The 72089-nt window shown below is 46.9% G+C and overlaps 1 non-coding gene across 1 annotated transcript; it reads right to left on the bottom strand.

The window, feature by feature from the left end:
- Positions 42991-66206, bottom strand: C1H6orf118. The gene is made up of 10 exons (XR_001305834.2): positions 65889-66206; positions 60056-60728; positions 59115-59237; positions 58225-58284; positions 54630-54754; positions 52384-52442; positions 48233-48411; positions 45666-45719; positions 45012-45073; positions 42991-43185 (listed from the first exon to the last, which is right to left on the bottom strand). It is a non-coding gene; the product is annotated as a chromosome 1 C6orf118 homolog (transcript).

Raw genomic sequence — 72089 nt, 5'->3', positions numbered from 1 at the left:
ACATGATGGAAGATAGTATGAGAAAAAGAATACATATATAAAACCATATATAACTATATAAAAATATATAGATATGACTAGGTCACTACGCAGTACAGCAGAAATTGGCACAACACTATAAATCAACTATACTTTAATAAAAAAATAAAAAAAATTTAAAAATATGCCAAGGGCTCCAAGAAACGGAGAGACGGGACTCCTAGTAAGACAAAACTGAAATGAAACACTGTTACAGAAGTAAAAAGTGCCTTTCATGGGCTTTCTAGCAGACTGGACACAACTGAGGAAAGAATCTCTTATCTACATGACGTATCAATAGAATCCTCCAAAACAGAAAAGCCAAGACAACAAAGGCTGAAACAAACAAAACAGAATATCTGAGGTCTGTGGGAAAGCCACAAAATATGTAACATATGCACAATGGGAGTAGCACAAGAAGAAAGAGAAAAGGGGCGGAAAAAAATATTGGAAACCACGGAGGCTTAGAATTGCATTTTTACAGCAATCACAGCATGGAAAAGGAAGGTGGGATGAAGCTACAAAGGAGTAACGTTTCTGTACCTCACCGAATTAAGTTAGTGCAAATCTGCAGTCAATTCTGATAACTGAACACTTATATGGTAAAAGCCCTAGAGCAAACACTAAGAATTTCACTCGAAAAAGTGCAGTGAAAAAAACCATTGAAGGAATTAAAATGTGACACAGGAAACAGTAAATGAGGAAAAGAGGAACACAAGCAGGTGAGACATACGGAAGAACATAAATGGCAGCTGCACATCACACTATATCAATAATAACATTATATTCAAATGGATTAAATAATTCAATCAAAAAGCTGGCCTCTCAGTATCACATCATGGGAATCACAAAAACATAAAAATCGAAATGGTCCAATGACCTGTGCTTGTTGAGGAATATCCAACAAATAAAATAAGATTTGAATTCTTTGAATTTGCTAAGATTTGAATTCTTTCTTGTGAATCAGGTAAATAATCCTAGGTCACAGGGGAGCAGAAAGTTATTATTTGTTGTCCTATTATAAGCTTTGATTTTGTTTTTAAAGCATCATAGTCTCAGTTATGAAGGTGATTTAGTTCAAAATAAGCTAGATGTTTAAAATGATTAAAACGATTTGGAAAAACACAATTAGTCTAATAACAATATTTTTAATATAATTTTTTCAGTATTGCTTATGATCATGTCTAGACACTAAAAGCCCAGCGGAAGAGATACAAACATGTCGTAGTTTAACCCAGTCTCCTCTAAATTCATCATTTGTTTCCTTTAGAATGTGTGGTCCTTATCCAAAATTGTCCATAGCAGAAACTGAGAAATAGGAAGAATGTTCTTGAAAAAAGTTAACAAGGGTTTTCCACTCCCTTCCCGTCGTGGCTCCTTACACTGGAGCATGCCCTAAATGTTTTCTCCTCAAAAACCAAAAGCTGTTTCTGACTCTACCCTTCTTTTCACAGCTGACTAATCGTCTCTCACTCTCTCCTGGGAACTTCTACGACCGCTTTGCTTTCCAAAGCGATGGATACTTATTTTGTGTTAAGATGTGTTTTAAGAAAGATGGCCCACTTGTTATAATAGGCTCTATGGTAAGTACCTTTAAATAATAGCACTACTTTCTTTTCTTTCCTTTTTTTTTTTTTTTTTTTTGGCCTTTTATTTTTAGGGCCACACCCGCAGCTTATGGAAGTTCCCAGGCTAGGGTTCAATCAGAGCTGTAGCCGCCCGCCTACACCACAGCCACAGCAACTCGGGATCCAAGCCACACCTGTGACCTACACCACAGCTCATGGCAATGCAGGATCCTTAACCCACTGAGCAAAGCCAGGGATCAAACCCGTATCCTCATGATCGGGTTCGTTCACTGCTGAGCCATGATGGGAACACCTAACAGCACTATTTTCAACAAGAGAAACAGTGGGAACCATAGGCTGAAGTGTTGGTGTGTCCTGTGCTATCTTAGATCACATTCATTCCCTTCCCTTGGAGCTGGTCCAGTGGCAAAAGAAAGAAGCCTAGAAATAGGAAAGGGCAAGGAGAAATACTCGTAAAAGAGTTCCTGAAAGACTCTTCTGTAAACACTCTTTGACCCATGCAATGGTCGAATTCTTCTCTAATGCTTTACCTTTGCCTCATATTGGTGGCGGCTATAAGAAATTTTTTAATGTGTCTCAGGCAATAGATACGAAAACACTGCGTCAAAATTATCATGTGCAGTAAAACCAGCTCAGGATGAGGAGGGCTCAGGATGTAGCTGGTAAACATTGCAGCTGCTTGAGCAAGGACATGTGATTGATAGAAAACTCTTCTGGACATCTCCTCAAACGCTTTCGTAAGAGAAGGAGCATTTGCTCTTGTGACCATGTCCCTTTTTGGTTCAAATAATTTTATTGATGACGTTTCCATTTTAGCATTCACGCTTGGCGTCTTCTCCTTGAGGAAAAATCTCGACAGCTGTGTCCTACTGCTGACCCCACATGGCTTTCACTCCTGACCTTGACCTGGCTCCCTTTGGGAAGGGAATCCACGCTCATTTAGTCAAGACACACCGGCTGCTTTTTTGGCAAGTTGTGCACGTGGGAAATATTAATTGCCCCAAGATAAGTCACGTCTGTCTTATTCCTAAACATCAAAAAGTGTCCCATGGGTTTCTCTTTTCAGCGTTACCGCGTTGGTGTGCACTTCATATTGACGGTGCTACACTAGGGGAGACAACGGTGTGGGAAAAAATAACCTAATTGATAGAGATTCTAGCTTGGCTTCAAGTATCCTAAAATCTTAACTCATACAGACATTTCATTTTTCTAAGCTGGACATTCTGCAGAGATAAATCAAGACAGATGGCAGCACCCAGAAGCTGGTTATCCTGATGAAAGATCTCGGGGAATCACAGCTGTAAGCAAATGTGACCCTTTGACATCTCACATGTCGACAGGTTTGGGGAGAGAGGGGGTGCAGCGTGTTAGCACAGCTGCTTCTCTGATATCAATGCTGACAGTGCTGCTGTGATGGTTTTTTGTTTAAATTCTGCATCCCATTCGTGCGGATATGAAAGGCTGACGGCGTGACTCTAATGCATTTGCATTTCTCCCATCAGGAAGAGTCACAATCTGGTTCAGCCTCGCTAGACTCCAACACCATTCAGTCCAAAATAGCTGCAACCCAAACCCTCCTCGTGTCATGTCATATATTTTAAGAACCCAGGCAAGGCTGTTACGTCGAGTGATACAGGATCCACAAACAGTAGAGGTAATATCGATGGGGCTACATTTCAAGAGGAGAGCTCCTTGGGCACCTGTGTCTATCAGGCTCTTAGAGTAGAAAACAGATGGTGGGTTGTTTTCCTGACGCTGGGTAAACATTCCAATGGGCAGTGATAAATTGGAAGGTGAGAAAAAAGTGTCTTATCTCCTACAGAGATATGAAAGTACTTCCCAACCTTCTGACTTACATTGTCTGCATGCATCCAGATAAAGCGTGTGTGACTGCCTTCCCCGGAATCTTACACTGAATGTTTTTGCCTCATCCGAACGAGTATTTGCTCAGAGAGTCTAGGTACCGTAGGTTAATACCATAGCAATCGATGTGTACAGAAGACAGTAGCGTTGACAAGAGTGGGGCCATTTTTGAAGAATCTGAAAGAAGATTGGGAGAAACAGTATATTTGGATGTTCCTGTGAATTCTTATTTTTACTGGCCCAGACCGGTAAAATTTTTAACAACACAAGGATGGAAATTAACTAGAGTGTTCAATTCCTGTCAGTCACCTGGTAGGTGAGAATTCGATGTGATATGAAACATGGAAGTTATACCAGGTAACATATACTAGGTCACATTAAAGTTAACTATCATTTTACTCATTAGAATGTAGATAGTGAGCAAAGCAGTGTAATTAAAATCATTTCTCCAATTGTTGGCAAAAAACAAAACACATATTTACTGTGATAGTATTTTCATCAGTCACCAATCTAAACATGTGCCTTCTCTTTTGCTGAGCAAACGGTAAAAATAATATAACTGCTGTAAGCTTCTTCACCTGAGAATAACAATATCACAGGTCATTGCTGTGGAGATGAGACGAATTATATTTATTCTGGGCACCTGTTTGATCATAGGCTTTCTTGGCCTTGTCACCACCAGCTTGGAGATTCTCCTTCCCATGTTCTGAAAATGTCTTATTCAGAGCTGGTGTAACCCTGACCCATTCAGGCTATTCTGTCAACTCTCCAAACACTGGTTGGCTCAGCGATCAGATCGAAGCTACTCTTTACGGCACCAAGCTATTTAACATGTTAATTAGGCTTTTCTGGTCCGAATTTCTGCTGAGGACTCTGGGTTTCAAACATCCCCATGTTCTAAGGAGATACACATCCAATGCAAAGAAGCCATGGTCGAGACTAGGAAAGCTCCAGGTGAGGTTCTTGCCCAGGTGTGCACAGGAAAATGGTTAGGAAGCCAGAAGACTGACAATGGGGGTTTTCTTGGAAAGCGTTTTTCAGAGTACTCTGCCCCCACCCGGAGAAGGGCAGATTTTCCTCTAATTCAAGCCAGGTACAGGGCAGCATAACATTAGCACGTGAAGTTTAAGAGACCTAGGGACTAACTGACCTTTTTCTAGAAAAAGCCTAGAAGCAAGAGGTTGGCTGTAGTCACCTGAGACAGGTGAATGAGAAACAATGGCCACACTGAGAAGGACCGGCCACGTGCTCTCCGTGGACCAGGGTGCTGTCCATGGAAAGCAGCCCAGGAACTGCCAGGAAGGAGCCCAGAAAAAGAGCTTGTTGGGGAGAAGGGACGCCAATGGAAAGAGGCTGTGTGACATGGAGCCAACACTGAGTGTCTACAGGAACATCAGGAGCAGGTTGCAGTGACACCCTCGCCGTCCCACAGCCTTTCTCCCCGCTCGCCCTGGGGGCAGCGGCAGGACCAGGGCTAAGAGAAGAAAAGGACCAAAGAGGGAAGAGCGAGGTGTATCGCCTTCCTCACTCTGGCGTCTGAGCCGGGCCAGGACCCCGTAGAAAAGAGCGTCTAAATAGAATAAAACACCAAAGCTTTGATGTAAACCCCGCAGGTCTTTTCTGTGCATGAAACTTTATCAATATCTGCAGTCCACTGGGCGTCTGCCAGAACCTTTGTTCAGCCAGGAAAGGGCCGTCCAGCGTGAGTCAGAAAAATTTCCCTTTTGATTCATCACTCAGAGCCCAGGTGATGTCGTAAGCCTCTTATGATCGTTAACGTCAATATTTCCCAACACAGTTCCCTTTATGTTTACATGTAAAAAGCGAACGTTTGCAAGGGATTTTGTCTCCCAGCACGAGGAGTCCAAAAGAAGACGTCCACTCTTGTATTTCTGCCACACATTCGCCTTATGCACCTACTTACACGTTTTTTGCCTAACAAATTATTTATTAATATTCTACCATGTCTACAGAAAGGGAGGGAAATGGCAAAGTGGTTAAAAGTCTGGACTCTGGGAGTCATCATTTTCCTGGTTGAGTCCCAGTTACCCCATTGGCTCCCTGTGAAAACTAGCAGGCAGCTTTTTGGTACTTCCATCTTCTTGCTGGAAAATGTGAATAATACCGCCGTCCGCATTAAGTAGGATGACCCACGCAGAAATTTTAAAGAATTTCCTCTTGATCACAAAGACTCAGAAGTAGCTACATCCAAAAAGAGCTAAGAGAAGCATTTTCCAGGCAGAGGGACCAGCAAGCGCAACCATCCAGAGGAGGAAACTGGTTTTGCTTGTCGGAGGCACGGGAAGAAAGCCCGTATTACTGTACATCAAACCACCCAAAAAACTTCAGTGCTTTAAAACTGCAACTATTTTTTTTAAATGAAGTATAGTTGACTTACAATGTTGTGTTCATTTCTGCTGTAGAGCGAAACGATTCCGTTATGCATAAATATACATTGATATATATTATTTGCATATACATACATATGTATACATTCCTTTACGTATTTTTTCCATTATGGTTTATCCCAGGATATTGAATACAGTTCCCTGCGCTGCACAGCAGGACTTTGTTCTTTGTCCATCCCGTTTATAATAAAAACCGCAACTATTAATGTGGCTCATCTTCCCAGGAGTCAGCAGTTTGGGCAAGTTGAGACAGACTGGATTTCTGCTCCCAGCTAGGCTCACTCATGCCTCGCTGGTCAGCTTCTGGGTCTGCTGGGGGTTTCTTGATCTTGGACAGCTTCAGCTGTGACAGCCTGTCCTCACGGTTTCTCATTTGCCAGCAGGCAGGTGTCGTGGTATCTGGACTGTGACTCAAGATGCTGGCAGAAGCTCACTAGGCCTTCTGATGCCTGGACTCAGAACGGACACGCCGTCTCTTCTGCTGCAACTCGTTAAAAATAACCGCAAGGCCAACCCTGATTCATGGGGGAGAGAAACAGGCTTCATCGTGTGATGGGAGATGCTTCAAAACCCCATGGTTTGGGATATGCCATGAGGGAAGATAATATGAGAAAAAGAATGTATATATAGGTATGACTGGATCACTGGGCTGTACAGCAAAATGTAAATCGACTGTATTCTAAAAAAAATTTTTAAAAACAATAGCATCAAACAAAATAAAATACTTAAGAATAAATTTAAGTAAATGAAATAAATGCAACCCTAAGAAAAAAGAAAAAACCATATCACAAAAAGTCATGAATTGGGGAGGCTGTATTTGACACCATTCTCGCCCTCTGCATCACAACCGCTGTGGCAGCAAACCCAGTGAGAAAGATGGGCAGAAGCCAGATTACTCAGGACGTGCGGGGCACAGGAAGGAGGTGGGGTCTTTTTACTCAACGCAGAATAAGTTCCTGGAATCTATTTATGGTTTTGCAACGTTACTCAGGGATCCCATATAGGTAATAGATTGCAAAGAGCAGAAGCAGAAGCAGAGTGATGGGTCACTTAGAAGTAACTGCAGCAATACAGGCACTATTGGGTGATGTCTTCATTGAGCAGCTGGAGAGCTGGTGAGAATTCGGTTAAATCAGGAACTAGAAATAGCGCTGAAAGGACTTGCTACTGTGTAAGCTGTGAGGGGCTATGGAAGGAGAAGAACCGAGCATGATAGCTAGAGTTATATGTAGTAGGTAGGCTTGGTGCTCTCTAAAGAGAAGTGGAAAAGTGGAGAAGAAACCAGTTTGGTGAAGCAATTCAAATTCCATTTTGGATAAATGAGGTTTCTGATGTCCATTATTAATTCAAATGGCGATTTGATGTCAGCAATTAGATATAGGAGTCTAGAGGCCATCAGGTGTTTAAAGCTGGAATAATCAGTGTTCTAATGGTATTTTAAAACACGGAAAACTATCTGACGATCCACAGAGAGAATGTAAATAGAGAATGAATACAAGACCAAATCTTGTAAAATTCTAACACTTAGAGGCTATCAGGAAGACAAGACAGCAAATGAGACAGAAACATCCCTCGAAACCAGCAGGCAGTTACAAACAAAAGGTGACCTCTGCATCGTCATATTGACACGTTGGGCTGGATAATTCTTTGTGGGGGGGGATCCCTAGTCTCTGCCCCTTAATAGATACCAGTTATACCTCCCCATTTGTGACCACAAAAATGTCTCTTGACATTACCAACCAATGGCTAGGGGACAAAATCACCCTCAGTTGAGAACCACTGATCTATGGGGGCGGGGGAGAGTTGTCCATTGTATCAGATATTGCTAAAGGGTCAAGTGCACTGTGAAAAGAGAGGTCACCACGGGGTTTGTCACCACCAAAGTCCCAGTAATCCTGATGACGTGGCTCTAGTCCAGAGGCTGGCAGACTCGACACCTCGGAAGACCCCACACTTCAGTTTGTAAGAGAATAGAAAGTGTATTCCTTAGTCTCTGCCCCAGGCTTTGACAGAGAGCTTGTAAAATCTTTGTACATTTCTAAATGATTAGAGAATCAGGAGCATCTTCGGTTCTAATGAGATGACTCTGGGTGGGATCCTCAATGGGGGCCAGTCACCAGAAAGACAAAGCCAGGATTAGAAGCTTGGCAAGTTCAGCTCCAACCCCACCTCCATCCTCCAAAGAGGAAAAGGGGGCTAGAATAGAGTTAATAATTGACCACGAGGAAGCCTCCATAAACTCCCAATAGTACAGATTGGAGTTTGGAGGTTGGTAAGTCTCCATACAAAGGAAAAGCCATGCACCCCAACTCCACGAGGACAGAAGTTCCTATGCCTAGAGCCTCCCTCATCTTACGGGAGGTACCTCTCCATCTAGCTGTTCATCTGTATCCTTTAGTAAACAGGTAAACATAAGTGTTTCCCTGAGTTCCATGAGATGCTCTAGTAAATTAATCGAACCCAAGGAGGGGATTCCTGGAACCTCTGATCTATAGCCAGTAGGTCAGAAGCATAGGTGATAATTTAGGCTTGCAAAGGGCACTCAGGATGGGGACGGCAGTCCTGAGGGACTGAGCCCTGAACCTGAGCCCTTAACCAGGAGGATCTGATGCTCTACCCAGGCAGATAGTGTCAGAATGGAGTTGAACTGTAGGACACCCAGCTGGTGTCACAGAAATGTGCTTGGGGTGGGGAAAACCTCTACACATTTTGTAACTAGAAGTGTCAGAAGTCAAGGGTTTTCTATGAGTAGCAAAGGAAACACAGAGTAGGGAAGAACTGGGTTTTTCCCTACATGGGAAGGAAAAACCTGAGTTGCTCCTGCTACAGTATCAAGTCTAAAGATAAAGAAAAACAAGCAACATCCCAGCTCAAAGATAGTCAAGCAGGAGGAATTCCCTCTTGCTGAAGAGTCAATGCTTTGTTCTCTTCAGATATTCAGCTTCGGGGATGAAGTTGCCCACAGAATGGGTGGGCAACTTTACTCAGTCTTCAGATTCAAATGTCAATCTCCTTCAGAAAGTCCTTCACAGATATACCAGAAAAATGACTGACCAAATATCTGAGCAGCCCATGTCCTGTCCAGTTAACACATAAAATTAGCCATCACAGTGTCAAGGAGAAAAAGAGAAAACTGGAAAAGAACAATCCCAGGAGCTCCACCTTTACTAGAATAAACTTGCTCCTACTTAGCTGTTGGTACAGCTGCGGGAGAGCTCCACCACTGGAATCCTAGGACAGGACAGTGTCAGGGGGTGACTGCTTTGAACTTACCCAACCTCCATTCTTGACTCACTGCTCAATTCCAGATATTGAGGCGACTGGATAGTGTATTGTAATTACATGAGCCTCTTCACCTATCGGTACAGCCACTTATCCAGAAGAAACAAATGCTTCTACTCAGGAAAACAGGCCAGTTGATAGCTATGACATGGACAATAGCCAAAAGATACCTAAAGACATGCTATCCAGAATAAATCAGAGAAGACAATGGACTCCTGCTAGAGTCTGGTCCACCCGAAGCTTTTGCAATTGCGCCGTCATGATCTGAACGTGCACTCTGTCTTTGAGGCTAAAAAGGCTTCCCTTCTGTCTGCCTGTTTCTCTTGCCCTCATCATGCCTGTGAGAGTTCTTGGCTCTTTACCCTCTGACTGATGCTCAGGCTCAGCTTGCTTGACAATCCATCTGGAAGCTCAGCCCACGGCAATCTTAACCCAAATTCAATGTCCCTCTAGATCATAATTACACAGCTGGGGGTCAAAGATGTTCCTTCTACCCATCCAGGTCCCCAGGACATACAACCAAATTTTCCAGGCTTCCCACCAGGGAGGAGAACTTGGAAAATCAATAATATACCCATTTTCATCTGAAGATGGTTTTTTGCCCCTTAATGCATCCTTGTCCACTTTCTTTTGTACCAGACTCATGGCTTCATTAGAAGGACTTAGGCTATAGAATTTTATTCCATGTTAGATGCAGACTGATAATCAAGATAATGTTACCCAATTTTCCACGTCAAAATAGCCGCCACCCTGAAAAGTAAACATAATGAGAAAAATATATTGGTTTCACATGCACATTTCACGGAGCTACAGTATAACAAAAACCTTCATCCCTCTGACTCTTCTCTGGTTTCCCATGTGCAATCCACCCTCCTCCACGTTTTCTGCGTTTTTCTCATTGCACTCATCCTCTAACAGGTTACAAGTTATCCCTCAATTTCTAACTTGTCCCAGATGACGCTTTCCTCATTACCTTGTAATCCTCAATTTATAACACTGGCCTTTGAAACCCTGCTCAAGTATCTACTGATTAGAAGACATTGCACAGCCCCTGGGCACTAGCGTGGTAACCAGTGGTTTAGATCACTCTACCTGGTTAAATCAGAGCCAAACCACAAAGCTGGTTGAATCAACTTCAGAACTTTTGTCTCCAACGGTGGAAGGCAACGGAACTGAGGTGAAGCACATCCATGCCACTACATCACTGCAATAGTATGAACTCACACCACACACCACATCCACACCATTGCGTATGATGAGCTCATTTGCAGCAGCCGTGCAATAGCCGCACAAGCAAGCACCTCAGCCACCGCGTGTAGACCACGTGTAACTGGCTGCCTGAAATCACGTGAGAACCTCTCCTGATCCCAAACTGGCAACAGCCTGGTTCCCTAACTGACTACCCTCCATTGATTTCCTGGGTAAGCAGCTTCCAATCCTACCTGAGAGATTTTTTAAAAGGGAAGAAGAATTTCTCCCCAAAAGATGGAACACTGAACCACTGACATGACATGACATTTTCACCCATATTTGTCATTCCCATTGAAGTACTTTCTATATCAGTTAGTATCTTTAAATATCCCATTTTTCATCACAGTGGAAGGAAACCTTGAGCAAAATGTGTAGATTAGGAAAGTCATTCTTTTGTGACTTATTTCGTCTTGATGGGACTCTAGACATTCAGTAAGTCTCTTTCAACATCTTCCTTTTCAAATCTATCAATCAATCATAACAGTGCTAAAGAACTCTAGGAAATTGAAAGGATATGAAACATGTTTTTTGTTGTTGTTGTCAAGGCTCATAATCTGGTTAAGAGAGCAGGTTTCATTAAAAGTTATTTTTGTAAACAGCACAAGGTAACATACTCTGCCTCAGAGAAAAGGGCTAGAGTAATTTTAGTAGATGAGCTGGGATTTGTCTCTTCAAAACCAGCTCCCACTGAATCGATAACATGGGGAAGTGTGAGAATTCATAGAATGATAACAGAGATAGCCTAGCGGACAAATGTCCACAAAGAAGATGACCAGTTGAGGTCAGAGGGTTAATTCATCTATTCTTCTATTAATTCCTGGATAAAACAATGGTCACTGGATGTATTTAATATACCAGACAACCATGTTGAGAGGGCACAGGAGAGGAGTTCCCATTGTGGCACAGCAGAAATGAATCCTACTAGTAACCATGAGGTGGCAGGTTCAATCCCTGGCCTCGCTCAGTGGGTTAAGCACAGTGTTGCTGTAGCTGTGGTGTAGGCCAGCAGCTGTAGCTCTGATTTGACCCCTAGCCTGGGAACCTCCATATGCCATGGTGCAATCCTAAAAAGCAAAAAAAAAGAAAAGAAAAGAAAAGAAAGAAAGAAAGAAAGAAGAAGAAGAAGTGGGTGCAGGTGATACAAGTGTGAACCAAATAGAAATCATTCCTGCCCTCATGGAGCTTACATTGTACTGGAAGAGACAGAAGCTCAACAAGCTTACTAATTCCATAGTATGTTAAGTACCAGAAAAGAAAGCAGCAGGTTTCTGTAATATTGCTGGGAGGCAGTGCAAGGAGAGTTAGAGGAAGAGCATTCCAGGAGAGGGAACAGCAACTGTGAAGCCTCTGTGGTGTGTAGACCTCAGTGGGTTGTTGTGGTAACAGCAGACTGCGGCAACTGCAAGGGGACAAACAAGATTGAAGTAGCACAATGCGAGGTTGCAGTGCCAGCCACAGCCCAGACCTTCCCTGGGGAACGGGTCTCCTGCCCTGTGGTAAGCAGCTTGGTTTGTGTTCTAAGAGTAATTGGAATACCCTGAGATATTTTAAGCCAGAAGTTGGCACGATGAATTTACATTTAAAAGAAACCTTTCATGCTGCTATGTGGGGAATATAGAAGAGGACACATAGAAATCAAGAAACCAATGACATGACTCCTGCCAAAATCCAGAGGAGGGATGGAGATTTTGGAGGTGGTTTCCAGGGGAAAAGACCATTATTGTGGCATTAGGGATTGTAAAACTATTTACCCATTTTTGTTGTTATGGGAAATATCTATGCCTGCAGAGCAGGGGGGAGGGAGGATGCTGAGATTAAAAAGAGACAAAAGGAAAATGTTAAAGAGTAAAATCTTGAAGGAGGCTGGAGATGCCGAGTGGAAGGTTAGTCTTGGAAATGAGGACGCTTCTTGCTCCACGACAGTTGGAAATGAGGACAGATGACTGGCTGAAGGGAGAAAGCACGAGTCCGTGGCACCTCCAAGAACAGAGTGTCACACTGCTGTGTTCTGGGACGTCCACCCGTGTCTTAGCCATCACTCGACTGGTCCTGTGATAAGCTGGGAAGATTCCCTGCTGTTTCCGAGTAAGATGTCCAGAGAGGCCAAAGGGCAGTGGTCCAGGGGGTTGAAGAGGGCAATGTAATCAGAGGGTGATGGTTGAGAAAAGAAGGTACTTTTAAAGAATCAGGGCACACACTCTCCTCTAGAAGCACAGAGGAGAGCAGGGAGCCTGGTGCCTCCTCTCCTTTCCCAGGGCGTCCAGAAACGTGAAAAGGATGCTCCAGAAGTAAGCCAGGTCCAGATTAGGAAAGGAACCTGGAACTAGCAAAACACACGGACCTGGGATGAAGGCAGAGCTTCCTGCGCTGAGTCCAGCTCTTTGCACGGAGGAAGTTAGGGTAAGTAAGAGCTTTGCCTGGAGCAGTAGTCGCATGCATTAGGAATGAGGGAATTCTGAGGTTTGCAGCAAAGGAGCATTAACTTGTGAGGGCAAATGAGTAATAATGAAGAATGTAGCTACTGGAGTTTACAAAATTGACCAAGGCTAAATTCCCTTTGGAAAATTGCCATAATTGCCTCCAAAGGACTCTGACTTGGTCACTCTGGCAAGAATAAAATAAGCCCAATAAAATAAGCGCTTCACAAAATTGTGTTGCTCAGTGCAGAGCTGTTTATCTACCATACTTGGATTCTCCAGATCTCTCTCCCCCCCACTTCCCCCTCTTCCCCCCTCCCCCCTCCCCTCTTCCTCCCCCTCTTCCTCCCCCTCCCTTCCTCCCCTCCCCGTCTTTCTCCCTCCTCTCCCCTTCCCCTCCCGTCTCCCTCTCCCTCCCCTCCCTCCCCCTCTTCCTCCCCTCCCCCTCTTCCTCCCCTCCCCCTCTTCCTCCCTTCCCCTCTTCCTCCCCTCCCCCCTCTTCATCCCCCTCTTCCTCCCCTCCCCTTCCTCCCCTCCCCATCTTTCTCCCTCCCCCTCCCCCTCCCCCTCCCTCTCCCCTTCCCCCTTCTCTCTCTCCCTCCCTCTCTCCCTCCCCCCTCTCCCTTCCCCTCTATCCCCCGTCTTTCTCCCTCCCCCTCCCTCTCCCTCTCTTTCCCCTTCCCCCCATCTCTCTCTCCCTTCTCCCTCCTCTCTCCCTCTCTACCTCCCCCTCTCTCCTTCCCAGTCCCTCTCTCCCTCCCCCTCTCTCTCCCTCCCTCTTCTCTCTCCCTCCCACTCTCTCTCCCTCTCCTTCTCTCTCCAGTTTTTAAGACCTCTTTCCTACGTTTCTGTCCATAACTTCCCACTAACAAAAGGGAAGTGACACACCTCTCTGGACAGAAGCCAGATCCCCAGGTCCTCATGGCTGGACCACTGTTTTAGAAAATAGCACACCTCTGACTTGATTATATTTCATTGCCCAGAAACGACAGCGATTTGGGGGAAAGGGTGTTACGACAGCTTTAGCTGATAATCATTCTCGGTAAGGGGGAACTAAATTGGCTCAATAAAGATTTTTGAGCCAAAAAAGTCTTGCTGGGATAGTCCGGGCTCGACATTAAGGAAACGACAGCTTAGAAACACAGCTTTACCAACTGGGACATCATCTCACGTCCCCCAGTTAAGGTTTGACAGGATCTGGGTACCAATTCAGTCTAGTTTCTACCGTTTCAATCCTCTGCAGTCTCTTTGGAACTTAGTTATTCTTATAATATTGCTATTTCGTTTTTCATCCAATCTAAAACTGTGGCTTTTCTGAAAGGTTACAAGTCAGGTACAAATCAGAATGCTCCACAGGCAGTGGTGATCTTGGCAGTGTGTGGCTGCCTCTATTAAGTAGAGTCAATTTAGTGCTGGATAAAGGGAAGGACTAAATTAGAATCGTGGTTGGCAGAAACAGTCTCCCATCTGGCACTGTAATTACATACTACCTTGACCTGCTCCAATCCTCGCTGTTCCAGCCCTGAGATTCCTTGGGGGGGCTGGGGGGGGGATGCACAAGGTTTAGAAGACATGCATTATTTAGAATATCTTCGTCATCTTTCTGAGAGATAAGCAGTCTAAAAAATTATTTTCCCGTGACTTTCTTTTTTTACAGGGAAATGAAACTCCCCGTCACCTAATGAAAGTGACCACTCTATGGACTAAACAGCCCAGATCTGTGTGCCTCTTTTGACCCATGACCTCAGACTTTATTTCAGCGGGGACACTGCTTGGGTACTCTCTTTAGCCACCTCGTTCCTGAGGTTGTTTTTTTTTTTAAGGGTCAGTCCTGGTTGCTGCCGGCATGCGTGCGGCATTTTCAAAGACTCACCCTGGACTTGACCTTCTGCGCCAAAGGGAAATCTGATACAACGCTCGGCTCCCTGTGACAGGCCAATCGGGAAGCCGCGCTCTGCTTGGCTGGGCACTGCCACCTACTGGCAGAATAGATCCTGTTCTCCTGCTCCTTGTATTTATTTTTTTCTCACACTTAGGGTTTCCTCAAATCCATATGGAATTAGCTTCAAATTTCCACCTAGAGCCACACATCGGACTTGGAACTAAAGGAAATCACCCTTTGAATCGCTGCTGCTCAGAATCTGTAAGATCCAGCCTGGTAGAGGTGAAAGACAAGGCTGAGCCCATTTTCCTGTCAAACGCCAGAGTGAGTCACTACCGGGAGTTCTCCCAGTTCCTGCCCCAGGGTCGTTCTAAGCAGCCAAGATCGGGTCCAGCCTTCGGTCTTTACCTCCCTCCAGAGGGCTCCTGCACTCGGAGGCAACCAAATCAGCGGACGGCTTTTAAACAGAAAATGACACTGATTGTCACTAAATATAACAAGTGCCTTATGTACATTTCATTGGAACCACAAGCTCAAATTAGCCTGTCAGAATTTCACGATGCCTGATGCAGTGTGTCAAGTGACACAATTAGCTCAAGAGAATAAAGAAAAGGCTTGTCACAGCCCTCAGAGTGCCTCTCTGAGTTCCATCCCTTCCCGTGGTGCCTGATTTAATTCAAATTCTTTTCACGCTTGAAATGTGCGTGTGCGCGTGTGTGTGTGTGTGTGTGTGTGTGTGTGACTCCTCAAACTTCAAAATGATCACATGATAAAGAGACAGAGTAAAACCTGATTTTTTTTTTAATAACAGCCCCAGTGCTTTCTTTCTCCTTCTGCTCCCCTTCTGCAAATGAGAATTTATCAAAGGCTGAATCTAGCCCTTAGTGAGAAAAACAAAGCGTACGGAAAAGATGTAAAATTTGCGTGGAAACTGGAAAGATCAAAGCTTTAGGGATATGGACCAAGAGTGACTCCAGACCACCGAATCCAAAGGCTGAGGGAGTACCCAGTGCCGGCTCTCCCCAGGCGCTGAGAAAACAGAAAGAAGTCTGCATTTCATGTGGCATCAGAAGAAGGGTCCTTTTGGTGCCATGTCCTGCTTCCAGCAAAAGCCAGTATGACAGTAGATCCTTTAGAGAGAAGCTTCACGACACATTCCTCCAAAACGAATGCCCGGGACAGACCCACCCAACCCAACAGCTCACCCACTGCTGCATCAGGATCCGGAATTGTCGCAGATTCTAATTGCAAGGATTGCAAGGAAAGCTCTTTAAATATTGGGGCGGGGGGAGTGCCCCCAAAGACACATGTGTAGCCAAATCATGCCTCTGCTCACCAGCCTCAGGGCCATGGCAGGGAGAGCCCATGGGTTCCAGAAAGCCAGGCAGAGACTTGCCAGGGGGCAGGGGAGACCCAGCCTGGGCCTCTGTCCCCGGAGTCAGCATAAAGGATGCAAGTGACTCAAAATCTCCAAAAGTAAATTTTCTACCCGCAAACTATCAAAACGTCCTCTGCTGTTTTTAAAGGCTTTTCTCCCACATGGTATCAGTCAGGGTTCTCCAGAGAAACAACCAACATGAGATAGAGAGAAAGAGACTTAGTTTAAGGAATAGGCTTGTGAGACTGTGGGGCTTGGCAATTCCAAAATCCAAGGGGCAGGTGGGCAGGCTGGACACCCAGGCAGGAGCAGATGTTGGGATCCTGAGGTCAAATTCCTTCTTCTCTGGGAAACCTCAACTGATCAGACAAGGCCCACCCATCACACAGGCCACAGCTCCAGCTCCTCCCTCTCGAGGTAACTGAAAGGCTACATCCTAAATATAACAGTATGCCTCTTTCATATCACCTAAGACACTGTAATGTTTAGATCCTGCTTTAAAATATAACTAGGTTGAGTTCCTGTCATGGTGCAGCAGAAACGAATCCGACTAGGAATCTTGAGGTTGAGGGTTCAATCCCTGACCTCACTCAGTGGGTTAAGGACTCAGCATTACCATGAGCTGTGGTGCAGGTGGCAGACACAGCTCAGATCTGGTGTTGCTGTGGCTGTGGTGTAGGCCGGCAGCTACAGCTCCAATTAGGCCCCTAGCCTGGGAATCTCCATATGCAGTGGATGCAGCCCTAAAAAGACAAAATAATAAAATAAAACAAAACTAGGTCCATTCTGTCATTTTTTTTTCTCCATCCTTTCAACCTTTCTGCTCTGTCTGCCTTACCTAAAATCTGGTCTCAGGAGAGCTGGTGCCCTTCTGCACGTCTGAGAGGTCAGGCGGCCGTCTAGGGAAGCCCTCAGGCTCGGGTGTCTGCCTGCCCCCAGGGAAGCTGCTGGCAGGGCGCCATATGGCAGAGATCCACAGACAACGATTCATGACGTATTCTCAGGGCCTGGCTGTCCCCTCACCCCAGCAGGACAAAGTCCAGTGAAGTCCCTCCCCCATGATAGCCCACTCACACAGCACCTGCTTCCTAAAGGATTTACTGGGTATGGCACCATGCACCAAAACCTGAGAGGTGTGCTTAGTGCAGGTGTAGAATCCCATAGCTGGAGGCAATTAGAGCAGCATGTAGGATGCTGTCATCCTTACAGCTTAAAGACCTCAGTCAGCCTGGGGCCTCGCGGGACACGTGTCACAGAGGCAGGACGTCACCCTGCACCACAAGCACTGCTCAAAGCATTAATAAAATACATCCACACTGAGACTGGGAGCAGGCAGAACTCGCGGTGCACACACCGCATAAAGAAACTAGAAGAACCGCGAGGGTGGTGTGTACACACAGGGAGGAACAAACAATTCAGAATCACTGACTAGGCTCCAAGAACAAAGCAATATCAGCAGCGAACCAGGACGTGCAATCACTGCCCCTGAAGCGTCTGATCAGGAGCACCATGCCTCGCAAACATCAGTCATGCGGGCCGCAGAGCCACTGGGGCTGGAGGCTCAACAGGCCGTGGGTCTAACTCAGAGAGCAAATCACTCTAGATCAGCACAATGTCATGCCAGAAATGGTTTATTTCTTTTATGGCCACCTCACAGCACATGGAGTTCCTGGGCCAGGGATCAAATCTGAGCCAAAGTCGACAATCTTCCTGGGATCCTTAACCAGCTGGGCCAGGCTGGGGATTGAACCTGTGCCCCAGCACTCCAGAGACGCAGCCAAACCTGCTGCACCGCAGTGGGAACTCTATCCTGCCGTAAATTTCTAAAGTGATTGTTATTTTTTACTTGGGGGAGGCAGAATACATTCTCCAGTAGATTACTTGTTTATTTGCATCTCTACCAGCTTTGGTGAGCTATATCTAACACAGAGAGCACTGCATAGCTAAAGTGTACAATTTGAGAATTTTGACAGGTTTATGTACCACCAACAAGGATTGGAAATGAAAACCACATGAAAAGTTTCCTTCTGCCCCTTTGAAGTCCTTCCTTCCGCTCCTGCATTTCACCCCCTTTCCCAAGAACTGCTCACTCACTGTCGGTCATTAGAGAAGAGTTTGCAGCTTAGAGAACTGTGTATAAGTGACATCATGCAATATAGCCTTTCTTTGTTCTGCTTCTTTCACTCAGCATCCTCATTTTAGGATTCCCTTCAATTGTGGCCAGTATCAAGAGCACATTCCTTTTTATTGTTGGATAGGATTCCATTGTAGGGATATATCAAATTTTGTTTATTCATTCATCTATTCATAGTCATTTAAGTATATATACGTTTGGGGCTATTGCAAATAAAACTGCTGTGAACATGTGTACAAATATTCGCATAGATGTGGGCTTTCAAGGCTCCAGAGTAAATACCCAAGAGGAGGTCACGCGGAAGGCATACGCTCCAACTTTTGCGAAGCTGCCAAATGCTTTCCCAGAGTGACCCCTGGTTGTACAATCACACTAGCCGTGCCTGACCCCTGGTTGTACAATCACACCAGCCGTGCCTGAGAGTTCCAGGGCCTCCACATCCTTATCAACACTTGCATGATGGTTCTTTTCAAGGCAAGACATTCTGTAAGGTGTGTCTCACAGTGGTTTTCATTCTCATTTCCGTGAAATCTAACAGCATCAAGCATCTTTTCATGTACTTACTTCCCACGGCTTCATGACTTTTCTCACGGATAAATGTTATCATCAACCACGAATGACATTTTGGTTTTATCGCAATTTGCCTTTTTTTTCACATCGATGCCCAAGGCACAGTGTCCTTCTGATCTCTATCATTTAGTTGTAGAACACACGGCATATATGACATCAATAGTCAGTCAATTGCAAGGCAACTCTTCCTGGTAAAAATGAACCAAAATAAAATTTTAGAGTTTTATATTTAAGTCCATTTGAAAAATAAACATTCCATACATCAATTTATCAGAGCAAAAAAAACGTGTTTTCACTTAAGAAATGTATTTTTTCATTCAACCTAAATATAATAAGCATTAGTTTTAAATCTTCTGAGAGCAGAGTTGAGCTACTTTTACATTGTACCTAAATTTACACCTAATTTTCTTAGGTATAATTTCTAAATTCGAAGGTTTTTAGCAAAGATTTTTAAAGCATTTCTCCGCTAATATTTATGCTTTATCTCACCATAGCTGCTACTTTTACAACATTTAAATGCTACTTTTTTTAGGGCCCCACCCACGGCACATGGAAGTTCCCAGATTAAAGCTGCAGCTGCCAGCCTACACCACAACCACAGCAACGCGGGTTCCGAGCTCACTGCAACACCAGATGTTTAACCCACAGAGTAAGGCCAGGGATCGAACCCACATCCTCAAGGATACTGGTCAGGTGGGTTACCCCTGAGCCACAACAGGAATACCTATATGCTACATTCTTACTATTCTTAGTCATTTCAAAGTTTCCTCAGGCTAATTTTATCAGTGTGAGAAGGACAAATAAGCAAGTTCTGTTGACTAAATAATTGACTATGTACCCCCCATGTATGCATGGGTTTGGATATGTGATGGAAAGAGAGATAAAGCATGAGCTGTGTTTCTTTTTAAAAATGTTACTATAAACATGTAAATTCAGTAAATGAGACTTTACACACTTGAAGTTCTCTACTAGAAAACTACGCAAAAGAAGAGGAAGAAGAAGGAGCAGGAGGAGGCGGTGTGGGGGAGAGAACAAGAAGGGGAGGGGAGAGGGAGAAGGAGAAAGAAGAGGGATTTTCCTGGCCATATAAAAGGTCAAATAAACATTCAAAATTACAAAACATCTGAGTCACAACCATGACCAAAAAAGCCATAAATATTTATATTTCTGCAATATGCCTTTTGCCCCATCCACCCACTGTTATGTCTCTTCTCTGATCACTCTGCTTAAGACGTTCTTAAGATGGTCATTGCAGCAAAGAGTCTGAGGGAGGAGGAGACAAGAAGACAAGTGTCCACGCCTGTCTTGACTCTCAGGCCGAAGATGAAGAGAGCTTCTATGGCCCAGCTCCTCACTCAGAGGCCACCCCTGCCCGCAGCCGGCCCAGCCCCACGGGCGGCAGGTCAACCAAAGTCAGTTCTCAACCCGTGACTGGTCTTCACACAACCCAAGCCTCTGGGGGCACCCATGAACTCTTATTTTCTCCAGAAGCTTCCCAAGTCATGAGACGACAAGCCAATTCCCCCAAACCTGAGAAAATTAAAGACCCAGAGAATACACAAGCAACGAACTATTGCAGGTAAATGAGATACGGAAATGCCAGAGGAAGCACTTGAGCTGCTGTTGGGATGTGTTATCTTACACACTAAATTGCTTTATAGGCAGTTAGGCCTCGTCTACTTGAGGAAATAAAAGACTTCATTGCTTGTTATCAGGTTAAATAATTAAAAGACATAATCAAAATCGATGGAACGACATAAAATTTCTTTAAAACACTAATAGTCTGTGATGCTCATTGAGGATTTCTATCTCTTATGATCTTTAAGCAGGTTTTAAATTGGTAGAAACAATTTTCTTGGCCGTTTTTCATTTAATCATGTTTTTGTCTTCTGGATTCAACTCTGATGCACAGAAAGCTTACGTCTGATTTCTGGACCTGGGAAGGTAAGCATCAGAGTTTATCTAATTCAGGTTGAGATGTTTGCCAAAGCCTTTTTTTTTTTTTATTGCCACAGATTTGTAAAATAGAGAAAAGATTTTTTAAAACCCTCAAGTATCAGCCATCATCCCCAGATGAATCTTACACTCTCAGTGGTTACATATTCTTCTGAAACATGACTTTTAATTGCTTCCCGGTATTCTATTGCATAAAAAACAGGATGTATTTGATACACATCTTTTTTTAAAAAAAAACTTTGTGATTTTTAACATCACCCTTACAATGTAAGCATGCCCATCTCTGATCATTTTCATAAGAGAAATCTCTAGATGTGAACGTTCAAACTTTTGCCCTCTTTTTAAGCTTTGATATGCATTGCAAACTGCTCTCCAAAATACTTGTACTAATGCACCTTCTTACCAGCAACATGTAGCCATGCTCTCTTTATGCATCGTACTAGATGCAGATAGTAAGATATAACAAATACATACATGTGTGACAAATACATACATATATTGCTGTCTATAGCATAAATATATATATGTATTTATTATTTTTTGTTCCTTATTATGTGCTATTGCTCTTTTTGCTGTTTCTTTTTTTAAACCTCTAATTACATCGTCTATTTGGGCTGGAGCTGACTGACCTAGTCCCACGTAAAATTACTCCTGGCTTGGGGACCGCATGAGCTGGAGGAAAGAGGCCAGAGTTTGTTCCTACGCCCACAGAGGAAAAATGTGCTTCTGTGGCCCTCTTCCCGTCCTCCGCCTGCCCTTCCTTCTCCTCCAGAGGGGACAGCAGATGTGAAGGACAGTTCTCTGGAACAGCAGGCCCGTGACGGAAGCATTCCAAGGTAGAATTGCAGTCATACCTGGCCACTGAAGACCTCGTGAGAGCAGAAGCTCGGTGTGTATTGAATCAAATTATTATCACATGCATCTCAAACCTTCTGACTTCCTAAACAAGCGCTGCCCAGCCATGATGAGGCCAGCCTGTCTCTCCATCGATGCTTCCTGAGCATTTGAGGGGATAAAAATGTAACAGGGACTCTCTGTGCACAGCTCTTCCAACGGACCGGGCTCGGCTGAGAGTCCCTGGTTGAAAGGATGGCCTCTTCTCCCTCAGCCTGCAGCCTCCCTCGGAGGGAAGTCCGCCCTCCCAAAGCCCAAAGCATCACGGTTGGAATCACCACAACAGTCTAAGCACCGCTGGATTTGGATGGAGCCTTTAAAAATGTTGTAAAGCGGGAGTTCCCGTCGTGGCGCAGTGGTTAACGAATCCGACTGGGAACCAAGAGGTTGCGGGTTCGGTCCCTGCCCTTGCTCAGTGGGTTAAGGATCCGGCGTTGCCGTGAGCTGTGGTGTAGGTTGCAGACGCGGCTCGGATCCCGCGTTGCTGTGGCTCTGGCGTAGGCCGGTGTCTACAGCTCCGATTGGACCCCTAGCCTGGGAACCTCCATATGCCGCGGGAGCGGCCCAAAGAAATAGCAAAAAGACAAAAAAAAAAAAAAAAAAAAAAAAAAAATGTTGTAAAGCGGGCTGCACTGCCATCTCGTGGCTGATCCGAGAAAATCTCCTGCTCAAAACATTCCCCAAACTTGGTCTTTATCGTGTGCGAGGAGGGGGCCAGTAGTTCAAAATGGAACATTCCAGAGAAATGAACTAAGAGGGAGTGTCAGGGGTCTTCACCTTACCCCAACTTCAACCATCGCCCTGCTGCTTACTGAACACTTCCCTGGAACCCGTAATTAAAATTCTGGAGAAAGAGTTGACTAATCCCAGACAGAGGCCAACAAAGCAGTCACTACCACCACGGCAAATACAAACTTCCATCTGCCAAACCAACCCACTCTCACCAGCACCTAAACAACAGATCTGCTTTCTTTGATGTTATGCCAAGTCTAGAATTTTTGAAAAATTGAATCCTACAATATATTCACTTTCCATCCTGACTTCTTTCACTCGTCATGACGATTGTGAGATTTACCCATGATGCCTGTACAAGTAACTTCATCCTCCTTATTGCTGGGTGGAATTCTGTTGTAAGGATAGACCACAATTGGTTTATTCTTTCATTATCTGGGGGTGTCTAGGTTGTTTCCGTTTGGGTAAATTACAAAAAGTCAGTCTGAAAAATCTTTTAGAGAAGTCTCTGCATGGATGTAATTTTTTCCTTCCTCTTGGGATGCTTCGGAGTGAATTCACGCGGTCGTGTCGTGAGTGTGTAATAACTTCATAAGGAGCGGCCGGATCGTGTTCCGAGGCAGTTGCATCATTTTATAGTCCAACCTGCGATGTACGACTGTACCTGTTGCACCACACGGATGCCAACAACAAGCAGTATCAGTCTGTCTCATTCCAGCCCATGGAGCAGGTGCACTGGAAGGTCGTACTGTGGTCTCAGTGTGCCCTGTCCTGGTTCCTAAGGATCAGTGTCACACCACACACGTACATTACACACCTACAAGCACAGACACACAGATAAGCACCTATCAGATTCCAAGAGTCCCTTAAGCAGACTTCTCAAGGGTGTTCTCTGCACAGCTGCCCACTCTCCTGTCCTCTGTCCTGCAAATTCCAGCCCCTTTGTGTCTCCATCTCATGTGTTCTCTTCTCTCGGGGACACAGTACGGCACTACCTGTTGTCCAGTGTCTGAAAGCATTCTTTCCTTGTTTTGCTGGTCTTCCAGTGTTTTAGAGTAAGAAGGTGAATCTAATACCAGTTAATCCATCAAGGGTTAAAATTCCCAGGAAGTTATCTTTGGATATTCAGTGGAAAAGAAGTTGCACCAGAGCCTGGTGTCTGCTGTAACAATTTGCCACAAACTTGGTAGTTTAAAGTGACAAACAGTCATTCTCAAGCAATTCGGGATGCCAGCATCTTGAAGTCAAGGCATCGCTGGTAGGGCTGTATTCCCTATAGACCCTTTAGGAGAAAGCCATTCTTCACCTCTCCCAGCTTCTGGTGGCTGTCAGCGTTCCTTGACCTGCGCCTGCATCACATGGGGGAGCCTTGAAACCCAACTAATTCCCTGATTTAAAACTATGGAAACGACACCCCCCCCCCACTGCCTGGAATGAAGGAGCCACTTCCATCAGGAAGCGGGTGAAATATACAGATTCCCAGACCTCACCCTCAGAGACTCTGAGTTGGTGGCTTTGAATTAGGAGCAGGGAATCCAAATTTTCCAGAACCCAAGAAGATGCCGATGCAGGCGGGCAGTGGATCTCCCTGAGAAGGAGCGTGCAGAGGGCTTGTCTGGCAGGAAGGAAGGTACATGAGAATGTCCACAGGCAGAAAGAACAGGATACAGAGTGGACAGCAGATTGATCCTGAGATCTCAGCACCAGTTCTCCCAGCTTCTGCTGCTTTACCCAAAAGCCAGAACCCTCTTGCGTGAACATTATCACCAGATATTTTTGGCTTGAAACGTACCGAGATGGAGCCTCTTCTTCTCTAAAGCTTGAATTCTTGCAAGCTGACCGTGATGGGAAGCCGCTGGCCGTGTTTGAGGACTCCGCACCTGTGACTTTGCCAGGCAAGGAGGAAAGCTTAGAGCAAGCCTTCTTGGATTCTCCCAGTGCACATTCCCGTCTTTAGGTTAAAACCTTTTCTCTAAAAACGAATATGGTCCTACATTCCCTGTTGATGAAACTCTAGAATTGCCCTCAGAACATATCCTGACCAGAGGCTTCACAGCCAATAGATTCAGGTTTATCTAATGGCTTTAAAGAGAGGACAAATGAAATGCACCGTACACTTAATTTAGTAAATTGACCTTGAAACCACTGCAGTAGTCCATGGATCAATAGGAAAGAAGGGCAAAAACTTTAAGTGGTCTGTAATGATATTTTAAAGGGCTAGAGAAGAATATCTACCTGAACATTTGCATGACTGAATTTTTAGCTAAGGATCAGCTAGAAAGTGATTTTCATCTTTGTGTTTTGAGTCAAAACCACCAGTCAATTCAATCAATCCAAACGAATTCAAAACTCAAACTGATTTGAAGAAAGACCCTAGCGACTACTAAAGTTTCCATTTGAGCAGGTAAAATATTACAAAAACACAAAGACATTTTTGCTGTAAGAATTAATGCAGCGCCATAAAAACGCTTTCTTTTATCCATTGAAGGAAATGAAAAATGTGTAAAAAATGTAGCTTTGATTTTGGTCATTTATATTCGAATGGAAACCACTTGATGATCTGAGCTAAGCTTTATTCATCACAGTGTGTAGCATAGAGAAAATATTTGAACAATGCCCTAAGAATAGACTTATGTTTTTCTGGAAATAGAAACATCTTGAGCTTTTAATAAAAGTGTTTTATTGTTGTTGCAAAATAAATAATGTAAAGATCCCATGAATTTTGAAATGAGTTGCTGAGTGAAGTTTATTTCTTTCTGCTGAATTCTCTCCTAACCTGACAAAATTAAATAGCAATAAATATCCTTACTCCCTCATACATCTACGAACTGTATTTCATTTATCTATGAGACTTAAGCCAATTTAAATAAAATAGCATTGCTTTTCAAAAGTACACAATTACTTAAGGGAAAACTTGGATATTATATTTCACGTAGCTCGCAAACATTTCAATAACACTTCTAGATACCCAGTTCCTTTAAAAAAGGGAAAAGCTCCTTTATTCTCTGCCACCCTGCACAGTTACTTCTATTCCCTGTTCATTCCACTTTGGCACTCCAGTTGGCAACACAGATTACCCCGTGCACGACAGAATAGGAAGTGAGATCTGAGATAAATATTTCACACTTTCGCTATAAAGACTTCTTTATGTGTTTTATGTCTTCGGGTGTCTCCACAGAAAGTCTTGAGTAAAAATGATGTGTAAATGGAATGCAAAACTGAAAATACTTTTAACTATTTGAAATGACTTTGAGAATAAAAACATCCAACTGGAAGAGGGGGCGGGGTGGGGGTGGGCGTGATAATGATGCAGTAGGGGAAGAATAAGCCCCCCAAAGCCACGGCAGCAGCAGCTCCAAGCTACAGCTCTCAGTGACCTCAGAGGGGCAGCAGTGAGTAATGGCTTGAAGAGAGGATTTTTCTTGTTTGCTTTTGCTTTTTAAGGCTGCACCTGCAGCATATGGAAGTTTCTGGGCTAGGGATTGAATTGGAGCCACAGCTGGGGGCCTACACCACAGCCACAGGGGACCCGAGCCGGGTCTGAGACCTGCACCACAGCTCACGGCAACACTAGATCTCCAACCCACTGAGGGAGGCCAGGGATTGAACTCAGATCCTCATGGACACTAGTTGGGAACTCCCTTGAAGCAAGATCTTAATTCCAGAGTTCCCACCATGGCGCAGCAGAAACGAATCTGACTAGCAACTCTGAGGTTGCAGGTTCGATTCCTAGCCTTGCTCAGTGGGTTAAGGATCTGGCATTGCTGTGAGCTGTAGTGTAGGTTACAGACACAGTTTGGATCTGGCGTGGCTGTGGCTGTGGCTGGCAGATGTAGCTCTGATTCCATCACAGCCTGGGAAACCCTGTCAGACACAGGTGCAGGCCTCACCCCCCCCAGCGACCACCAACCAAAAAACAAACAAACAAACAAAGATCTTAATTCCCTGCTCAGGAATTGAATCTGGGCAGCCTGGGTGAAAACCAAGAATCCTGGCCACTAGAGCACCTAGAGGCTGAAAGCAGAATGGTCCCAATTCTTGCCCAGGGCAAAAAAGTTGAAAGCAAAAATGTTTCAAGGGGGCAAAACTAGAAAAACAGGAGTTCCCATCATGGCTCAGTGGTTAACAAATCCAACTAGGAACCATGAGGCTATGGGTTTTGTCCCTGGCCTTGCTCAGTGGGTTAAGGATCCGGCAAATTTTTACTGTTAGAAGCAGAGTACAGCGTGTGGGAGAGCACCCCAAATAGCCTATTTTACCCAAGGCAGAAGCAAAACAGTAACACACAACCAAAGGAGCAGTGCACCAGAACAGCGATTTAAATCACTTCTGGGCCTTTGTTGTCCTTTGGCCAATTATCTTATTTTATTTCTCACACCTGACCAGACCCAGAGCCCTCCCCGATGGGCGTGTGCCTCCTTTGGTCAAGCTGGATTCCAAAGCAAGGCATGCTGGGAAGGTTGTCTGGACTTATTATGGCCTGACATCACCTGCCTTTCTGACCCAGAGGGGTCTTTCTGCTCATGTGGCGTTGGGGGTCTCCCTGACCCCAAAGATAAGAAGTGTGTGACCTCTTGATCTTTTGCCCAAGCAGGGCTTAGCCCCTCTCTGCCCTGGCCATGACCTTTGTTTAAAGTGTCCACAGAAGACGACATATTCCAGTTATTCACCTTGTTTCTGTCGTTATTTCTACCTTGAGATATAAACAGGTGGCTGGTTGGGAGCCCATCTCTCTCCTGCCTCATCAACAGTGATGATTTTCAGGAGCAGATCAGTCCAAGCTATTATCTGGGACCAGTGCTGCCTGCTTCCTTAGCCAGCATCTGCCCTCACTCTCAATTTCTAGGGGCTGTTCAACAAACCTGAGAAACGAGTCTGGACGCTTGCTATTCACGGAGGCCACATCCTGCAAGTACAACCAAGTTCCAGCCAATTCTTAGAAATCTCAAAGTAAATAGAATTCCAAAGCAGTGCTAGATAATATTTAGACTCACACATGTTTCAAAAGGCCTGTCAAATTTTCTAACACCTGAGGATACTGTCTGTAAGCACGAATTACTCTACTGACAAAGTACATCAGAAGCTCTTAGGACAGGTTTACCATTGGAAATAGGACCAAAGGAAGGCATTCTCCTTATATCTAGGATGCAGAAAGCTGGAAAGAACCTTCCTCCTCTTGTAGCCACAAGAAAAATCTAGACAGCTTTGAGACATAAAATTGTGCCACCTATGTCAGTAAACAAAGAGTGACGGAGGCATGGGGCTATTGTAGCCACCTCCAAACAGGTGAGCCCTGAGGGAGCGTCAGGAAGGAAACAAAGAACCCCTGCCATCCAGCATCTGGCAGCCTGCAGCCCCTCCCAACGGTGAGCCCTCAGGATGTGAAGACAGAGGATACAGGCCCCAGAGAGCTGAGGTGCTTGTCAAAGGAATGATTTCAGTGAGCCCAGACCCCTGCCTCTTCCCATACATAGAAAAGGGCTCTATTCCTTAACTTGAGATGTCTGGTTTTCTTTTGTAAACAGTAACATTTTGTTCCAACTACCTGCCTTTTGTTGCAAAACCCCTAAATATCCTAGCTCCCCCCGGCCTCCTTGGAGTGATTTTTCTCTAGGATACTTGAGAGGCTGCCTCTCGGGTGTAAGTCCTCAATTTAGTCCATGGAATAAAACATAACTCTCGATTTTTAGGTTGTACATATTTTTTCAGTCAACAACTTGAAAAACATAATGATTGTATCCCATTATAGAACTAAGGTTGTGGAGCAAATAAGTAACTTAAAATCTGAGGAAAACTCAACCGTCCAAGGAAAAGACACCATAGACACTGGCTCAGTTGTAGCTGATCACAGGAGGAAGAAATGCTGGAAAAATAGACACCAAGAATTTACCAAAAAATTGTAAACATTCCTAAAGGCACGGGTGGGCAACCCTGAGAATACAGAACCTCTGCCTCCTTGTTCTGTAAAAGAAACCAGCATCCAAAGCCAGGCAAGGTGAGTCTTTGGGACATTAGTCCACCACCTTCTCTGTCTGCTGGCTTTCTGAATAAGGTCACTATTCCTTGTCCAAATGACCCATCTCTCAATTTATTGGCCTGTTGTGTGGTGAGCACAGTAACAGAGGCAGGGATTGGAGAGATGCTGCCACCAGCCAGTGAACACCTGGGGCCACCAGGAGCTGCAAGAGGCCAGGAAGGATGCTGTCCTAGAAGACTGGTGGGAGCACGGCCCTACTGACACCTGGATTTCAGACCTCTGGGCTCAAAAACTATGAAAGAATACACTTCTGTTGCTGTTAGCCGTTAAGTCTTTGGTCATTTGTCACATCAGCTCCCAGAAACTGATACCCAGCCCCCAGGCATCGGAGCACTGGAAGATCAAATGCCGAAGATGGAAGACAAACCTGAGGAAAAGCCCTCAGGGTACCAGGCGCCACCTGCACACAAAGCAACACTGGATAGTTGAAGCTAATGGTGCAGGGAGTGCTACCCGAACAATGATAAAACCTAAATGCAGCTTGGCCAGTGGCTGGACAGACCCCACGGCCCACACACTCAAAGCCTTACAGACCCACAGATGAGCTCAGTCTCTGTACCAGTCTGCAGTGACACACACACCAACTTTGACACCATCCTCAAACTGCTGAAAGTCAGGGGAAAAGAAACTTTCTTTCTTTCTTTCTTTTTGCTTTTTGCTTTTTAGGGCCACACCTGTGGCACATGGAAGCTCCCAGGCTAGGGGTCAAACCAGAGTTGCAGCTGCCAGCCTACACCACAGCCACAGCAATGCCAGATACTTTACCCACTAAGCAAGGCCAGAGATCAGATCCTCATCCTCATGGATACTAGTTGGGTTCATGACCACTGAGCCACAATGGGAACTCCAAAAAGAAGTTCTTGAAGTCTACCAAGCATAAAGGCATGATATGCAAAGTAACCATGCAGGAGATTACAGAGGATTTCTTGTCAGGAAATATGCAAAGGTACATAGGACAGAGATTTTTTCCCCACATTACCCTTATTTCAATTGTCTCTAATTGTCATTTTTGCTGCCAGATTGTCTTCCAAGGATGCATAAACTTCTTAAACTATTGAATATTGAGAATTGAATTTATATTCTCTCTCTCTTTGCTCTTTCAAATAAGAGGCACAGGCCACTTCACCTCACAAGATTCAAGCCAAAAAGGACTGTCTGGTTCTGCCTGATGTCCCCAAGGGCACTAACTCAGTGCTTCTCACAGACCAGGCATCAGTCGGTTGGTTTGAAAGTGAATTGATTTCTCCAAAGAAGATATACAGATGGCCAACAAACACATGAAAAAATGCTCAACATCGCTGATTATAAGAGAAATGCAAATCAAAACTACCATGAGATATCACCTCACACCAGTCAGAATGGCCATCATTAATAAATCCACAAATAACAAGTGCTGGAGGGGCTGTGGAGAAAAGGGAACCCTCCTGCACTGTTGGTGGGAATGTAAACTGGTACAGCCACTATGGAGAACAGTTTGGAGATACCTTAGAAATCTATACATAGAACTTCCATATGACCCCACAATCCCACTCTTGGGCATCTATCCGGACAAAACTCTACTTAAAAGAGACACATGCACCTGCATGTTCATTGCAGCACTATTCACAATAGCCAGGACATGGAAACAACCCAAATGTCCATCATCAGAAGATTGGATTCGGAAGAGGTGGTATATATACACAATGGAATACTACTCAGCCATAAAAAAGAAGGACATAATGCCATTTGCAGCAAAATGGATGGAACTAGGGAATCTCATCCTGAGTGAAATGAGCCAGAAAGACAAAGACAAATACCATATGATATCACTTATAACTGGAATCTAATATCCAGCACAAATGAACATCTCCTCAGAAAAGAAAATCATGGACTTGGAGAAAAGACTTGTGGCTGCCTGATGGGAGGGGGAGGGAGTGGGAGGGATCAGGAGCTTGGGCTTATCAGACACAACCTAGAATAGATTTTCAAGGAGATCCTGCTGAATAGCATTGAGAACTATGTCTAGATACTCATGTTGCAACAGAAGAAAGGGTGGGGGAAAAATGTAATTGTAATGTATACATGTAAGGATAACCTGACCCCCTTGCTGTACAGTGGGAAAATAAAAAAAAATTATTAAAAAAAAAAGAAAGTGAATTGAAATTGTTCTTGTATTATATGCCTCATCTTAAATTTCAGCTCATACTTTTCCTTTCTTCATTCAGTCTTTTCATAGCTATCTAATCATTTCCCACATGTGTTCATTTTCCCTTCCAAAAAGAAGTAATCTGAGAAATTCTACAATGAGTTTGCAAATAGTATATATTTTTTTAAACCAGTAAAATGATTGCTTAGATGAATAGCTTTACCAGGAAAAATCACGTTCCACATATCAATATTTTATTCAATTATGGTGTTTTGCAAGAAGAGTTTATAATTAAGTTATACGAGGTTTAAATTAAAAAAAAAAAAAAAAAACTAGCCCTCTCAAGAAATCTTATTTGAAGCTTCTGTGTTTTGGCACCATCTTGAGCCCATGTGTCAGAGAGTATTTTTTTCTGGTTTGGCCAAGGTTAGGAAAGGTCTTTTATTTAAATAAAAATGTTTTAAAAAGTTAAATAAAAATGTTATTGCAAATAAATCAAGCACCCCTTGACAACGAATTCAGTCATTCACCAAATATTTATTAAACTCCTCTAAAGGGTTTAAGTTACATTGGTAAACAGAAGAGAAGGAGACAAAAATACCCATGCCTTCAAGGACCTTAAATTCTAGCAAAGGAGACTGAAAAATGAGTAAGTAAACGATGTAGCATGTTGGACAGTGGAAGGGGAGGGGGGCAGGAGGAAAGGAACGCAGCAGGCGGGGTCGCACTGCAGGATGCATGTGGGGGAACAGGACAGAAGGAGTGTGGAATTTGTCAGGGAAACAATCCACAGTTAGAAATCTTTCCATTAAAAGGTGACTGTTTTATCCGTTTGATGCTTTCTAATGATTACTGACCATGCTCATAGTTTATGCTTTCTTTATAAATCTCCTATCCCAAATCCATCCTAAACCAAATATTTCCATTTATGAAAAATTCTAGGATGTATATCTTTACTTATGAGTACCTTCCCGAAAGTGGCAAGGATTTCAACTCTAGGATATACAAAATTCTACTCCCCCTCCGCCCTCCCCAGGATCCCTAGAAAAGGAGACAGCTGAGGTTTGGGTATAGAAATGGGACAACAAGCAGACAGCAAAGCAAGAGTCAAGTTTTCTGACAGTGATTCCTTCAGAGAAGTAAAGAAGGGCAGAGGATATAAGAGCAAGACTTAGAGCTTGATGGCGACCATTTAGACCCGTTAAGAAGAAAGAAGTTAAGAAATATGCAAATAAAATGTCTTATTTTTAAATATCTCTAAATATCTGTGTCTGGAGCAAACCACCACCACTGTGCACCAAGGAAGTCACCAGAACTGACCCTCATTCCACCCTGGATGCCACCTGCAGCTTGGCAGAAAGCCCTGGCATTGCTCTGCGCCCACGCCACCCGGAGGTCACTCTCTGGGCACAGAGTCTGCTGACCACGCTGGGACGCCAGGGTGACCAAGAACCCCCGGCAGCCACTCTCAGCCCATGCAAGGTGGAAGTCAGCTTCGTCCTCTTAAGCAGGACCATTTTGGGCCGGGGGGCAGGCTCTCGGAGCACCCCAGCCTCCACAGCAGGCCTGCAGTGCACTTCAGTAGGGCTGTCCTGCGTTACAGGTGTCCACCCTGTGACACTGAGGCTGGCGCCCAGTAACCCACCGCCCACTCAGGGGCCTGTGGGAGAGTCCCTGGGAAGGGAATCCCTGGGGTCCCTGACATCCTCAAGGCAAGGCTGGTGTGGGACTTGACCCTCAAGCTAGTTATCGTGAGCGATGGGTATTGTCACTCTGTTTTGAAAGAGGGACTGGGAGGATGTCGGGGCACAAACACAGGGCCAACCTTCCGGCCCCGCCCCCGGCCCCGCCCCCGGCCCCGCCCGGCAGAGACCGAACCATCCCCTGCCTTTCCCTCTGTTCAGTGTTGGGACGTTCCCATCAACTACTTGGGGGTTCTCCTTTGTAAAGTTCCAGAAAATGTACCATGAGGGTTAACTTAGCTGCAAAAGCCATGTTTCTGCAGGAGCCAAGGAAACTTGAAAGCGCGTGATTTAGGCATGAAATGAAAAGTCACACCCTCAACCTTACATTGAAAAGAAAATGCAGTAGCCAGCGAGGCTAAATGTGAAGAGGAATGTTCTCAGAAGTTAATAGTTACTGAAACAATTAGATAATAAATATTCAGCCATTTTACCATGTACCAATTTTCTTTGGGTGCAAAATCCTTGAGATTTGAGAAATCTGTTTCACTTTACCGTCTGAAGAAAATTTCAACCGCTGTTTTGTTCTGGCCAAGAACTCTGAGTTATGTTATGTATTGAAAGTATAGGGAAGTGTCTAGAAAGCATGGTTTGGAGAGAGGCGAAACCTGAATTACTTTCAACGAACTGAGAGGATTTGAGAGGGAAAATACAGTGAAGCAAAGAATTACCTTGAAATGAATTTTAAATATGCAATTGCTTATACGACTGCTTGCATTTTAGGAAAGTTTAACATAAATTCTTAAGAGTAAAGAATAAGAAATTGTAGATAAAACTTTGGTTCAGAAAGAATTTTCTTAACTAAAAAAGAGGGAGTGTGAAGTCACAAATAAAAACTCACATCCAGTACTGACACCATTTGGAGCATACTAGTCCAAGTTTGAGCCATGGAACACACCCTGCACAAAGCACGCTCCCCCAGGTTTTGGGGTGGCCCTGGCTGGGGGGCAGAGCTTCTTTCCCACTCAGGGTTATCGTCTTTGCCCACTAGCTCACTCAGCCGCCCAGAGATGCACAAGGATTCCTCTCCGCATTGGTTTCCTACGGCTCTGAGCCAAAGTACCACAGACTGAGTAGCTGTCACCATAGAGACACGTGCCCTCACAGCTCTGGAGGCAGAAGCCAAGATCAAGGCGTCAGCAAAGCCCTTCTCCCTCTGGTCCAGGCCCCTCTCCTGGGGGGCGGTCCTTGGCTCGTGACAGCATAGCTCCAGTCTTCACACGGTGTCCCTGTGTACCGTCTGTGTCCAACTCCCCTCTTTCTAAGGACACAGTCCTGCTGCTACTAGTGACCTTCTCTGAACTAAATCATCTGCACAGTCCGTAGGTCCAAATAAGGTCGCCTCCGGAGGCCCGGGTGGTGAGGAATTCAGCATCTTCAGGGAGGACGCAGTGCAGCCCACAGCCGTCACTAAAGCGCATCACACGTTAAGAAAATCTTGCAGACGCAGGTCTGGCTTACGGCTCCTTGCCTCCAGGAGCAGCCCCTCTTGTGGGGGACCCTGACCCATAAGCAGAAAGTTGCCACATGTTTGAGGACATGTGCACAGGACAGGCTTTGAGCCCGCTCTGCCAGCGTGAAGGATGGGTTCCTAGACGAGGGGCACACTGAGCCGACCCTGAAAGGTGGCCCCTACTTACGGCAGCACGAAGGAAGGGCAGCTGTTCTAAGCGGAGACGCCTCCCTGTGAAGTCAAAGCCGGGAAGGTGTGGGATGCTGGGCAGGGTGGGGAAAGGGTGCTTGGATGGACGGAGTGAAACCGGACCAGCAGGGGAACAATGACCGTCACCCACTTCAGCAAGAACCGTGTCCACACCTGCTGAAGCCCTTTCATCAGGGGAGGAGGTCAGAAGCCAGAGGCCTTCAGCACGGTGAAGACAGCTCCCAGCAGCACAGCCCGACTCGGCTGTGGCTCAAAGAAGAAAAGGCACTGAGAAGACAGAGCTGGGGCCTGGGGAGTGCGGTCAGGGTCAGTTCACCCCCTCCTCCCCCGGGGGCCATCTCCTTGTGTCTACCCTGCTTTCTCGATGCCCTTTCTCAAGGTTGCCAGTCAGCTGGCAGCAGCAGCTGGGCAGCGCCTCCGTGCTGACCTGAAGGGGCCAGAGGACCTGCTCCCAACCGCACAGTAGCATCCTTCCCTTTCAGCTGATTGGGCCCAGGTCAGTCTTGTTCCCACCCCTAGACAGTAAGAGTACCTGGGGGACCTACACCCGCTGCAGCCCGAGGTCCTGACCACACAATGGGGGGAAAGGACGTCAGAACAACCAGCTCTGTCCTTTAGAAGAACCAGGGGTTGGAGTTCTCATTGTGGCTCAGTGGTAATGAACCCGACGAGGATCCATGAGGACATGGGTTTGATCCCTGGCCTCACTCACTGGGTTGAGGATCTGATGTTGCCGTGAGCTGTGGTGTAAATCACAGACAAGGCTTGGATCTGGCATTGCTGTGGCTGTGGTGTAGGCCGGCGGCGCAGCAGCAGCTCCAATTCCACCCCTAGCCTGGGAACTTCCACATGCTGCACATACGGCCCAAAAAAAAAAAAAAAAAGAAGAACCAGGGGAACGTACAAACTTATGACTCTAACGCCCAGGTCCCACCAACCTCTCAACTTAATTGGTTCAGGTTGAGGCTCAGGCATCTATTATTTTTTCCCCCTCAGAGGAGTCTGATGTGCAGATAAAATTGAGAGCCACTGACTTGGTAGTTTGGGATCCACACCTGAGGGTAGAATGAAGGTCAGGTCTACCAATCAAAAGGGCTATGACGGAGGAGAGGTGGGCGGTGTGAAAAAAAATTAAAAATAACACAGTTTAAATCATGGATTCTTTCGGGGAGACAAAAGTGGGTAATGGAAGCTGGGTAGGTGCCCCGGAAAGCAGAAGAGTAAAATCAAGGGCAAAATCTGTTACTCTTTCTTGCTGGATGTTTGTTTGCAACAGGGATAACGTGGGCATGCTCACTCGTCATGGGAAAAGATTCAAGAAAGGAGGGATTAAAGATAAAAGGGAGTCTGATTGATGGGGCTATTGATTGATGAGGTTATTGACGAGCCAGCAGTGGGTTCCTCCAGAGGCTTCTAGTGCATATGAGTTAAATGCTCACAGAAGCACTGTAACACACCCTTGCAAATAAGACTAGATTCTGAGATGCGGAAAGAGTCACAGCTTAGCAACTGGGCGTCATCAGTGGGTCTTGGAGAGCAGTGTTTTATGAGGGGACCCACAAAATTGATAGTTATTCCCTCCCTTCTTAGAAGGCAGTGCTCTTTCTTGTCCGTCTCCAGCTCAGGACAGCCTTGCACCCTGAGGACAAGGGAAAGCTCCCAGACTGCCCCGATTCCTACTATTCCAGGCGCAAAAGGTACCAGAACAAGTCTACAACACACACTGATAGCAGAACTTAAAAACTCATCTTGGAATTAAAATCCTGTAACTGTCACAAGAAGAAAACATGGCAGAAATGCACATCTGTAGACCAAATTAAATCCTTTCAAAAGTAATACATTTTGAATGAACTAGATCCAAGGGATTTTGTATACATTAGAACATAAAACATACTATTCATTTAAATATTATAACTAGAAGGCTGAGCTGAGAGCCAGAGCTGAGCAAACTCGGATAATAAAGTAATAATTTTAGAGCAAGTCTTCATGACAACAGTCAATGGAGACTGTGAAAAATCATAGTTTACTCTTGCAAAAACGTTCCTCTTCCCAATTCATTTTACATTTACGAATGGATCTAGAGCAAATTAGCATATGGGATCTAATCCGAGTTAAGCATTAGAAGATAAAGACTAGAGTTCCTGCTGTGGCCCGACTAGTATCCACGAGGACGCAGGTTCGATCCCTGGCCTTACTCAGTGGGTTAAATGTTTGGCTTGCCCGGAGCTGTAGTGTAGGTCACAGATGCAGCTTGGATCCCAGGTTGCTGTGGCTGTGGTGCAGGCCATCAGCTGCAGCTCCGATTCAACCCCTAGCCTGGGAACTCCAAATGCCGCAGGTGTGGCCCTAAAAAAAACAAAGAAAAAATTAAAAAATAAATAAAGATAAAAACTATTGTAAATAAGTTTAAATGAACTCACTAATTGCAAGACCAAATTAATTAAATTTAGAAAAATAGTTCACAAAAAAAAAAATGGTGTTTAATTTTAAATGATTGCTATTCTGGAGTTTCCTTTGTGGCGCAGTGGTTAACCAATCAGATTAGGAACCATGAGGTTGCGGGTTCGATCCCTGGTCTCACTCAGTAGGTTAAGGATCCGGCGTTGCTGTGAGCTGTGGTGTAGGTGCAGACTCGGCTTGGATCCCGCATTGCTGTGGCTGTGGTATAGGCCGTCGGCTACAGCTCCAATTCGACCCCTAGCCTGGAACCTCCATATACCTCGGGCAGCCCTAGAAAAGGCAAAAAGACCAAAAAATAAATAAATAAATAAAAATAATAAAATAAAATAAATGATTGCTATTCTGTCAACTTGGTCAATATTTTTAATTCATATTATGAATGGGATATATACTTATATTTCCACAAATATATTTCAGAATTCTTTAATAGAAACGCATAGTAATTGGGTATATTTACCTAGTGGTGAATTATCCTTTGTGATAAAACATTATTAAGTGTGCGGTAGTCTTCTCAGATCCGTGCAATTTTAAACATCATCATTTTAAACATTCTGCTGCTATTAATACCTTTTCCCTGACAGTTTCCCTGTTCCTTCAACTGCCTCTTTTTTCTGTTTCCCACATTGCAGAGGCACGGGTGGAGCCTGAGGATGCAGATCAAGTCCCAAAAAGATGCTCAAAAAAGGAAACGGGTCCCTTTTGGAAAACACTGCCCAGACCATCTCCTTAGAGCCGGACAAGGTGCTGATGGAATCGTCTGAAAGATTAGACGATCTCAGCCTTAGTTCTCATTATCCCCTGGACTTGCTGAGGAACCGCAGGCAAATCCCTTCATCTCATTGCTTTCTTGTTCTTTATCTTTCAACAGGAAGGTCTTGATTTAGGACGCACTGGCGTGTAGAATTGGAAGAGAAGTCCAAAGTCATCTGGTCTCAACATACAGTAAGTTTATCTGGGGTGTGCGTGTGTGTGTGTGTGTGTGTGTGTGTGTGTGTGTGTAATGTGATGAAAAGTTATTTTTCATTCTTAAGAAAGGACTATCCAATAAAAGGTGCTAATTTGTTGATTATTATTGAAAAGGGGTAACGTGGGAAAACATATGAAACAATAATTTAAGCGAAAGGGGCCAGGTGATTTATTTTTGCAAAAGAAGGTGTCAAAAAATTAGAAGAGACAAGACGGGCAGGAATAAGTAACTATCCAAAATAGGAGCATTGACGGCCTCTGAGTTTGCATAAATGATGAACATTTTCCTACTTTTCTATGTGGTTGAGGATTTTCAAAAATGTCAAGAGGAGTATTAGTTTCATAACAGTAAAACTCTGGAGAGCACATACTCTCAGAAAATAATGTATGTATTCTGAAGTTTTACCCTTCCAGCCCCAGAAAAGCTCGACTTCCTGTTTTCCAAAGTAGGGGAACCTAAGAGTAGGTGGAATTGTGTTACCGGCTTTGCAAATCTTTTCCAGCCGTTTTATTTTTATGTAAAGATGCTTTTCAAGGATTTTCCAGATGTTTTATTTTTATGTAAAGGTGAGTTACTATCAAGAGAATGAGAAGGCAAGCCACAGACTGAGGGAAAATATTTGCAAAAGGTAAGTCTGACAAAGGACTGTTACCCAAAATAATGCAAAGAACTTTTAAAACTCAACAATAAGAAAATGAACCATCCACATAGAAAATGGGCAAAGGATCTGAGTAGATACTTCACCGAAGATACACAGATGGCAAATGACACAGGAGCAGATGCTCTGTCGCATTTGCTGTCAGGGAAAGGCGAATTAAAACAACAGCGAGGTACCTCTACACACCTGTTAGAGTGGCTGTGTTCCCAGGCCAGGGATTAATCGAACCCTCGCCACAGCAGCGACCCAAACCAGGGTAAGGGATTCTTGGTCCTTTGCTTTTCCAAATAAATTTTTAAATTGTCTTTTTATTTCTCCAATTTTCAGGAAAAAAAAAAAAAAGTCACTCTTCAAGATCTTTACACCCACCAAAGAGGAGTTGGAGAAACGAGCTCTAATAACAGATAGGAGCTAACTTTCTACAGGATGCATAAGGGTTTCGAAGCCAAATGTGCAATTATTTAGAAAGAAAGAAACGCGGCCCTTGGTGTGTGCTTATCACCTGCCACCCAGACGGGTAGGTCCCGGCTGCGGCCGTGCCTCCCGCTTGGCCCCTAGGGCGCAGGCCCTCCTCACCCAGCACGCAGGGCGGGATGACCGCTCACAGGCGCTCAGAGTGAGAGCAAAGGCTCCTTTAGGATGCTCGCTGGGAACAGCGATTTGGGGTAGAGCAGCGCTGTTCCTTTGTACGTTTCTTCAATAGGGAGCTTTCGACGGTTTTATCCTGATGGGGCGGACCTGATGGAAAAATACCCCTAACAGCTGAGTCGCGGGTCCAGAGGAGGAGCCAGCAGGTGAAGACGAGGGCGGACGGGCCACCTGCAGGGACGAGCTCCGCCTCTGCCCCAGCTCTTCGGAGCGGGGCCTGGAGCCAGACTGCACAGCTCGGCCTCTGGCGGGTCCGTGACCCTGGGCGAGCGGCTTGCCGCCTGTCCCTCGGTTTCCCCATCTGCGGGCTGGGGTCATGACAGCCGCTGCTCCATCTCTTTGGGACGCGAGGCCGGCGCTGGGCCCTTAGCGGTGATCAGGGTACCGGGTCAGGGCCAGGCGGACGCCAGGAGGGATGCGGATGGGGACGCTTTTGTGGCCCGGGGCAGGAACTGAAGAGGGCGCCCATCCGAGGAACCCTGGTCCTGGGGGGAGGGAAGCGATGGCAGAAACGGGGGCCGCACGGATGAGGCGGGCGTGAAGGTGTCCTGCGGCCCAGGACAAGGGCAAAGAAAAGGTTTTCATTTTGTGTCCCCGGCCCAAGCCGAGGTCTGTTGTCCGCGCAAGTCACAGTGGGGACCTCGCTGGTGACCTGTGACCCGATTTCCACAAGCAGGTGAGGACGTGGGTGATTCAAACAGATGGGCCACCTCGATGCTTCGGCCCTCAGCCAACAGCTGAGCCTCAGTATTCTCATCTGGGAAATGGGGACAGAGGGAGATTTTCCTGAAGGAAGGACCCCGCCGCTGCTTCTCAGAGGTTCTGCTCAGCGCTGAGAATCGTGAGAGGTGTGCCTGCTAGCCCCTCCGCCTCCCAATGCCACCACCTATTTTCAAGTTGTCACCCCCACAAATTTCGAATGGAGCTGGTTGTGCTCCAAACAACTAGCCCGTGGGACAACCAGCCAGATCCCTTTCAGTGAAAAGACCCACGCCATTACACACTTCATAACCCCCCAAGCAGCCACATGCCTTAAAACATAATTTCAACATTCTTGCTGGCTTTTGATTTGGTTGTTTGGTTTGTTTACTTTTGGCTGTGCCTGTGGCATGCAGAAATTCCTGGGCCAGGGATCAAACTCTAGCCACAGCAGCAACGGGAGCCACAGCAGTGACAAGGTCCTTAACCCTCCGAGTCACCAGGGAACTCCTCTTGCTGTTTTAATTCAAGAAATAAAGTAGCGTTAATAGCACACATCTTGTCAGGCGTTCCCATCGTGGCGCAGTGGAAACATATCTAACTAGGAACCATGAGGTTGCGGGTTTGATCCCTGGCCTTGCTCAGTGGGTTAAGGATCTGGCATTGCCTCGAACTGTGGTGTAGGTCACAGAGCGGCTCGGATCCCGCGTTGCTGTGGCTGTGGTGTAGGCCAGCGGCCATAGCTCCAATTCGACCCCTAGCCTGGGAGCTTCCATATGCTGCGGGTGTGGCCCTAAAAAAAAAAGAAAAAAATTGTATACATCTTGTCTACTATTGGCAGGGGAATAGAAGACACGGAAAGGGCCCCCACCAAGCAGTGGGGTGAAGTGCTCCGTTTAAGGACCGACTCTGCGTCCAGATGGTGCTCTCTGGTTCATTGTCCTGGTCACTGGCCTGGCCGTCCTCTCTTCCCCACCTGGACACATTTGAAGTGGGCTGCAGGGAGCATCCTTCCTCAGAGGGCACAGTTTTCTCGGCTTCCTTCCTGCACCTCTTCGTGGAAGTTCAGGGGACCACACGTCTTTTGAGATTTTGGACAGCAGGGGCCTTTCTTGGCAGTAAAACTCCCTTAGAAACTCAGAACATGCCCGTCCGTTTACCTCCAGTCAGTTCCACGTGCCCGCTGTCTGCCTGGAGATGCTCTCAGATCTGTGTCTTTACTTTCTCTTTCTCGCTGCCCTTCCCTCTCAATTCAGAGATGGCTTCCTGGCGGCCACGGGGCTCCAGTGGAAAGGCTTCACTTGTGATGGACTCTTTGTCTTCAGAAAGTGCATCGAGTTACAGATTTTGAAAAATCTCATCTCTTACACCTTTGGACTCAAAGCAGTCAATGTATCCCATCTTGAGCAGTCCAAATTTCTGACTTCCCTGAATTATTCCCTTTTATGTCATTTTACAAATAAGCTGATCTTTTCAGAGCTCATCATTCTTGCAATAGGTTATCACAACCCTCCTGCACTGGCCCAAATATGTCACCTGGTCCTATATTAGCTGTTCAGTGACCAGCACAACTCCTTGCTAAATTACATTCCAAATCGTTCATATCGACGTACACTGGCTTCAGGAGTGGGTAGGAGTGCATTTCTATTTTCACTGTGCTTTTTCAGACTTTTTCTGTTGTTGTTATCCTATTGACAAATCTGTGCCACCAACTATAAACTCCCAAAGTTTGGGGACTGTGTCTTCTTTTCCATACTTATAGCAATGAGTAAACTGTCCAGAACGTACTCAAATGTTGACCTAATGTGTTGCTTGAATAAGAGAAGAAGAGTAAGATTACTATTTTAACAGAAAGACTTACCAGTCCCAAGGGCATACATACGGAAGTGCCTGCACCAAGACTTTGATCTTGACAAGGCTATAGTGGAGTTCATTTTATATCTCTTCAAAACCAGTGGTTTTGGTGCATTAGCCAGAATGACGGCCAATTGAAAAAAAGGTTTCCCTGCCCCTCCCCTCTCCTCCCCCACAAATCCATTCAGTTCCTAATGCAAAGACCCTCTTAACGTGGAGTAACACACCCCTTGGCCCCATAGCCAGCTCCCCCACTTTCAAATCGGATCCTCCTGGACCCTCTCTCTTGAGAGAATGGCCTTGCTTGATAAGCAAGTAAATTCAGCTTTGTGTGTTGGTCTGTTTTCAGTTCTCGTGGTCTTTATGCCACTTTTGGACATTGCATAAATTCATTTCCCCACATCTTGACTGGCCGTGTGTACAGATAACATGGCACATCGCAGTCATAAGTGCGTAGGAACTGAGCAAGCCACTTCTGGATTCGAATCCCCGTGCTGTTATTGATGCGTAGTTCAAGCAGATCAACTCACCAGTTTGCCTTTTCATTCTCTCCCGTGTGATGGGATGCGATGGGGCCGCCAAAGATTCCAGACAGAGATAACCAAGAGAAAGCAACTGGGACAAAGGACCTCAACAGAGACTGCTAAAGTCTAACTTACTTTTATATACAGTGAAATTGCTCAGTTTCAGGGGGGCCACTGTTGCATCATGAAAGATCTGAAAGAGAGCTGTGAGGAGCACACCTTCCCGATACCAACCTCCCGGTCCAGAGAAAGCAAACCCTGCTTCTCGCTCTCTTGCACCTCAAACTCTACTCTACCCGGTCAGGATTTAAGCCCCCTTGTTTGTACTCACCACGTACGCTTGCTCTTCACAACAGCCCTATGTGTGCTTGTCCCAAGAATCTGGACTCGCATTTATTCTTAAAGGCTCAGACCACGTTATAGGCAAAGGGAGGGATTAAAAAAAATTTCAAATCGCAAGGTTGTCCTCAAGATCCCAAGACACGTGATCTGCTAAGACACTGGCCAGTCCTCTCGTAACACTGGTCGAGCACTGCGCCGTCCACGATGAGTACAGACGACGTAATTAAAAGGCTATTGATGAGACGACACTACGTGTTGTTCAATGCCTTGTATAAACTTGCATTGGCAAGTAAGAAATGAGTCTAATCTGTACGGCAGCAAGCTGTGGTGTAGGTCACAGAGGCAGCTCGGATCCCGTGTTGCTGTGGCTGTGGTGTAGGCCGGCTGAATTTCCTGTTCCTATTTTGGGGACACGGCTCGGATGGTCAGTGTCGGAAAGTGAGACACACGAACACGGGGAGATCTGGACAAGGCTCTTTCCTTCTGAGAAGGGCACAGGTGCTCAAAAGGCCCCTGCAAAGAAGAAAGGACCCTCCCTATTGACCCTAACGCAGGCGAGGGGCCTGTCCCCTTCCCATGGGTCGGGTCAGGGCGCACATTCTTCTCAGTTGGCTCATTCGGAGCACATTGGTGCTGGGAGAAGCGGGAAAGAGGAGGGGGCTGCAGGAGGGCCTTTCAGCTGAAACCAGAGCAAAATGGAGGCACCGAGATTTCCTTTGATAGGAAGGACATCATGTTACTTTCCACACTCTCAAAGAGCTGAAAGTATTTCTCCCTGGAGAAAGTTATTGAGTGGAAGCAGAAAATCCTCTAAGAACTACGATGGATATGAAGATGCATGGAAAGTAAAATTGATCGCACGAATACACGTATTTATTTCAACATCTTGGGCAGGAAACGTATACCATATTAATTTTATTGGAAATTTAAACCAACCCAAAGAAATGTATCTTCATTCATTTATTCCTCTGCAAACTCCCACGCTGTATCCACGGTGGCTGTGAACTTTCATAGGTCACTCTGCCAGTCGCTTGAGCGATTTCACCCCATTCTTTTAATTTTACAAATTCATTGATAAATTTCCAAAGGTTCCTTAAAATACATAACAAATGAATACAATAGGTTACAGAAAAGTACATGAAGCATGAAAGACAATTTCAAAATAAATGTCTGTGTTAGGACACATTTACATGAAAGCTTAAAAGTAAGACTTTGCAACCCTCCATACTTTCATCTGAAAAGGTATTCCTGGCAGACTTTTGGCCTTGACTATAACCAGCTCCTCTTGCTACTTAGGGTACTGTCTCCTGCAACATTTTCCAGGCTGTGTAGAGCGTGGCGGCGGAGGTGGGTTTACCTTGACAGTGATGATGTTTCAGCACCAGGTCAGGCCACGGTCATTGTCGAGGCAGTGGAAGGACTCTTCCCACTTCTGTGTTTGTACTTCTGTATTCCCTTCCTTTGAGGACACCCAATATAAGACAAGCCTCCGAGTTCCTACTCTGTCTCAGCAGGTTAAGAACCTGACGGAGTGTCCCTGAGGAGGCAGGTTTGATCCCTGGCCTCACTCAGTGGGTTAAGCATCCAGCGCTGCCGCAAGCCGTGGTGTAGGTCGCAGAGGCAGCTGGGATCCGGTGTTGCTGTGGCTGTGGTGTCGGCTGGCAGCTGCAGCTCCAGCTGGATCCCTAGCCTGGGAACCTCCACATTCCTGAGGTGCGGCCCTATAAAGAAAAAATAACAATGCAAAGCTCACAAAACCTGGATCTACCTGTGTGGCTCAGTCCGCAGCCCCAACACCTCTGCTTCGTGATTTTCCCTACCATGCCAGCTGGGGGTGGATGGTCTCTGTTCTGGGCTCCTTTGCTGCTAAGAGGGGCCTTGGGACGTGGTGCTGCCAGGAGAGGCGGGTGGGAGTCCCTGGGTAGGGCTTTCCTTTCTAAATACAATCTAACCGCCTCCTAACGAGGGGCTCTTCCCCACTTGTCCCTCACTGTCCCTTTCTTCTTCTGCGTGACGTGGGCGCTGTGCCTGAAGGTGGCCAGGCTGAGGCCTGAGAAGGAAAGGGATCCTCCAGGGAAGCGGGGAAGGGAGATGAAAGAACCCTGGTTCCTTGAGGATGTCCCGGGACCTACCACTAAGTGTCTTTTTACATGTTGATACCAGTAAGCTCGTATCGCAAATACGGACTTAAACCATCAGTGCTTTTTCCCAGCCTCTCCGCAGCCTGAGATCTGAATGGTGGTACCAACTCAAAGGAAATGAACTATAGAAAGTCCAAATTTATGCAGCAGATGATATCAATTAGCCACTTTATTTTTACATTAAAATGTTCAGGAGTTCCCATTGTGGCTCAGGGGGTTAAGACCCCGACATAGTATCCATGAGGATACAGGTTCAATTCTGGGTTAAGGATCCAGGGTTGCCACAAGCTGCAGTGCAAGGCAGCTCGGATCTGGTGGTGCTGTGGCTGTGGGGTAGGCCTGCAGCTGTAGCTCTGATGCGACCCCTAACCTGGGAGCTTCCATGTGCTGCTGGCTCAGCCCTAAAAACAAGGAAAAACATAAAAATAAAAATTTCCGAATAATAGACGTCTCGGTTTTTTCAAAGATGGAATATCCCTAAAAGCCATAGCCTGCCTCCACACCTTCCCCACTCCTGCCTATGAACAGTCACCCTCAGCTCTTCAGCTTTTTCCAAAAAATTTATTTCTATATTGCTAAATAATATATACAGTGGAGATTTAAATCTTGAACTAAGTATCCTTGAGCACAGGAAAGGATGTAACATCTATATGTGAAGTTTACACTCAGGAATGCCAGTACTTCAAAAATACTGGCTCGTGTAATCTAGTTTTAAATGGATGGTTTGAGAACCGCATCAGAATGTAACAGCGCTTTGATCAAGGCGTCGATACGTACTGTTGTTCCGCCTCATTCAACTTGCTCTTCCCCAAGCTCTGATTCACGTAGTTTTCAATATTCTAGCAAGAATTAAACAAAAAAAAAAAGACGATAAATTAAAAGAATTAAAAATCATTTGGCCACGTATGATGGTCTGATACTGGTTACGTGTAACGGCAATAATGTTGCCAATTACATTCAAACACTTTATCACCTCTAGAATCAGGCCTTGCATACTAATTCATGCTCCATGTAACACAGAGAGATGTACACATGCAATCAAAGCAGCGCTAGAATCTATTAAGCAACAAATTGTAACCATGTATTTTGATGGGCTGTCCTGAAAGTCCTTGGGGAAACTGGCTCATCACATTCCCTGTCACAGAATAAACTCATTACAATTACTTGTTATGCGTGGAAGGATTATAGAAATGGGCACGTCTGATTGACGCATTCAAATACTGAAAAAAAGAATTTTTTTCATTTATACAAGAGCTTACACCGGCCAGTTTTAAGCTAACATCTCTGCAGCAAGATATTTCTAACATTACAGAAGGCTATCATTTTAGAAAGATTATGCATATATCTTCATGTTTGGTTTAGGACATGGTACGAGAACTTACTAGAGGAAATAACATTTCTATGGAAAAACACTGATTCACAAAAGCTTACTTCTATTTTCTTCTTTAAAATTTTATTTGCTGTTTCCAATTTTACAGTTTCCGTCTGAAAGAAAAAAAAAACGGTTTTAAAAGAAAGATACTTGGCTAAGAATATTTGGTAAATATTTTTCCCCCATCTTAAGGAACGAAAAGTACTATGTGATTGCTGTTCTTGTAATTTCAATAGTATTCAAAAGCCCACCATTTAAAAACAATGGATAAACAAAAATGACTTGAAGGAGATGCAGTAAGAGGGAAGGATTCTGGCCCCTGGATCAAAAACTACAGGAGGTGAGGGTGGAGGTAGCAAAAATCTAGAGAATTCTAGGGAAATTCCAGAGTAGCAGAAATTTTTAGGATGGCTGGATACAGCATAAACATAAAACTGTCCTTAGGTCACATACATACCTGCAATAACAGTTTATAATCTGTAATGTTAAGAAAAAAGGAGTTCCCGTCGTGGCTCAGTGGTTAACGAATCCGACTAGGAACCATGAGGTGGTGGGTTTGATCCCTGGCCTCACTCAGTGGGTTAAGGATCTGGCGTTGCCGTGAGATGTGGTGTAGGTTGCAGATGCAGCTTGGGTCCCGTGTTGCTGTGGCTGTGGTATTGGCTGGCGGCTACAGCTCTGATTAGACCCCTAGCCTGGGAACCTCCATATACTTTGGGTGCAGCCCTAAAAAGACAAAAGAAAAAGAAAAAAAAAGTCCCAAGAATAAGTAAAAGAAAAATATGTGAGACCAATGTATCAAAGTAAATGAAACATAAAATGATCCTGTATGGATGTTACCATCGTGAAGCTGTCACTTCTTCCCCAGTGAGCCTATACACTCACTATAAGCACAATAGAAATAGCAGGAATAGTATTGCTGCATCTGAAAAATTAGTTAATTCTGTACATGAGAATATCCAAATAGCTGTCAACAAGATACTGACGGAGAGGAGGTGCCAAGGCTTGCTCTTCCAGAGATGCCACATACTGAAAAGGATTAGCAATTGTATCAGGAGGCGGATGATGAGTAATTAAGAACTTGCGCTGCCTGTAAATCCTAATTCTGCTGCTCGCTCAGTGGGACCTCAGCCAAGTTATTTAGCATATTGGTGCCTCGGTTTCCTCACCGGAAAAACAGGGTTAATGATAACCTCTGTCTCTTAGGATTGCTGGACATTAAATGAAATAGTCTTTTTATATTGTTTGCAGCAGTATCTGGCACATTGTAAATTTTGAACTTCTTCTGGTTAGAAATACCATTTCAAGTCCACAACTAGAAATCAACAACTTAATAAGCTAATAAATGCAATTTTTATTGTACCTTCTGGTATTTGAATTATGGAGCCAAACAAACATAATAAATAAAGTACCATAAATTACGGATATGGAACCATCATAGGAAAGCTTCTAGTTCCTAGATTCAATCTATTGAAAGAGGTTTTCATTTTGAAAGAAAAGGTGACATGATTTTGCGTGTTATCGTGCTCACAACACAGAAGCGATAACAGTGTCGCTGTTTAAAAATTCAGCTACAAATGAGTGTGTCTTCTCGGAACATTAGTTTAAAAAAGGGGGGAGCAGACTCTAAAATGAGAACACAGAAGGAATCTGAACATGTTATTTTAAAAGAGGGAAGCAAATCAAAGCAGGCTGGGACCACCAACTTCCTATGCACTTTATTATTTGGCTTAGGAGTTCCCGGGGTGGCGCAGCACTCAAAAACCCAACTAAAATCCATGAGGACTTGGGTTCGATCCCTGGCCTCGCTCAGTGGGTTAAGGATCTGGCATTGCCATGAGCTGTGGTGTAGGTCGCAGGCGAGGCTCGGATCCTGCGTTGCTGTGGCTGTGGTGTAGGCCAGCAGCTGCAGCTCTGATTCGACCCCTAACCTGGGAACTCCCATGGGCCGCCGGTGCAGACCTAAAAATAATAATAATAATGAGGCTTAAAAAACAAGTAACGTTGGGAGCACCTTGAGGGCAGTGGCTTGGGACCCAGCATTTTCACTGCCGTGGCTCTGATCGCTGCTGTGGCACAGGTTCGATCCCCGGCCCAGGGACTTTCCCATGCCTCAGGAGAGGCCAAAAAAAAAAAAGGGTTGGGAAAACACATGTAATTCTACAACCCCCAAAAGAATAAACACATATCACTAATAAAGCCTGTAAGTGGAAGTTATACTGAGTCAGGTTCTGCACAAATAAAATTTATGTTATAACCTCAGCAGTAGGGCATCGTAGCATTTCAAACATAAATCATAATTTATATTACATTGTTTATCAAGAAAATGGTCAGCAACCGTTGCTAAAGTCTAATAGAGTAGATTCTTGGTGACAGTAACTAGTCCTGCCTTCCAGCTAACTGAACAACTCATCTCTACAGAATTTTTATCACCTTCGTTGTTGTTGTTTTAGCTACATGTCTTAAGTATTCTAATCATTCAATATAAGTGTTTGGAAATCAAAATATATTTGGACCAGATCTTGTGTTATTTTGTTCCCTATTGCAAAAGCAAATCGCCTCACATGTTTGCGAAGGTCTTCAAGCAAAAGAACGGTGTAGACATTCAAATAAACCGTCCGCATACCTCTAAGCTTTTAATCTTATTCTCGGTGATACACAGAATTCCAGTGTGAACCAAAGTTGTTTTCATTTGTCTTTCAAGAGCTTGGATTTCGTCCCATTTATTGAGTATTTCACACCTCTTTCTTTCGACCTTCTCAATGAGAGTAAGGGGCTCCTTGTCCGCATTTTTCTCAGATGGTTCTGGAATATTTTTAAAAAGCAAAGTATTGCTACGTTTAATATTTAGCCCTTATTAATACAATTATGAATTATTAACAATATTGTGAATGGTGCATATAGTTGTCAAATACAATGAAACTCAAATTTGAAGCAAATCAATAAAAATTATCTGATGCAAGAATGGGGATTTTCCTCCTTGAATTCATTCATATAATTGCTAAGTATTTACTGAGGGCCTGACACCCTCAGTGTGTGGGAAGATGCGAGGGTGAGAAGCGTGGCCAAGTTGAAGCCAGAAGGATGAGTAGGGGTTCAACAGAAGGCGGGGCTGGGGAGGGGGCGGAAGATCAGAATTTGGCACATTTGGGAAAAGGAAAGCTACTGAGTAGGGCGAGAACATTGAGCGTCTGATGAGAGGCAGCAAGAAATAACGCTAGGGGAGTTCCCACTGTGGCTCAGCAGGTTAAGAGCCCAGCACAGTGTCCTTGAGGATGCTGGTCCGATCCCTGGCCTCACCCAGTGGGTTAAGGATCTGGCATTGTTGTGAGCTGTGGTGTAGGCCACAGATGCGGCTCAGATCTGGCGTTGCTATGACTGTGGTGTGGGCCTCAGCTACAGCTCCGATTGGACCCCCAGCCTGGGCACCTCCATATGCCACAGGTGCAGCCTTAAAAAAAAAAAAGAAGAAGAAGAAGAAAGAGGAAAAAGAAATCACACTAGAAAGGAAGCAGCAGTAGATGCGCAAAGGCCCCAACCAATCGGTCAGAGCTGCTGAACACTTTTCTGCTGGGAAGAAACGCCGTCAGATACCAGTCGTTCCTTCCACGGGATCAGACATGAGAAAGGCAAGGCCCCGTCCGGAGGACCAGGTAGGACGCTACCGCAGTCCCTGGAACAAATCAAACAGGACAGTGCCCGTGGCATCAGGGAGGTGCCGAGAGACAGAAGCGATTTAGGAACGAGACAGGAGCTGGACGGGGATGTAGAGAAGAGATGGCAAAACACACCGGGTTCCAGCTTGGCCGCAGCTGAGAACAAAGGTGGTGGGAGGGAATAATGAGTTTAGTCCAGCAGAGAGGCTGAGAAGGAGCTGGGTTTGAATCCCAGCCTGGCCACTGGCTACAGGCTGTGCTGACCTGGAGGAGCCGAGGAGGGTGAAAGCCTTTGACTTTTTCAGGGACGTGCCAATCCAGACAGTGAGAGCTAAACCTTGGACGTGCTGAGCTGACACTCATGCGCTGTGTCCAGGAGGCAGCTGCATATACAGATCCTAAGCCTAACAGAGGGCGTTTAGCAGGGAAAAGACTTAGAACCAAAGGCCTGCTGGGCTCCAACAAATACCGTATTTAAGGGGGACGGAGGCGGAGACACAGAGTCACCACTAAGGGGCTTTGATCTCAAAGAGCACCTCTGGGTTCTGATGAGAGCTTCCATAGCTGCAGGAAGTCCTGGAAAAAAAGTTAAGAAAAAGTTTACTAGAGTCCTGGAAAAATTGGTAAATTCTGCTTGTTTATTATGTTGGGGTTTTGTTTTGGGGGGGTGTTTGTTTTTTCTTTTTAAGACTGCACCTGCAGCATATGGAAGTTCTCAAGCTAGGCATGGAATCAGAGCTGCAGCTGTGGGCCTACACCACAGCCACAGCAACTCGGGATCCAAGCCCCATCTTCAACCTACACCACAGCTCACAGCAACATCGGATCTTTAACCCACTAATCGGGGGCAGGGATTGAACCTGTATCCTCATGGACACTAGCTGGGTTCTTAACCACTGAGCCAAAACAGGAACTCCTTGGTTATTATTTTTATGAGTTTCTACCAGTTTATTTAGTTACTGTTTAGCAATAAAGCCTTAATTTTTTTTTTTTTTAATAGTGGCCTGTTTTAAGAGTGGGCAAGAAACAGAAGGCCAGGGAGCTGTGGTCCCATCCCATGACCTGTCAGGAGAGGAACCAGCAAGAGTTCATTGCAGCACCATTTACAACAGCCGCGACATGGAAGCAACCTAAGTATCCATCGAAGAGGGATGCATAAAGAAGATGTGGTACATATGTACCATGGACTATTACTCGGCCATGAAAAGGAATGAAACAGTGCCACTTGCAGCAACATGGATGGACCGAGCGAGGATGATACTAAGTGAAGCAAGTCAGACAGAGAAAGATAAATGTCATCTGATATCACTTACATGTGGAAACTGATAAAAATGATGCAAATGAACTTATTTACAAAACAGGAATAGATGCACAGACAGAAAACAAACGTATGGTTGCCAAAGGGGAAAGAGAGAGGAGAGATAAGTTACCAGACTGGGGTGAACACACTATTATACATAAAATAGACAAATACCAAGGACCTTCTGTACGGCACAAGGAACTGTACTCACTATCTTCAAATAGCCTATAACGGAAAAGAATCTAAAAGATTATATATATACATATGTTTATATAGCTGAATCGCTTTGCTATACACCTGAAACTAGCGCTCTATTTCAATACTTTTTAAAACTTTTTTAAAGTAAGAGAAAAAAAGAGCGTGAGCAAGGTGAGACCCACCCACCACAGAGGCCTGGAAGGGTCACAAGACAAGGTCACCCAGACTGAGACGTGGCCCCGGGGGGACTCAGGCCACAGGAAGTCATTGAAAGATGCCCAGCAGGTAAAGGACACAGGTGTGGTCACGTGGGAGGAAGAAGAACCAGCAGAAGGAGAACAAAACGCTCCTGAGGCCAAGTTCGCCTAAGAACCCAAAGCAGGTTCGACCTGTAGGAACGCCCTCACGTGCTGAGAGGGAAAAAGCGCTGACTCCAGGGTGAGTCGGTCACAGACCTGGAGGAAAAATGCCCTTTGTCTGAGTCGAGTGTGAATAGTCAGGATCAAAGAGCAAGCTATCTAATCAATCTGAGTTTGGTTATTTCACCACACTCTAAACTGTGGGTCTCATTTCAAGATATTTTGGACACTCATGCAGCACGTAAGGGTCGCAATTATTATATTATTTATAATATAAATAAACGGTCCCAGTAATAATGGTCCGAGGAGGACTGGGCAGCAGAGATTGCCGCTGTGCCAGGCCCCGGGCTCTTGCCTCCCCTGGGCGGTCACGTTCAGTCCTCTCAGCGACCCGAGATGGGAGCGCTGTCCTTGTCCCCACTTGACAGACAGGCAGCTGGGGGGAAGCAGTCAGAATGACAGCCGTGTGCCTGGGACGCTGCGACGGGCAGGTGAGGCCCTGTCTGCAGGAGAGGGCACCCCAAGCCCAGACTGAACGCCGTCGTCCAAAAAGCTGACCGCTCTGTCCAGGGACAAAGACCTGAAGACTCCAACCAGGCTGGACGGTCTTCACTGCTGTGACCCTGGAACCGACAGGCCACGACCCCCTCCTCTGTTTCCATCCAGCGAGGATGCCCTGGACAGCGCTCACCGTTTCCCCCTCGAACCCCTTCTTTCCAGACTCTTTCTCCGGGAGAAACACGTTAGTCCTTCGGCCGTTGCTCCAGGGAGCTGACGCTCATGTTTATACCATTTGGTCAATTTGCTTGGAGTCCTTTCCAAATATCTTAGTCAAACCTGGACCTAATTCTCTCCACAGATGCTCTGGCCTTTCTTCAACATTCCACGAAAAGCCACCCAGGCCTTGGAGGGCCATAAAAGGCACACCTTGTCTCTGGTTACAGAGACGTTAAGCAACCAAACTGCCCAAAGCAACAGCAACACGGCTGATCATCCTCGCCCTAAAGGAATCTCTCAAAGATCAACGGCTTCCTCTCTTTAAAGTGCGTCATTGAAACCGCTTCCGAGGAAATGAAGACTCCCTGTATTTTTAACGGGCTTGATGGGAAAAGCAATGACTGAAATGTGATGACCTCTCTGAAAAACCCTTGCAAACAACTAACAGCGGGAGGCCGTGAACGGTGGACCAGGTTGGAAGATCCCTCCTCCCCCGAAGGTCCAGGCAAAACTCACACCGGATGGTCCACATCCCGCAGTTACTTGCCTGGTCTGTTCTTGGCGGACTGCAGCAAGCCGCGCTCCAGCTCCAGGTCACTTCGGAGTCTAGGGAGTGATGACAAGCAGAGCCGAGCATTAGATCCCGGGTGTTCCTCTCCCTTTGGTCACTTTGGTACCACAGTCTTAAATATGGAGAAATAAAACCGCATCTTTGTTAGTTTCTAACAACAACAGATGACCTAAGGCTTTCCAAAGAAATGAGCGCCTGGGTCAGTCCGGTCACCGAGACTGCCTGAGCCACCCATCGAAGGAGCTGGTCTTAGCGTGGTTGCTGATAGGATTTTGTGGCTTGAATTTTAAGAGGCAAGGGAGCAAAGAAACCCATCTTACACTCTGAGGCCAGTAAAGACATCATGAGACCAATAACAGAAGACTCCTACCGATGCTGGAATAGACGTTCCATCTCCCCTATGCACTGTGGTCACAGCCAGTAGAGACAAGTTACAAAGCCTCCTATACTTCAACTGAGAAGAAAATATCAGAAGTTTTAAGAAGGAAAATAAAACCCCTTTGTTATCTCTTTGTATCGTCTTCCTTGTTCAAAAGAGACCACATCAGCTCTCTCATTTCCTATAAATTTAGAGAGAAAAGGGCATCTAATGAGTATGGCATTCACCGAGGGAAATCCCTCCATTTGGTTAAAAACATCAATACCGCAAGTGACTTTAGCACGGCCTGTCTACAAGAGGCCTGAGAGCGTGAGGTTTTCATACACATTAGCTCATTTTATCACAGATGAAAAGAGACAGAAAGGTATTGTGACTCTGATTTGAACAAGCTAAGGTGAAACGGATTAATGACAATGGTGAGAAGCCTCTTCAATGCCTATTTCGGAGGGTTTAGTTTCTCAGACTTTTCATGTGTTATCGTTTTTTTTTGGTTTTGGTTTTGGTTTTTGGTTTGTTTTTGTTTTTGCTTTTTTGCTTTTAAGGGCCAAACCTGCGGCATTTGGAAGTTCCCAGGCTAGGGATCAACACTGAGCTGCAGCTGCCAGCCTACACCACAGCCACAGCAATGCAGGATGCAAGCCACATCTGCAACCTACACCACAGCTCATGGCAACACCAGATCCCTAACCCACTGAGCAAGGCCAGGGATCCAACCTGTGTCCTCAAGGATTCTAGTTGGTCCATTTCTGCTGAGCCACAACAGGAACTCCTAATGTATTACACTTGTAAATTTAGTTATATTTCTGTTCCATTGCTTTGATTTTCTTCTCAGGGACTTTAACTACATTTGAATTGGATCTTTGCCTGGCTTCCAGTTCAACCACTTTTTCTCTGCCTCGTTTTCTTTATGTGTCACGTTTTAATTCTCTTGATAGTTTCCTGCTTTTTTCTAATGCCCCTTGTTATGTTTTCATTCAAAATTATCCTTCTGTAGGCGTGCCCTAGTATTGTCCTTTTCTATAACGTAATTTGGACTTGTTCACTTTCTTTCCTCAGTTGTCAAATCTTGCTTCACGTCTCCCTTTTTTTGTTGTTGACATCTGTGCTTGGGCTTCACTTATTTATTTTTGTCTTTTTTTTTTTTTAGGGCCGTACCCTCGGCATATGGAGGTTCCCAGGCTAGGGGTTGAATCGGAGCTACAGCTGTCAGCCTGTGCCTCAGCCACAGCAACGCCAGATCCGAGCTGCATCTGTGACCTACACCATAGCTCATGGCAACGCCAGATCCTTAACTCACTGCGGGAGGCCAGGGATGGAACCTGCATCCTCATGGATCCTAGTCAGGTTCGTTACTATTGCAGGTCACAGACACAGCTCGGATTCTGCATTGCTGTGGCTGTGGTGTGGGCTGGCTGCTGTAGCTCTGATTCGACCCCTAGCCTGGGAACTTCCATTTGCCACGGGTGTGGCCATAAAAAGCAAAAACAAATAAATAAATAAATATAAATTTTAAAATAAAAAAATAATACTAAGGGGACTCATAAAAAGTGTCTTGACTTTGCAGCTCTCCCACCCAGCCATAAATCCTCAGGCGACAATAGAAGATGACCTGGGACTCCCTCAGAAACCCCCCCAACTCCCCGCACAGAATCGCCGGATTTAGCCGAGTCCCCGTCACACAGGATGGCCTGTGGCAGTGGCAGGGAGGTGGGGTTGGTGTTGAAGGTCGTGTGCCACACCCAGCAGGGCCGGAAAAGTGAAAAAATGCGCTTGTCACGTGGTGTTAACACCTCCTGGAAGACGTGACATCCCGCACAGAGGGACTCAGACCGTGGCCCTTCACCTGTCGTTCCGGTCCAGGGCGGCTTCGACGGCGGCCACGAGCGCCCTCAGCTCCTCGCGGGCCTGGTCCACGTCCGCTGTCCTCACCCTCCTCTTCTCCAGCCCCTGGAGGTGTGTCAGCAAAGTCTGGGCAGGACGCGGCCGGGAGCGGGGAGACAAACACAGGAGAGGAGTGAGCCTCTCCTTCCTTGGTTGTCGTGGTGTCCTCAAGGTGTGATGAGTCAAAAATATAAATCCTAACGAGGAGTTCCCATGGTGGCGCAGTGGTTAACGAATCCAACTGGGAACCGTGAGGTTGCGGGTTCGATCCCTGGCCTTGCTCAGTGGGTTAAGGAGCCGGTGTTGCCGTAAGCTGTGGTGTAGGTTGCAGATGCGGCTCGGATCCCGCGTTGCTGTGGCTCTGGCGTAGGTCGCTGGCTATGGCTCCGATTGGACTCCTAGCCTGGGAATCTCCATATGCACGGAGTGCCAAAATGCAAAAAAGACCAAAAAAAAAAAAAAATATATATATATATAAATCCTAATGAAAACAGGTAATTAAAGAGTTCCCATCATGGCTCAGTGGTTAACGAATCCGATTAGGAACCGTGAGGTTTCGGGTTCAATCCCTGGCCTTGCTCAGTGGGTTAAGGATCCGGTGTTGCCATGAGCTGTTGTGTAGGTCGCAGACACGGCTCAGATCCCGCATGGCTGTGGCTGTGGCTGTGGTGTAGGCCGGCGGCTACAGCTCCAATTAGACCCCTAGCCTGGGAACCTCCATATGCCAACGGAGCAGCCCTAGAAAAGGCAAAAAAAGAAAAAAGAAAACAGGTAATTAGGGAGGGATGTGTTGGAGTAGTGACAGCTAGTCACGTGGAGATCTGGGTAAAACATCTCTTTTTTTAATGGCTGTACCCGCAGGATACGGATGTTCCCAGCCCAGGGATTGAATCCGAGCAGCAGCTGCAGCAACATCAGATCCTTTAAACACTGCACCAAGATGGGAACTCCAAACATATATTTTTAATTTTAAGTTTTTATTCCTAAGAAATTTTAAAAGTGGTGGGGGGGTTCCCTCTTTGGGTGGGGGAAAGAAAATGCTGAAGAAAGTGTTTCAAGCACATTAGTAGCAGCGCTACAATGATGTCTGCTAAATTAGCAAGAAACGATATTAACTCAGTTCTACAAACAGACTCACAGACTTGGGGAACAGATGTGCCATCGTGGAGGGAAGAGGGAGGGAGGGGGTGGTCGGAGAGGGTGGGGCTGGTAGATGCGAACCAAGACATTTCGAGTGGGTAAGCAACGAGGGCCCGCTGTACCGCACAGGGAACTCCATCCAACCTCTTATGAGAAAATTTATATATATACACATATATGATTGTAAAGCGATGCTTCTCAAATGTGGTGAAACAAAGGTCTCGCCTCCTTAGGTGATGGGCTGCCCAAGCAGACAGCCTGGGGATTTTTTCATACTGGTGTTTGATTGGGATTTGGGCATATGTGTCTTTGTGACTCAACCTCAGAAAATAAGGAACAGGATAGACCCCCTAACTGGAGACTTTCTTATTCCTACCAAAAAAAAAAAAAAAAAAAAAAAAAACCCCTTTTCTCTTGGAGTTCCCATTGTGGCTCAGCAGGTTAAGAAGCCACCTAGTATCCATCAGGATGCTGGTTCGGTCCTTGGCCTTGTTCAGTGGGTTAAGGATCTGGTGTGGCCATGAGCTGTGGTGTAGTTTGTAGATATGGTTCAGATCCGGTCTTGCTGTGGCTGTGGTGGAGGCCGGCAGCTGTAGCTCGGATTGGACCCCTAGCCTGGGAACTTCTATATGCCACAAGTGCGGCCCGAAAAAATAGTCCATCTAATTTATAAGACAGGCTTTTAAAAATTCATTGAACTCAAAATGTCAAAAGTCATCCTAGGATAGCGCTATATTCTCTTAGCTCCGCACTTGATGACGACAGCCCTGCAGTCCGTTTTCCTTCCTGAGCATCCACAGGTGCGACCCAAGCCTGGCGGGAACCCTGGGCCGTGGCCACGGTGAGATGAGGTGGCGGCGGCTGATGGGGGCTGCACGCCCGCCCTCTCAGAGTATCCTTCACTCTCCCGCCCGAGGAGGGCAACTGGAGGTGCTTCCCGGTAACTACCCACAGCGCCCTCTCTACTCCCAAACCATTCGCGGTGCAGCCGCTTCAGGGTCGGGGATGCCCGTCCATCTCTGCCTCCAGCTTCCGGGCTGCACCTGCATCCAACCCGGTCAGGGCCCTGGTCACTGGATGAGAACCCATCCTAAACACCTCATCCTAGCCTGATTCCACCTGCACAAGCCCTAATTCCCAGTGAGGTCACCCAGCCTCCAGCTGAGCACAGTTTTGGAGACACTATTTCGTCTCATCAGGAAATCACAAGTCGGGGGGTGCTGGTCACAGGGGGAGCAGACGTTCAAGGGCGACTTAAAAACAGCGTTGGATACAACGCTGCAAATCAGCCACACCCCGATAACATTTTTTTTTAATTAAAAAAAAAAAAAAAAACAGTGTTGGACACTCCGGAGATATTTGTGGGCCGTTTCCTTGCTTTTATATTGATGTCCTAAAAAATTACCACAAACTGAGTGGCTTAACACAAAGTTATTATCCGAGACGTGGAGAGCAGAAAGCGGGGTGAACTCGGCTGCCTCTGCTCAGGGCTCACGGGGTTGACATCCAGGCGGGGGCTGAGCTGCCTTCCCTTCCAGAGGCTCTGGGTCCAGACTCCTTCAGGGATCTCGCAGGACGTTGGCAGAAGCCAGTTCCCTGGGGTTGGAGGACCCAAGTGCCCCCTCCTTGCTGGCTCCCAGCTCTCAGGGGCCTCGCTCCAGTCTCTGCACCTGGACGCTCCAGCTCAGGGCCCCCGGCAACCTGAATCCGTCTCAGGCTTGGAATCAGGGATCTTCTGCCACCTCGCCCTTTGGACCCCAGCCAGAAAAAGTTCCCTGCTTTTAGGGGCTCGAGTGATTAGATCGAGCCCACCCAGATAATCCAGGACAACCTCCCTCTTTTAAAGTCTGTGACCCGCCTTCTTAAGACACCTGTTAGCCTCCAGCGGGAGGCTGATGCCCTGTCCCTGGAACCCACGGGAAAGATCTAGGCGCTGCACACAGAGCCGGGACCATCGTGTCAGGGCGCTGGTCTCCCAGCAGGGAGCGAGGAGAGAGAGGCGGAATCCGAGCAAAGCAAACCCACGAGGACTGGGTTACGGAAGGACAAGCCTGCAGGGATCCCCGGGAACTGGTGGCCAGAGGAGGTCGCCCAAAACGAGACATGCGCCTGCCTCCCCGTCCTGACCTTCTCCGGAAGGGAAGGCAGCCCAGCGCCCGCCTGGATCTCAACCCTGTGAGCCCTGCGCAGGAGGCTAGTTGGCTAGTCCGCTACCTGGGGGACGTCTTTACCTGAAGGCTAGTCCTTCTCTCGTGTCCTTCAGGGGAACAGAACCCGCTCCTGACAAAGGTATCAGCCACTGGAAAGTCTAAGGGCACAAAGGGGGCTTCGGGGATTCAGACGGTTTGTCAGCGCTCAGGAAGTTTGATGAAATGAAGAAACAGGCCGGACGTAGGACTTGCGCGATTGACAGTTACCTTATTCTGTTCTGTGGGCTGGGTCTTCAGAAGTAACAGCATGTAGAGTTCATATTCTTCCTGGGAAAGAAAGAAAGGGAAGGAAGGAAGGAAGGAAGGCTCCAGTGGAAATACGTTATGAAACTACAGCACCTTGCAAGTTTTTGGCATCTGTAAATAAAATTGTTAAAGGGTATCGATTCAGCTCATTTAAAAGCTATAAGATGCTCCTGTGATATATTACACAGCACACACCCTAAAACGTACAAAATCTCGCCGTCTTTAAAGTGTATTTGAGAACTAACTATTGATCACCTCAGGACAGAACCACAAAACGCCCTGTCACATCGATGACACATGACCTCCTGCCACTCGGAAGCCCCGCGGCTTGGGTCCTGCTGACTTGCCTTGATGGCTCTCTAGGGAGGGGGACCGTCTCTGGAGGACAGGCCACGGCACCCTGCTTACGAGCCTGGCTTGTCCTTGGACACTGGACAGTAACAGACTCTGTAACAACTGAATTCCAACTCAGCTTTGATGTAACGGTTACTTTCACCAAGAAATCACAACAAATTTACGGCTCGATAAAGATTCACATAAAATTACATATGCATAACCATAGAAGTTTCTGTGTTATATACATAGGTGAGTTCGTAAGAGCTTATATATACTTAGGAAGCTTTAGTAGAATAATCTGGGCTTGCAGATGAGCTAGCCAGCCGTTTATTTCACGTGTTCCATTTATGATTCGTGTGCTGAAGGCACATTCCCGTGAGTCCATGAACGATATTTCTCGTGCATAGAACAGACACCGTGACATGCGGCAGAACTTCTGTGAGGCTTGAGCTCACGTGTGCAGAAGGCCATGCGTGGCTGCCAGTGGTTTTCTGGGAAAAGAGGGTTTCTAGTACCTTAATTTCTTTCAAGATGTCACCAAATATCAAAGAACTATTGCAAATATCTTCAAAAACTTCTCCAAAGACGTGCAGCCTGTTGAGGTCTCCAGGGTCACATACACAGACTTTCTGGAGCTCCTGGAGGAAAAAGAGAACCAACCCCTTTTTAGGGCGTCTTAATTTTCCTTTTGGCATAGTTTCTCAGCTTGGGGAATCAGACACCCCAAGGGGCTTTCTATCAGGGGGTACAGCTCCCACCGCCCACGCATCCGCCTCAGCAGAGCTGGATAATGAACTGGAGCGGGGGACCAGTGATTACTGGTGATCTAAGTTTGGTGAGTCTGATTTTTCTTTATTTCTTTCCTTGCATTCTGCAGTCAAGAATGTACTTTGCCCCACAACGTCCTCAAGGTCCCTCTCTTTCCACCAGACCTCTGAGCCAAAAAGCCTCAGCAGCTTTGGGGATTTCGCACGTAGACGCTTTCCCGCATCCTCATCTTACGGCGCCAGGTCCCCCGTCACTAAGTACCAGTCTCCACCCCCGACAGCTCAGGGAATCGCTTCTTGTGACGTCAAACCACCTTCGGCAGGTGCCTGACCCCGACGCGGACCTGACCTGCACTGCTCAGCTCTCTCCTCGCCCTGCCTTCACGTCGGGAATACCTCTTCTCAGACACTCCTGCTGCCCCGGAAACAGGCGTCGATCGCAACTGCAATGCAGCAGCCAGCGCTGTCAATCACGAAATCCCTTCCACCTACCAGTGTCCAAACTTAACCTTCAGTCATTCCGCCCTGTTATCAGCCACATCACGTGGCGGTTTTCTCAGCCCCTGGCAGCCCTTTTCTACTCTACCTGGAAACTGCGGATGAGGCATTGGAGGGCGAGGCTCCGCCCACCGTCGTCAGAGCCCTGGAAGTAGCTCAGGTACCCGCGGGATCAAGAGCTGCCCCCTCACCTGCTCCAGCTTCTTCTCGTGGCGCATGGCTGCCTTGCTCCCGGTGAAATCGTTCTCCAGGAGATCCTGCTTTGCAAGAACTTGTTTCTGGAAACTCAGGAACTTCCTGTAACTGTCTGCTTTCGTTATGCCAGCCAGGTGTGAGCTGACGTACTGGTACCTGTCCGGGCCTGATGCGGACGACACGCACTGGCGGCTGGACTGGACCGCTCTGAACCTCAGAACCCTCATGTCCGGCAGCCGCAGCTCTTCCCTCTTCGGCCGATCCGGAGACCCCTCCTTTCTCAGAGCCGCCTTGGGGATCACGTCCTCCTCCGAAGGGTGGGAACTGGGTGCCCCAGGGTTCAAGTACCTAAAGAGTGCTGTGTTCTGGGTGTCATCGGGACCCAGAGCTGTGTTGACGGTAAAATAAGCCAAAGCATCCTTCATGCTCTCGATCTTCTTACCAGATGGCTTTTCCACATCCAAGGTTTTCTCCTCCTTGGGCCTGTTGGCATTGGGCCAGTGATACAGGATGGTCGCGGGGGCCTGTAGAGCTTGTTGGGGTTCAGGTGTCCGGAGGTGTACAGGTAGACATCCTCTCTGTGCCCTTCCTGGAGCTTGTTCAGAAGTTTCCTCAGGTTGCACAAGGTCCTAACACCTGGCGTCTCACAGTGTTTCCACCGCAGGTAAACTGGCCGGAGAAAACAAGACCATTAAATGCCACTTTTAGTTCCACAAGGAGGCCAGGACTCGGCTGCGCATTTGCTGAGCTGTCAGATCCCGTTCCCAGAGCAGGAGCCCCCAGATGCAGCGAGGAAGCCAGTGCAGGCCAGTCTGGCTGCAGCCAGGGCACTGGGGGTACAGGTGGGCGACTCCCATCAGAAAGCCCAAGACCCTGCAAGGCCAGGTTAGGGCTGTACCTGTGGCACCTGGCTGGGGTCGAATCGGAGCTGCAGCGGCCAGCCTAGACCACAGCCACGCAGACCCAAGCTGTGTCTGCGACCTACACCACAGCTCACGGCAACACCAGATCATTCACCCACTGAGCGAGGCCAGGGATTGAACCCGCATCCTCAGAGAGACTATGATGTGTTCTTAAGCCACAGTGGAACTCTGGGATTCCTTACTCTATTAGCAGAGGCTCTGGAAGAAAAGTCTGAAAGCATAGTTGTAAGTCTTAGTGATGATGCTTGAAGCCAGCCTTGCCAGGGGATATAGGCAGATGTCTCCCTTTCTCCCTTAAAATGAAATGTCCCAGGAGTCTGGGCCAATCCCTCCTCGGCCGACAGGTCACTCACTCTTTCCCCTTCCCTCCCCACTTGCAGGAAGATAATGAGCCATAGAGTGAAACCTGCGGGACGGTGACAGGGAGCCCAAATCCCTCCACAAACGGTCCCAGAGGTACGAGTCCATTTGGGCACTCGGCCCAGACATAAGCTAGTGGGCCAGCCCGGCCTTTTGAACCCGTTTCCTAGCTGCGTGAGTGCAAAGCTCTTACACAACCTCTCTGAACCACTTTCTTCCTCTGCACAATCGGGATACTCATCCGGGGCTGACTGACAACCAGACAGCACAGCCTGTGGCAAAAAGCATGTGGCCTGGAACAGAGGCTCTGTATATGCTGCCCATCTTTATCAAAGGACTTTCGCACGAGGCCTCCTCGCTAGGCGCTCTGGTCGAACGCCAGGAGGCCCAGATTCAACATGAGAAGAGGGCTTCCTTCTCGGGCCGTGTGCTGTGCTGGTCAGGGAGCCGTCAGCCCCGTGAGAAGCTGGAGGAATAAACGAGCAGAGAGTCTTTCCTCTGAGACCCACCTTGTGCCCCGAGCTGCGAAAGGCAGGAGCAACAGGGCATCGAATCAGGCCCACCTGCGCCCTCGAGGGCCTGTCCTGAGCTCTCAATGACCGAGAATTTGCCCCAGGACACCCCCATCTGTACTAGACTCCTTCTGTAACAAGGAAGCTGAGGGCAGTGATGGGACCAGCGCAGGTCCTGACACCTGACACGGGGCAGCGCTGGTTTCTGAATACAGCAGTTTTCCCCTAACTCTTGGCTTCTGCCCTTGTTCCCAGGGAGCCAGCACGGCACCTTCTAGGACCCACGCCCCAGCCACTCCGGCCGATCCACGTCTAAAAGCAGGACAGCAAAGCAGGACACATCATTTCCTGTGTCTCCGCCAAGGATGCAGAGAACGGGAGGAGGTGCGACAGCGTCTCCTGCTGTGTGACAAGCCAGCCACACCCGGCAGCGCTGCTCACTCCTCCGTGGTCAGCGCTTCCACCTGCATGGCCAGGCTCTCTGATCTGGGTACCACAGCACAGCCCTTTGGTGTGGGCTTGGCTGGGTCCCTGGAGGCTTTGAGGGGAAATATGCCCTCAGTCCTATTGTGACAGAATCCAGTTCCTTGTGGGCGTAGGGCTGAGGTCCCTCTCACTACCTGGCTATTGCTGGGGTCACTCTTAGCTCTGAAGGGCTGCCCACCTTCCTGGCCACTCGGCCCCCTCCATCCCTGAGCCAGCGAGCGCACGCCGCATACTTGCTGAGCCCTTGACCTCCACGTACTTGCTGTGCCCTCGACCTCGGGACCCTCCCCTGTGACTGAGCTCATGTGGTGACGTCACCCAACACCCTCCCTGCCGCGGGTCACTGGCCCCGTGAGACACGGTCCAGCTGCAGAGCATTGTCCTCGAGTTCAGTCTGGTCTGTACCGGACACACAGAGCAGGGGGCAGGGACTCCTGGTCCCAGAGCTCCACACGCCCCAGGCCAGCACCGAGCGGGGCCCAGGCTCCCTTTGCACTGTCCCGGGGGGAAGCCAGTCATCCGCTCCCTCCCGTGTGGTTGGACACTGGAGGACATGCTTTTGGCAGTAGGACCCTTAGTGCTTCAAAGAAACCAAGTAGGAAATGATAAAATATTCATCAAACAAGTTTTCAAGACATAATCATTATACTTCGTCAAAGGCCCCAAAATGTAAAGAAAGCACTAAAAAAAAAAAAGAAAGAAATGCATCAGTTGGGCTTCTCTAGAGAAACAATCGGTAGGATGAATATATACAGAGATTTATTATAAGGGATTGGTCATGCAGTTCTGCCATCTAGCAAGTCCAAAATGTGCAGGGCAAATAGAAGGCCGTGGACAGAGCTCACCCCCAAATGCCTTCTGCTGAGGACTTTTCTCTTCCTAAAGGGAAGTCAGTCTTTAAGGGGGGGGCAGTCTTTGCTCTAGTCAGGTCATCAACTGATTAGACAAGGCCCACCCACAGGTCCTACTTTACTCAAAGGCTAGCTATTTAAATGTTAATCTCATTAAAAAAAAAAACAAAACCTTTGAAAGAAATATCCACAATGATGTTTGATCAAATATCCAGCTCGGTGGCCCACCTACCCTAACACATAACATTCACCATCGCTCACATTAGGCCAACCCTCTCGGAAAATGGGAGAAGGAGGCGACTTAATTTTTGTTTTTTCCTTTGTTTATTCTAGGTCCAAAAAGGATTTGGAGCCACCAGCAAATTAATTAGCACAATCACTTTCTGACTTAGAATTCGCTTTGCTGAGATTCTGGGAAGACATGTGTCACTGGACTCAGAATCCAAATTCCATTTCCTTCTGCCAAGTTCTTATGACAGATACCAAGAGTCCCATCTCAGCAATGAATATTTTAATTATTTATCTAACTGTAAACATTGTGTTTTGCATATCCTGCCATCTCATCCTGACAGCAGGGAGAAAAAAAGCTGGAATAATTCATTTAAAATGTGGTTCATGATCAGTGAATAAATTTGCTTCAAGTAAAACCAAACCAAGCTCTTGAATAGATACTGATAAGGAAGACATAGTAATAGGTTTGCAGGACTAGATTTGATTTAGTAAATATTTCAGGAGTTCCCATTGTGGCACAGCAGAAATGAATCCACCTAGGAACCATGAGGTTGCAGGTTCGATCCCTGGCCTGGCTCAGTGGGTTAAGGATCTGGCATTGCCATGAGCTGTGGTGAAGGTCGCAGATGCGGCTCAGATCCTGAGTTGCCGTGGCTGTGGTGAAGGCCGGCAGCTGTAGCTCTGATTGGACCCCTCGCATGGGAAACTCCATATGCTGCGGATGCAGCCCCCAAAAGACAAAAGAAAAAATAAATAAATACATATTTCAAGCATTGTTAGCGTTTGACCTTTCTAAACACAGGGTGTTGTTTTTAGTAATTCATCTTTTTCGGGACGGAAGCAACAGGTCTTTAACATCAAAATTACTAGAAATCACTGCCCTGTGTTTTCTGATCTCTGGGAATCCTGGACTCCCTTCAGGAATCTCCTTGGCCTCTTTCTAGAACATTCTACACCACCTGTGTTTGCCATGCTGTCTCCCCACCTCCACCCTGAAGTCAGCAAACATTCCGGGATGTGTTAGCGGCAAGAAGACAGAGAACAGGAGTTCCCACTGTGGCTCAGTGGTAAGGAACCCGACTAGTACCCATGAGGACACAGGTTCAATCCCTGGCCTCTCAGGATCCACCATTGCAGGTCGAAACGTGGCTGGGATCCTGCATTGCTATGGCTGTGATGTAGGCAGGCAGCTGCAGCTTGGATTAGCCCCCTAGCCTGGAACCTCCATATGCCACAGGTGTGGCCCTAAAAAGACAAAAACAACAACAACAATAAAAAAAAAGAATTCAGAGAACAGAGCAGGCAGACCCCACCCCTTGAACTCATTGCCGGGGGCCGGCGGTGGAACCGGCCAGGTCAGGGTTGGGGCAGCAGGCTTTAGACCCCGAGTCCCTCCCTGTGTTTATGGCCCCAGGAACTCCTAACAGAGCCTCCAGGAGGTCCTTCCACCCGCCCAGACTCTCCCCTGCGCTGTCTGGCCCCGTCCTGTAGGCCTGGGCAACTCAAAACTCCTCCCAAGACTCACTCTTCCTTTCCTGAACCCTACAGGTGGTGCTGGCGCCGTTCCCTGTATGTGCCTGTGACACACCTGCCGTGACTCTGAAACTTCCTCAGGGGAAGGAACTGCCTTGTATTCACATCAGCATCTTCAGAAAAAGATCAGGACTTTTTTTGTTTGTTTAGGGAATAAATGTGGAAAGGAAGTCATCTTTTCAGAATTGTAAATAATAGTTTAAAATTTTATTCTGGACCACACGCTGTGGTCCCTCCCTCAGGGGATAGAGCAAATGGAGGGAGTCAGATATGAACACCTGTACTGAGGAAGAATACAGGTTCTTCCTTGGAAGAGACCAGGACTAATGCACTTGGAAGAAATGAAGTCCCACTAAAATATTTTGCAATTTAGCCTGGTTCCGTCCAACAAGCTTTCTCTCTGCCCCACATTCATCTGACTCATCAGTGTTTTCATGCCCTGTGTGGTGAGACAGGGAGTGAGGGCTTCAGAGGCGAAAGTCCCAAAGTCGCCCCGCCTGGTGTAACATCACAATACCCCAGGTTCCCGAAACAAGAGAAGAAATAAGAGCGGGACGGGCGCTTTGTAGGCGGTGAGGTGGTTGCCCGGTGGTTTGTGGTTGCTGATTGCGGTCAGGCCATTTGCTAAGAAAAGGTTCTGAAATGCTTTCTTTTAAAAGAACAGCTAACAGTGTCTAGAAATTTCTCCCATCCCTCCTCCTCCCAGCGGACCCACACACTCCTCTGACCTCTTTCTTTGCCTGTTGTTATGGGATTTTCCGAGAAGGCTCCGGTCCCCACATCCAGTCCTAGACCGAGGTGCCCCAGGACCTGAGCTGCGGCCACCAGAAAGGTTTCCATTTCTCACACCGGGTTAGAGAAGCCGGGTTCCTAGGCAATCGGACAACCAAGGAACATCAAACCCCAAGCCCCAAACCCGCGACGTCTACTTACATCCAGGCTCAGAGCCCTCAGCCATCAGCCCCCTCTCACCGCAGCGGCAGCCCGCCTGGCAGTTGCTGTGGAGACAGACAAACACTCTGAGCCCCTCCCCCGGCTCTTTGGCTGCTGGGCAACCAGGCCCTGGCCCTGCCAAGGAGGTTCTCCTTCTGACCCCCTCTCCTGCCTCTGGCCTTCTTAAACAGGGAGAACTAGATTTACAGGTTAGTTTCTCTTTTGAAAATAAAACACTTTTTGTGATTTGAAAAACATCAACATAACCTTACATGCTCTAATTCCTTTCCAAAGCCTAAGGAGCCAGAGGCAACTGTCCCTTGGTTAGGCATCCTCTAAGGAGATGTGCCAATTGTACAGTGCACAACCCAGCCAACTGGACCTGGAGTTCTAGAGCATCGTAGGTGCCTGTCTCTAAGTGATCATTTGGTTATTTTAGTGTTTTTATCCACAAAGTTCTACGTAGGGAATTGAGATCAAGTGAAGTAAAGTAACTTGCCCGAGATCAGTTAGCAAGGAGTGGAAGCATGTAAATAAACGCACACTTCGGCTGCAGAATCTGTGCTTCTTCCTCAGGCTACCCTATGTGTCAAGGGAGGAAAAGCGAAAACCCTCTGAGGGTTCCTGTCTTTGAAAACTGTAATTCTATTTCCATCTCTTCCAGCCAGAGAGAATTGAGCGTCGTGGAATGCTGCCGCCACTGCTCTCGGGAGGGGTGACTCTGAGCAGCGCTCACTGCTCACCAGCTCTGGGTGACAAAGTGACAATACTCACCCCAGAGAGTGATGAGGATGAAATTGGTGCCTGTGACAGACTCTGGGCACCTGGCGTTTTTCTTTTCTCTCCACTGATGTGGGCCAGACCCTTTAAATCTAAACCTTTTGGAAACCATGAAGTTATGTTCCTGGCATGCTCAGATGGCTTCCTGATCAGGTGTGTGTGAATTTAAGCCGGAGAAAGTGAGCAGAAGTGTTTCCTGATCTCTCTCCAACGTCCACGGTACTCAGGCATCTGACCACAACTCCACGTGCCGACAGGACATGCCCCCTTTACACAAGGGTGGCCAAGCACTGACCCAGGAGACAAAAGTTCCCTCCTTCGGTTAATTATAAATTAAGAGCAAACGTGTGGCAACCCAGGTTTTTATATTACCACCTCTTGGAGATGATAGAGTGAGTCTTTCTGCTCAGAACTATTTAGTGATTTAGTAAAAGGGCCAATTATTTTTATAGACAGACATCCCATTGTCTCCACTCTGAACAGGTAGGCAGGTGACAGAGGTACCCGGTCTCCCTCCACAGGCAGGCTGAAGGGACAGGGCTCTGTGACCACAGGGGCTAGGGGTTTGGCCTCCTCCAGGTCTCAGCCAGCACAGCCCTCATGCTGCCCCTGGGCCCAGGAATGGTTAGGGCTCATTCTACATGGAAACAGAGACTTGTTTAGACCAGAGAAAATAATGCATTTGTTCCCAAGACCTAAGTTTCTCCCAAGTCAATTCTTTCTTTCTTTCTTCCTTTCTTTCTTCCTTCCTTCCTTCCTTTCTTTCTTTCTCTCTCTTTCTCTCTTTCTTTCTCTCTCTCTCTTTCTCTTTCTTTGTCTTTTTTTCTTTTCCAGGGCCGCACTTGCAGCATATGGAGGTTCCCAGGCTAGGGGCCTAATCAGAGCTGTAGCCACCGGCCTAAGCCACAGCAACACCAGATCCCCAACCCACTGAGTGAGGCCAGGGATCCAACCCTCATCCTCAGGGTTCCTAGTCGGATTCGTTAACCACTGAGCCACGATGAGAACTCCCCAAGGTAATTCTTATGGACACATATACAGCAGCGAATTAATCCACCCCATACACACCAGAGTCAGGAAGTCAATGGTCAGATCAATATCAAGCCTTAAAAGCCCACCTGCGGCTCTCCGATTGCTAAATATTTCAACAAACTGTTTGAAGCAGAAATGTATTTAAGTGTCACGTTAAGAGCACAATGGACTCATCTGCCAAAACCACAGGGATCTTCCCTGAGGCCAGATGTCTGCAAAGGAATCCCTGCAACCCCTGCCGCAGCCACTTCGGTTAGGGCCGTGCTATTTTGTGTGTCAGCTCTAGGTGGCGCTGGAGCACATCTTGAAACCCGGCTGAGCGAAGGCGAGGCGCTGGCAGCCGACTCGGGTCCTTTGTCCGCGCGTCCTCCGTCCACCCGCGTCCAGAAAGAAAGAAAGGAAGGAGGAAGTACGTGCGCTCTTGCTTCGCCAAGCCGCAGAAGCGCACGCTTTACTCCCTGCCGATGCTGAGTGGAGGAGAGACAGACAGCCTAGGGGTAAGACGCAGCCCTGAGAGGCGCGCAGAGGAGGGGGCGGTGGGAGGACCCCGCGCGAAGCGGGGCGAGGGGGGCGGGGACAGAGCCTCCGAGCAGACCAGGCGCTGGAGAGGTACTGGTCAAAAGTAAACATTTTCAGGTTTTCAGGTACCGCGTTTTCAGCTAACAAATAAATGAGCACTTATTGTGCAAAATAACTAAAGACCCCCAAAGGTTGGCAAATGGATATATTGACAGAAAATTATTTTTAAAAGTGCGTGAAGTTGAAGTGACGTTTTAAACACCTTTGGGCCTCCTCAGCTCTGGAGGCAGGACACAGCTGCGGTTGGGGAGCTTCAGGCAGAGGGAAATGGCAGAGCAGCCCCGGGGCGTGTGGACGCCTGGGGATGCTGAGAGCAGCAGGTGCGCGGGGAGCGGCGTCGGGGGTGTGTCAGTTGGGCCGCGCGGACAGCAAGGCGAGGCTGAAGGCCTTTACACAAATGTCCCTTGGAGAAGGCTGACTCTGTCGCCAGGGCTGAGACGAGCCGGGGCGGTAGTCAGAGGCAGCAGCGCAGCCAGGGCACAGCTCCCACCGAGCCCCAGCCCCTGCTGACGCCCGTGGAAGGAAAGTCTCCCTTTAACGGCTGTGGTTGCCTTTTGGGGGTCCCCCACCCCACAGGTGAGCCCTCTCCCCCGCCTCGCCCCCCTCCCTCCCTCCGATGGAACATTTCCCCTGAAAACCTCTGTGCTCCTGCTTTTCCAGTCTTAAAAATACGTGAAGGCAAACCTTTGCTGTGGGCCCACCTCTCTCTGAGGCGAGGCCCCCTCACAGTCTCACACTTGGCTCGCCCCGGACGGCTTGCCCATCAGAGAACCAAGGCGGGGCATGAGACCACCTGCTGGAATAGAAACGACAGAGCTCCAGATTTCAGAACAACTTCAGGGCTTCCCTTCCAGCCACCAGACACCGGCGGTGGTGTCGACTGATGGCCACGTACCCTCCGCCCCTGGAGTGCGTGAAGGTGGGGGCCCAGCTCCCAGGAGCTACAGGTAAGAGATGAGCAAGAGTTAGCGGAAAGCTGGGCCAGAGCCCGTCGGGCCCAAAGTCCGGTGACTTCACACGGACAGAGTCGGGTACCTGGAAGGCTTAGGGAACAGGTGTGTGGATGTGTGGCCTCTGCAGCTCAGGCGAGGCTGAGCAGGCAAATGATGTTTCCTTCGTGTGTTAGTATAATAACGTATCGGGGTCATTCTGTATGTTACACTCTTTGGCTTTCTTGTTCGTGGCCGAGCATTTACATGGTACAGGAAAGTCCTTCTGAGCAAGGGTTCTACCTAATGAATGACACGATGTCAGCAAGGCCACTGTCATCTCAACGTATTCAACCACCAACTAAAAAGTTGGAGGTTGACGTTTCAAATAAATTCCTGGGTTTATTGTCCCCTCGTGGTCTCCCCTGTCCACACCATTGAGGAGAAATCCAAGCCTGCCGCGCGGGAGGGGGAGGCTTCCGTCTGCGCGACGGAGGGAGGAGGCGGGAGGTGGCGCGCGGGGAACCGGCGTCTGTGGGTCTGTTTGCTCAGGCTCGGCTTCCTCTCGCGAGACCCACATCAGCTCTGTGTCCCTTGGAAGATTTTAAAAACTCTCTTGTACCATATGTGGGATTCTTCAGCCAAGAAATATGTCGTTGCCCTTTTGTCTCTCCTGGAACTGTGCCTCTGAGACGGGAATCGCAGGAAGGGACAAGGACACAGCCAGTCACAGCAAAGTGACAGGAGGCTTTGGAGAGGAAGGCCGTGTCCTGCCCTCGTCCCCCGGCCACAGGCACCCCGCTGCACCTGCTGGATCCATGTTTGTCTGGTCAGCATTGTTTTTTAGGGTCCCTGTGGCCTTGGGGGGACGGGGCAGAGAACTGCCGCTCTCTGCACGGCTCTGGGATACCGTAAGGCTGAGGAAAAAGGCAGCCCCCCTCCAAAAAAGGCTTCCTGTCGTGGGGCAGCAGAAACGAATCCGACTAGGAACCATGAGATTGTGGGGTTGTTCCCTGGCCTCGCTCAGAGGGTTCAGGAGCTGGTGTTGCTGTGGCTGTGGTGCAGGCCTGCAGCTGTAGCTCCGATTCCACCCCTAGCCTGGGAACCTCCACATAAGCTGCAGGTGAGGCCCTAAAACGCAAAAAAAAAAAAAAAAAAAGAACAGAAAAGAAAAGGCAAACCCACGTAATGAGGATAAGGGTTCAAATTCAGACCAGCTTACAGGACACCCATCTGCAAGATCAGCGAGCGAGAGAGCGTGTGGATGCGGGAGCTCAAGGGATTTGTTTTTTGGTTTTGTTTTGTTTTTTGTCTTTAGGGCTGCACCCACAGCATATGGAGGTTTCCAGGCTAGGAGTCCAGTCGGAGCTACAGCAACGTGGGATCCGAGCCATGTCTGTGACCTACACCACAGCTCACGGCAGCACCGGATCCTGAACCCACTGAGCGAGGCCAGGGACCGAACCCGCAACCTCATGGTTCCTAGTCAGAGTCGCTTCCACTGTGCCACGATGGGAACTCCCCGGAATTTGTTTCTAACACAGTAATCATTTGATGCAGTTCACGGGAAGTGGATATTTAAAACATCCTGTCTGTAGCATATTCAGCGCTGTGCCCTCAGCAAGCTGTCCGGCAGGAAGGGTTTGCTGTGCTGAAGAACTGCCCTCGAGGCCTTTCTACACGTTCGTCTGATTAACCAGGCCGTGGAGGCCCACACTCAACAGGGAGACAGGTCTTTCTTCCAGGAGGCATTTATTTTGCGTGTTTCCAAAGGTGGCTCTACTGTGTTGGGTCTGGAGAGACCATGTAGCTTGAACTTTTGGGTCTTAAGCATTTATCACCTGCCTGCCCGCCTGATGGCAAGCAGAGAGCGCCGAATACGCAGTTTCTTTAAGCTGAGTTTTAGAGGGAAGCCGGGAGGACCCTTCCCACGGTGTAGAGATTGTGTGAGGTGTGGTCTAGAACACGGCCTCGCTAGCAGAGCCCACCCAGCACGGACCCGGGCACACGCCTGCCCCGCGGAGTCCTGCCGGCCCTTGGCCTCGTGAACTTGGACGGTCCCTGGGCCGCCGACAGCAGGGAGCCTGTTTCAGGGTCGGCCTGGGCACCCAGGGGCAGGCGTTTTATAATCAGTCTTTCTAGGAGGCCTCTCTTCCCCGGTCTTTGAACCTTCAACATTCCACAACCGCGTTTGTAAATCTTCCTACAACATGTGATATTTTCGGTTGTCCCATCCCTTCTGCTGGAAAAGAGCGGAAGCAAACCTACCCCGTTGCTCTGAGGTGAACTCAGTGTCGCTGCGGACGAGGCCTGGAGCGTCTGCACGTGACCGTCTAGGAGGCCACGGCACCTCTTTCTCAAGACACAAAAAGCTCTCTTACTCCCCCACAAAGGAGAATAAACGACACGCGTGAAAGGTGATCTTTTAAAAACTCTGTATTCAATTATTCACACCAAAGGATAGCCGTTAAAATTATGAACATCTCTAAATAGATTTCATGTATCATACAATATATATATATATGCTGTAAATGTATAATTACATATCAACAAAGGTTTCTTGCGGCTCTAAGCATGTAAGTAAAACAGAGATTCTGCAATGTGTAACACCCATATATGCATATATACTGGCTGTTTGAATTATGAATTTATTTACAACTTGCCTAGGTTAGAGTAAATGATTTGTGGTATTATACAATCATAACAGTAAAGATTTCTTTTAAATACAAAGACTGCAAATGAATACGTGAAAAAATTACACACATGTACAATATTTATAAGTTATAAATGCAAAGTTAAGACCTCTTTAAGTTATTGCACTTGAGCATTTTACAAAGTTTTTATATGTCATACATATAAAGTATTTTTAAATTTATAACTC

The sequence above is a fragment of the Sus scrofa genome, chromosome 1 (genome assembly GCF_000003025.6).
Source record: "Sus scrofa isolate TJ Tabasco breed Duroc chromosome 1, Sscrofa11.1, whole genome shotgun sequence".
In the NCBI taxonomy this organism is placed as follows: Eukaryota; Metazoa; Chordata; class Mammalia; order Artiodactyla; family Suidae; genus Sus; species Sus scrofa.
The sequence above is the reverse complement of the archived record's forward strand: the minus strand, read 5'-3'. Positions and strand labels throughout refer to the sequence as shown.